Source organism: Myotis myotis, unplaced genomic scaffold, assembly GCF_014108235.1.
Source record: "Myotis myotis isolate mMyoMyo1 unplaced genomic scaffold, mMyoMyo1.p scaffold_m19_p_4, whole genome shotgun sequence".
Classification (NCBI taxonomy): domain Eukaryota; kingdom Metazoa; phylum Chordata; class Mammalia; order Chiroptera; family Vespertilionidae; genus Myotis; species Myotis myotis.
In genome coordinates this window covers 47,167,022-47,239,110 of record NW_023416346.1, presented here as the reverse complement: position 1 = coordinate 47,239,110, position 72,089 = coordinate 47,167,022, and the positions used below count along the sequence as shown (strand labels likewise).

The window sequence follows — 72,089 nt, the reverse complement described above, 5'->3', positions numbered from 1 at the left end:
TGTCCTCTATGGAGGTGCTAATCTGGCGTTTGCCTGAGGCTATCCAGCAAATGCCTCAGTGCAGGCCTTGGGCGGGGCTGGTCGCACAGGATCAACAGGGTGGGCCAGAGAGAGCAGTTATGGCGGCTCTCAGTCCTGTCCCCAGGGGCTCTGCTTCTCTGAGTCCCAGCACCCGCTGCAAAGCTCAGAGAGAAAGCTGCACTCGCTCTGACCGAAGCCAGACAGTCCCGCTTCTCCCGTTTGAGTCTGGGTCCCTAAAGACTCGCCCGTATCTGGAGCTCAGAGTCTGCGACTCCCTCCCGATTGAAAACCCAACTGCGCCATCCGCTGCCAGCCTGCTCCGCGCACTCCGCACCTCAGAATTTGACTTCAGCACTGCGCCTCCTCTGAGTGTCCGTATGCGTTTCTCTTTCCTCCTAGTTGTAGGACTTCCACTCAGCCAGCGTTCCTGTGGTTCTGGGTGACGTCTGTTCTGTCTTTTAGTTTCACTTTTGAAGTAGTTGTTCAAAGCAGCAAACTCCGGCGTTAACCTATGCCGCCATCTTGGTTCTCCTCTGCTCTGATTTTTATTATTCATTTTCTTCTTATTGCTTTAGGCTTAAATTGTTCTTTTTCTAGTTTCCTAAAATGGAAGCTCAGATTATTGATTTTAGATCTTATCTTCTAATATATGCATTTAGTGCTATATATTTCCTGCTAAGTTCTGCTCTCTCTGCATCCCACAAATTTTGCTGTTGTATTTTAATTTGCATTTAGTTCAAAATATTAGACTTTTGGTATTTATTCTGTTTGGTGTTCTCTGAACTTTCTGGATCTGTGGTTTGGTTCTCCTTCCATTCTCCTGCTGGTAACCCATACATGTATATGCTTGATATTGTCCTTTTGATAGTTACTCTTCATTATCCTACAGTTCTTATTGTGTGGGTTGTTTTTTTTTTTTTTATCTTAATGCTTCAGTTTGTAAAGTTTCTATTGATTTACCTTCAAGCTCAGTGATTCTTTCCTAACCTTGTCAAATCTGCTAATGAGTCTATCAAAAGCATTCTTTATTTCGGATACAGTGAATTTTTAAAAAATATGTTTTGTTTTATGAAAGAGAGGGAGAGAGAGAGAGAGAGAGAGAGAGAGAGAGAGAGAGAGAGAAACATCAATGAGAGAGGAACATCAACATCAATTGGCTGCCTCCTGCACACTCTCTTCTGGGGATTGAGCCCAAAACCCAGGCATGTACTCTGACCTGAAATCAAACCTGCGACCTCCTGGTGCATGGGTCAGTGCTCAACTACTGAGTCACATAGGTGGGCTGTTACAGTGTTTTTGATTCCTAGTATTTTCTTTAGATTTTCTCTAAGAGTTCATACCTTTTTGCATTACTCATTGCTCATTGTATAGTTTTTCCATTAGATCTCTTAACATATTAGTCATAGTTATTTGAAATCTCCAGTCTGATAATCCAGCAACCCTGCCATATACAAGTCTGGTTCTAATGCTTGCTCTGTCCCATCAGACTTTTTTTTTCCTGCATTTTGACATACCATGTAATACTATGTTGAAATTTAGATATGTTGCATAAAAGTACTGAGGTAATTAGGTTACTACTAAGAGAATTTATGTTAATCTGTCCCAGAATAAGTCTTTTTTAAATTTTTGCTATATTTGAAGTTGCCCCAAATTTCAAATTCCTTTAGTGTGCTTCCTCATTTTTGTCTCATCTCTTAACTTTGGGATTCCTTAAATACTCCTCCATGAATATGCCCGTGTTTGCAGGTTTTTGAGCTGTAATCTACTGTTACTGTACTGTTCATGTGGAGGATTTGGAGGAGAAGGAGAAGTCCTATAAAATTTCCATTTAAATACTCTTTTACTGGACCTGTGCTTTGGCTTGTGATCTTCACAATTGTTTTTCCTTATGGAAGGTCAAGGAAGTAGAAATCTGGCCTTTGTGCTTAGCATGTTTAATTCAATTATAGCAGTAATAAAAATAAAGGGGTTCAATTATCATAATTAGACAGTTGTTATCTAAATATTGAGTTCAACCTGAGAGATGAATGCCTCACAGGTCTCTGATTCCATTAATATAGATTAATTACTCCCACATTGTCCGATTCCTCCAAAAATTGTTCGGAGTTAACTAATGTAACTAATTCCTAAAACAAGAATTTACTTTGCAGGATCAGTATCTGTTTTTTTCTATATGATGCCACTTTAAATAAAACTGTGTAGTTATGGGTTTAAACTCATACACACTAGATTTTACTTAGGATAAGTTCTTAGATTTATGACAATACCAACCTATTCAACAGAGAACTCCCTCTTTTTTATACTTTAACTGAAGTACTTTTCAACTGAAAAAAAAGAGAGGAAACTTCCTAGAATGTTGTAAATTCTTCTTTAAAGATAATCAGGGTTTAAATAATGGCAATTTCCATGGTAAAAAAAAAAAAAAAGGAGGGGGAGTTAATGACTGAAATGGATGAAGTACTAACATTTCCATATTTGAAGTGTTAATGAATTATTTTTTGTGTTTAATTGTGAGGAATGTGACAAAATAAGATATAAACAGAGAGCTTGATGATATTTTCTGAAATCACAGGAGATAAATTCAACCAATTCCTTATATGTCACTGTGATATTGACATTTACTATGATGTCCCTGAGGTTCTGTAACTAGATCATGACGTGCCTTCTTAGTCATTAAAGAATATAAATTGTGTTCAGTGTTGCCTTACAATGAAATGCCATTTTGTTGAAAGGGGGTAATCTATATAATGTATATATGGTAATTGTTAGCTAAATAGGAGAGCAAATGAACTGAATCACCCAATTAACCATTTAGACAAGTGAAGACATATTTGGGTCAAATAAAGGTACTCAACTTACTCTCACAAGCACTTAGAGGGAGTTTGCCCAAAAGAGCCCTTAGTACTTTTAGAGGTGCCCTCTGAGATAATACTCAAGCTATCTCAGCAAGGTGCTGTTTCTCTATTGCTTGACTTGGATGACTGAAGACTGTAAGAAATAATTTGCCCTGAATTTTCAGACTATCTTATCATCTATATTAGAGTAAGATAAAAAGTTAGTATTTTAATTTCCCTCATTATAGTATCCTGCTGTCTTAAGCATCTTTCTTACCCTGTACAGTGAAGTAAAATGTTTTACTCTAAGACTAAATAAAGTCAACTAATATCCCTTTATATTTAACTATTATGGTCACTTCCCAAACTCCAAATAAATACATCGATAAACTGATCATTAGATAAATAGATAGCAAATTAAACATAGCATATGAGATTGACTACACATGGAAAACAATTTTTAAAAAATTGACCAAAAACCCATTTTAGGGAGTTATTCCCTTCTGTTTTCCCCAGAACTTCTAGATTGCTGAAGCATAATTCTTTTTATGAAGTTATAGAACATTATTTTACCAGTCTTCTTAGCAATCTAAAGCTTACACCTCTCACATTCACAATGTTATTCTAGAATCAATGCAAGTACTATGACATTCTTTGTATATGTGGGTGTGGCTTGATGAGGGTGATTTTTGGGAAAGTGGTCTGAGGTTATAGACTTGAGGGCCCAGGGATAGTGAAACCTGGGACAAAGGAGAAGCAATACTTGGTAGTGCTCAGCCCCAAAGGACTTCCAAGGAGTCTTATAGGTTGCATTTTTAAAGTTTCTGCTGGAGAATAAAGAACAGTAGAACTTATTCATTGACTCTTATCCTCTTTTGGTTGTCGGTTGTCCCCTGGGATGTTAACTCCTTCACACTTCTTTTTTTTTTTTTATTTTATTGATTTTTCACAGAGAGAAAGGGAGAGAGACAGAGAGTTAGAAACATCGATGAGAGAGGAACATCGATCAGCTGCCTCCTGCACATCTCCCACCGGGGACGTGCCCGCAACCAAGGTACATGCCCTTGACCGGAATCGAACCCGGGACCCCTCAGTCCGCAGGCCGACGCTCTATCCACTGAGCCAAACCGGTTTCGGCCCTTCACACTTCTTGACAGTGCATATACATGGGCTAAAGGTGCTCCCATAGGTGACTCATGCTGCAGAATCAGAGAAATCTTAGGACTATAAATGAGAGAATTTTGGGGCCCTCTAAAGGCAGTTGGTGTAAAGTAGAATGAAGCCTACACAAAACTGTTCACCATAGGCATGGCTGGATTCCGAGTTCATGTTGAGGTTATGTGAGGAGATACACAAGAAGTGCCTGATACTATTATGCCTTACAATTAAGTGAGAGTAGTCTTGAAATTGGTGGCCAGTCACAATTTCTATAAAAGTTTTAACATGGGAAGTTTGGTGGAAGAAGCTAGTCTCTCTTTGTTATTACTGATTCTGGGATGCAATTAATATTCAGCCTCTTCTCCATTATACATTCTAGTTTTCTTTCACCCATTACCAACACTTAAGCAAGTATAATTTTCTTGTCCATAGCTGGTGGCAATTAAGACATGCATCCCTTGAGGCACCTGGGACACTAGTTTTTTTGTGTGTTTTTTTTCAACTTCATTGGGTCATGTTTGCTGTAATTAGCTATTTATTATGAAGTGTTTTCCTTTTCAGTAATCACTGATGGGTGAATAAGAGGGTGCATTTCTCAAACTCTTCAATAATAAATATTGTTAGTAAAAATTTGCCAATATCGTAGATGAAAAATGGGATATTTGCCGAAACCGGTTTGGCTCAGTGGATAGAGCATCGGCCTGCGGACTGAAAGGTCCCAGGTTCGATTCCGGTCAAGGGCATGTACCTGGGTTGTGGGCAGTCCCCAGTGGGGGATGTGCAGGAGGCAGCTGATCGATGTTTCTCTCTCATCGATGTTTCTGACTCTCTATCTCTCTCCCTTCCTCTCTGTAAAAAATCAATAAAATATATTTTTTAAAAAAATGGGATATTGTTTTAATTTTTCTATTTTATTTCTAGAGAATTATTTTTTTTACATAATTGTTGTTCTTTTGCATTTTTCATTTTTGAACATACTCTTCTCCTCTTCCCTTTATTCTGTTGTGCATTTTTTTCTAATTTGCATTGATGTTCAGAAGTAATCTATATATATAAAAGCCAAGCGACTGGAATGCAGGAATGACTGGAACAACTGAAATGCCTGGTCACTATGACACACACTGTGGCTGGTCAACCGGCCTGATGGGGGGGGGGGCGACCCCTCTCCCCGGCTCCCCCCCCCCATCAGCACCCCTCACCCTGATCGGGGTGGGACTGGCTGGCCAACCTCCTGCATCCCCTCCCTCCTGCCAGCCAGGCCCGATCAGCCCCCATCAGGGTGGGCTAGCTGGACCCCACCCATGCACAAATTCGTGCACTGGGCCTCTAGTAAATAATAAATACTATAAGCCCCCAAATGTGCATGATCCTTGGTAAAAATGTCAATTTTCTAGTGCCTTTTATATAGTATGGGGTTAGTTATGGCTTATTTCTCCGTACCAGTTATAAAATAGACTTAACAGTCTATTAATGAAGAACTTTGGAGTGCATTTAAAAGTGTATAGTATATTGATATTTCTGGAGTCAAATGTCATTCATTCTTTGAAAAATATTTTTGGTTCTGCTTAGATAATAGAATCATAGAATTTGAAAAATATTTCTGGTTCTGCTTAGATAATAGAATATAAGAATTTGAATGAGATATGCTTATGCATATTGCTCTAATTTTCCCCACTGGTTATCACCAAGGTAGGCTATCAATTGAGTTTACAGGTTTATCAGCCACTTGCAGCACTGTTTACATTATGTGGGCTTCCTTAAAACCCATGTCATGGAACCAATTTAATTTTCTGCTCAAGAGCACTGTTTAATTTACATTCAGTGCATTTTGTTGTTTGGGATTTAAACTTTTTCAACAGAATACTTCCTAAAGCAGGCTATAAATTCTAAGTTTCAGAATATCACTGAAGAAATTTATACAAGTGCCTGTTTGTTGATTAAGCCCAGTCTATAAATTAGCTTTTGAGTAGATGTTAAACAAGAGCAATTTTGATTCAAAACAAAGAAAATATTTTATTAATTTTAGCTGCTTAAAAATAAAGAACACTACTTCAAAAGGCAGTGAGTTCTCAATTGCTTTCAGTGTGAAATGTCCAGTCTCAATTGTTTTAGAGGGAAACCCCACTGCGAAAGAGAAGCTGGCATAAACTGGTATCTGCATACAAACAGACTAGACTTGGCCACATTAACAAACAACCCTAAAATAGGCTTAGGACAACAGAAGTTTCTCACATGCTAGAAGTCCAAGGATATTTGGCAGGGGTGTTCGGGGTAGGAGGTTGGGAGGGAGGGTAAAGTTGGCTCTGCTCTTCATTGTTACTTAGGGACTAGGTTGATGGAGGCTTCTTCTAGACCTGAGCTTCCATTATCACTAGAGTATTGGAAAGAGAAGGTGGTGAATCACATAAGAGCTCTTAAAGCTTCTCCTGGAGGTGACACTCCATTTTATTGGCCAAATGAAAACCCATTGCCTAACTCCCCAACAGTGGCCGGGAGGGCCATCCTTCCATCCTATATAATAAAAGGCTAATATGCAAATAAACCGAACAGTGAACAACTGAACAACCAAACAACTGGTCGCTATGATGTGTGCTGACCACGAGGGGGCATGCACAGAACATGGCAGGCATTGGCCATGGCTGGATGGTGGAGCAGGTGAGCAGGGGCATCAGACCAAGGTGGGGCACTAGTCACTGTCATCAGAGCAAGCCTCTGGTGGTTTCTGCAAATTCTTTGCTCCCACGCGCTGCAGTCCCGCCTGGTGCTCAGACCTGCTACCAGTGCTGGCAGTGTATGCAAGCAGCAGCTCTGGCACCGTCGGTGGGTGTAAGTGGCGGCTTCCGGCCCTGATCACCCCTGAGAGCTTCTCCACCTCCCCCTGCTCCTGAGGGGCAATTGGGGCAGCAGCCACCACTCACACCTGCTGCCGGCGCCGGCCCCAATCTCTCCGTGCTGTCAGCAGGTGTGAGCGGGACGGCAGGAGCGGGGATGCCATCAGACAGGGGACTGGGAGGCCATGGCCAGAAGGGATCAAGCAGTGGCGCGGAGGATGGGCAGAGACCTGCCCCTGTGCCCACTGCAGCCTCATGGCCCACAGTTCCTTTCAAGGTGCATGAATTCGTGCACTGGGCCCCTAGTGTTGTATAGAGAAAAGTAGTTCTGTGAACAGCACCAGTTGCAGTCATAGTGTCCAACTATCTTTCATTTCTGGAACTACTTTACTTCCAAATATCAGAATGTCAATTGGTTGATATAGGAATAGAGCCACTTGTAGTGCAGCAGAGATTCAACTTGTTTGCATTTGAATCTGAAAGGGTTTCATGGAAGCAGAAGTGTAAGGACAGCCATTAATGAATGTTGTTGATTGCTATGTAGCATATCTGGGTGAATATTGCCTCTTTGAAGAATGGACAGAGAGAAAAGAACCATATATAAAATGTAAAAAAAAAATACTGCAGAACAAGTTAAAGAGAAGACTCAGGTATAAACTACTAGCAAATTCAGTTATAATATTTCAAAGAATACCTTTTCTTTCATTATGTGGTATTAGAAATCATAAATGCTATATAATAGGGGGAGAAATAAAAACAAACAAACAAACCAAAAACACTAGAATATAATGACATGAAAAGTAACAGATGGGTTAGAGTAGCAGATAGAAATGGAGCCCTGGCGATCTCAGAAAGAATCATTGAATATATTTCTGTAATCTGTCTACTCATTTCTATATTTATTATCACTATTCAAGTCCAAGCCACCATAGTCTCTAGTTTGGACTATTTCACTATTCTATTAAGTAGTTTCCCTTTTACTAACCCAACTAATCTTATTTCCAAACTGGAAACATACTGATATATGTATATATATATATTTTTTTAATATATTTTATTGATTTTTTACAGAGAGGAAGGGAGAGAGATAGAGAGTTAGAAACATCGATGAGAGAGAAACATCAATCAGCTGCCTCCTGCACATCCCCCACTGGGGAAGTGCCCACAACCCAGTTACATGCCCTTGACCGGAATCGAACCCGGGACCTTTCAGTCCGCAGGCCGACGCTCTATCCACTGAGCCAAACCGGTTTTGGCTGATATATGTATATTTTTTAAAATATATTTCTATTGATTTCATAGAGGAAGGAGAGAGAGAGAGAGAGAGAGAGAGAGAGAGAGAGAGAGAGAGAAACATCAGTGATGAGAGAGAATCATTGATCGTCTGCCTCCTGCACGCCCCCCACTGGGGATCAAACCCGCAACCTGGGCATGTGCCCTTGGCTGGAATCGAGCCTGAGACCCTTCAGTCCACAGGCCTATGCTCTATCCACTGAACCAAACCGGCTAGGGCAAACATACTGATATTTTTTAAATACAGACATTATTTTGTCACTCCTTCCTTAACACATTTCAAAGTTTCCTGTTGCACTAGAAGATGTACACACACTCTTCACCATGGTCTAAAATGACTAAATGATTTAGTCTTTATCTACCTCTCCACAACAATCCCATGACAGTGGGAGGTATTATCACTTCAACAAGCCAAATAATGGGGTTTCAGAAGAGATTAAAAAATCTAAAGGTGTAAGACTAGGTGATACATATTATGTGGGAGAACACACATCTGCTTGGAAGTAGCTTGCACCTTCACAGATTGTCTGTGTATAGAAAGGTGTGTGCTCCCCTCGTTTCCCACGGGCTAAATGTGGATCCCACAGAAGGAACCGGACTTGGGTCATTTCAAGAGATACACCTTTAGGGGCAAAGTAACCCAGAATGTGAAGGTAATATATGTTTCCCCTTCCTCTGGCTGCTTTTACAATTAAAACAGTCTTTGGGTTTCAGCAGCTTTTCTATGATGAGCCTGGGGTAGCATATTCTGAAACTATAGCTTAGAATTTACCTCTCAATTTTGGAAATTTCTTAGGCATGGTCTCTGCAATGGTTTCTGCTGCTTTTTCTGATCCATCTCCTTCTGTGACGTCAATTCTATGTCAGAATTCATCCCCCTGTCCCATATGTTTTTTATGCTGTTTTCTGTTATTTGTCTTTCAGCGCTTCAGTATAGTTTCTCCTTGATCGTCACACATATTTAAATTTGTTTCTTCTCCTTTCATCTCTAATATGCTATTAAACTCATCCATTCTTATTTTTATTATATTTTCTCATTTTAGAATTTCTATTTGATTTTTTTGTTTGTTTGTTTCAGTTCCCAAGTCTCAGCTAAATTCTTCATCTTGTCATTGAATTTCTTAAATTGTTAATCAGTGGTTGGTTTTAAAGGTGCATGTCTGGCCCTGGCCTGTGTGGCTCAGTTGATTGAACATTGCCCTGTGCACTGAAAGGTTATCAGTTCAATTCCCAGTCCGTGCACATGCCAGGGTTGTGGGCTTGAACCCCTGTGGGGGACATGCAGGAGGCAGCTAATTGATGTTCTTCTTTCACACATCAATATTTCTCTCTCTCCTTCTCCCTTCCTCTATCTCTCAAGATTCATAAAAATATATATTTTTTAAAAGTGCAATATCCATAACTACAGTATCCATATTTTACATGAGCTTGTTTATATGGTCTATTTTTCTTTTTCGTCATATTTTTTTTTGCTTTTTATATGCTTTAGTGCATTTAATTGAGTGCTGATTACTGTGTATGACCGAATAGTTGAGATTATTTGAATTTTTGGATATTGTTGTGCTCTAGGAACAATTTAATTTTGTTTCTGGCATGCAGTTGAGCTAAGAGCATATTATTTTATTACAATCACGGGTTTATCTGATTTATAGCTGGCTTTAATTTTTGTGAGTGCTGGTTTACTTCAAGTTTATCTTTACTCTTAATACAGAACACCTCAGGGGCCCATGTTAAAGCTTCAGGTGGTTACGAGGGTTCTTCTTTGTCAGTTTACCAGCTCCATTTTTTTTCCCTCCACATCTTGGCTACTGCAAATAGCTCTCTTACCTTTTCAGTCTCTCAGTCACTGCATGTGAATAGACAAATGCTTTAAAGGGAAAAATGGTGTCATATCAGTATCACCCTCTTGATTTTCCTTCTCTTAGAGATCTTGTCCTCATTCCTGCATGTCATCTTGGTGTAGATCTTCTTGCATTGAAGCAGATGCTCACATATCCAAATTTTCTAGTTTCTCCATAGCATTATCCTATATAATAATAACATAATATGCAAATAGACCAAACAGCAGAACAACCAGTAGGTGGGGGGTGGACCCAGCGAGCAGGCAGCACCAGGCCAGCCAAGGTGAGTGCCAGCAGGCCGAGGGAGGGGATGACCACTGGGGGTGGGGGAGGTAGCAGTGCCCAGCGGCGAAAATGCAATGGAGGAGTGGGGGACAAGGCCGTGTTGGCAGGTGCTGTCCCCTGATAGGCAGCCCGGTCACCTCCCCCAGAGGGAGGCCTGCAAGGGCAGCAGTGGTGGGGTGATGAAGGCAGCACCTTCCTCTGATCAGTCTGGTCACCTCCCGCAGAGGAAGGCCAGTGGCAGCAGCAGCAGGCAGCAGAGTGATGGGGACAGCACCATCCCCTGATTGGCCTGCCTGGTTGCCTCCCGCAGAGGGAGGCCAGACTGCCTAAGCCATCAGTAGGACATCCCCCTGAGGGCTCCTGGACTGTAAGAGGGCATAGGCCAGGTTGAGGGCCCCCCACCCCCCAAGTGCACGGATTTTCATGCACCAGGCCTCTAGTCAACCCATAAAAAGGTAATTTACCATTGCTAGAAGTGGCAGAAGTGCTGTAAATCTTCTAACATTTCAGGTGATTTTATCATTAAACTTATCGTTGCCACAGACTGAATATTTGTATCCCCTTAAAATTCTTACGTTGAAGTCCTAACTTCCAGCATGATGGTATTATGAGATGGAGCCTTTTGGAGGTGAGTAGGTCATGAGGAAGGAGCCTTCATGAGTGGGATTAGTTCCCATATAAAAGAGACCTAAGGGAGTTCTCTCACACTTTCTGCCCTGTAAGGACACAAGAAGAAGATAGCTATTCATTAACCAGCAGACCCAAATCTGCTGCTGACATCATCTTCTATTTCCTAGCTTCTAGGACTGTGAGAAATACATTTCTGTGGTTTGTAAGCCACCCAGACTAAAATATTCTGTTTTATAGCAACGCAAAAGAACTAAGACAATTTTGGTACTAATTATAAATATTTTCATAACACACTTAAGAAAAAAACAAGTTATTTTAATATTTATAGGTGTGTAATCACTTTGGCATGTAAATTTCCTCCCATAATTAATTCCTATAATTATCTATTGTAGATTAATTCAACCCCAGATATACTCAGAAATCTGTGCTGTAGACACAAACATTACTTTGATTTTAGCTATTATACTATGGATAACAGATTTCATTAATAAATTGTGACCACTAAATGTAATACTTTTTTTCTGTTTTCTTCTGCTACTCTGGGAATTAGTTGAAACTGCTTTAGTAGTTTGTGCTTCCTTAAATTAAGATCTCTTGCTTGGCTAGCACTACTTTAATGCCTACTAGTTCTTTAATGGTTGATCTATTAATACATTTAGTCATTCAACAAGTATTTATGGAGCATCAGTTTCATATTTGGCACATTGCTAGGATGCTGTGTACACAGTAGAGAGCAAGACAGGAAGTCAAAGAACTAAGACGCAGTAAAGTTCAAGGCTTTATTTATTTATTTATTTATTTATTTATTTATTTTAATTACATCTTTATTGTTCATATTATTACATTTGTTCCTCTGTTTCCCCCCATAACTCCCTTCCACCCGGTTCCCACCCCACCCTCTGCCCTCACCCCCCCTCACTGTCCTCATCCATAGGTGTATGATTTTTGACCAGTCTCTTCCCGCACCCCCACACTCTTTCCCCCCAAGATTAGTCAGTCCACTCCCTTTCTATGCCCATGATTCTATTATATTCACCAGTTTATTCTGTTCATCAGATTATTTATTCACTTGATTTTTAGAATCACTTGTTGATAGATGTGTATTTGTTGTTCATAATTTGTATCTTTATCTTTTTCTTCCTCTTCCACTTCTTTTTTTTTTGTCTTAATATTTTTTATTGGTTGTAATTTTTACCAGTCAAATTTTTTCATTATGAATTAATTTTATATGTGCAACAATCTCTAAACTGATAATTTCAAACCAGGTATAAAAGTACATGATGTACTATGTTCATGAAATATGAAGAGGTACAACACAAAAGATTTTTCTTTAATATTATTATAATAGAATCAAAATGTCAAATTTTAATATCTACCATGTCCCATGAAGGAAGAAAAGTTTGCCAATTAAGGTATGATGTGGCTATCACAAATTTAGAATCAACAAAAATGATATGAATATTTGGTTCTGTATAGTGTAAAGAAAATATTTTGGGAGGGGTTATTTTTATTGTTGGCTCTATTATAGATGTTCCCATTCCCTTCATGTTCCTTCTCCATCCAGCCCCTACACCCCACCCTTCCCTCTGACCATCACCATAGGTTGTCTGTGTCCATGGGTTATGCATATATGTTCTTTTTTTTAATTAAATCTTTATTGTTCAGATTATTACATTTGTTCCTCTTTTTTCCCCCCATAACTCCCCTCCTCCCAGTTCCCGCCCCACCCTCGGCCCTCACTCCCCACCCACTGTCCTCATCCATAGGTGCACGATTTTTGTCCAGTCTCTTCCCGCATCTCCCACACCCCTTTCCCCCCCAAGAATAGTCAGTCCATTCCCTTTCTATGTCCCTGATTCTATTATAATCACCAGTTCATTCTGTTCATCAGATTATTTATTCACTTGATTCTTAGATTCACTTGTTGATAGATGCATATTTGTTGTTCATAATTTGTATCTTTATCTTTTTCTTCTTCTTCCTCTTCTTAAAGGATACCTTTCAGCATTTCATATAATACTGGTTTGGTGGTGATGAACTCCTTTAGCTTTTCCTTATCTGTGAAGCTCTTTATCTGACCTTCAGTTCTGAATGATAGCTTTGCTGGATAAAGTAATCTTGGTTGTAGGTTCTTGGTATTCATCACTTTGAATATTTCTTGCCACTCCCTTCTGGCCTGCAAAGTTTCTGTTGAGAAATCAGCTGACAGTCGTATGGGTATTCCCTTGTAGGTAACTGAGGTTCTTTCTCTTGCTGCTTTTAAGATTCTCTCTTTGTCTTTTGCCCTTGGCATTTTAATTATGATGTGTCTTGGTGTGGTCCTCTTTGGATTCCTTTTGTTTGAGGTTCTCTGCACTTCTTGGACCTGTAAGTCTATTTCTTTCACCAGGTGGGGGAAGTTTTCTGTCATTATTCCTTCAAATAGGTTTTCAATATCTTGGTCTCTCTCATCTTCTGGCACCCCTATAATTCTGATGTTGGTACGCTTGAAGCTGTCCCAGAGGCTCCTTACACTATCTTCATATTTTCGGATTCTTTTTTCATTTTGCTTTTCCGGTTGGGTGTTTTTTGCTTCTTCGCATTTCAAATCTTTGACTTGATTCTTGCGCTCCTCTGGTCTGCTGTTGGGAGTCTGTATAGTATTCTTTATTTCAGTTGGTGTATGCTTAATTTCTAGTTGGTTCTTTATCACAATATCGAGGGTCTCATTAGATTTCTCGAGGATCTCATTAAGTTTATCGGCAGCTTCTAGACAGTTCTTGAGAGACCTTAAAAGTGTGGTTCTGAACTCTATATCTTCCATTGACAATTTTTTTCTGTTTCTTTGTCTCCGCATTTTTTATGCTTTCTTGGTGCACCCCCTAGTGGTCTTTGTGGGCAGTCCTGTAGTTAAGCCTTGATTGTTGTAGCTAATACTAGGGGGGATTTGACCTCCACGCCAAGTGGCTGTGAGAGTCAGCTGTGTCTGCAGTGAGAGAACTTCTGTCCTCTAGGGAGGTGCTAATCTGGCGTTTGCCTGAGGCTATCCGGCAAATGCCTCTGTGCAGGGCTTGGGCGGGGCGGGTCACATGGGATCAAACAGGGTGGGCCGGAGAGAGCAGTTATGGCTGCTCTCAGTCCTGTCCCCAGGGGCTCTGCCTCTCTGAGTCCCAGCAACCGCTGCAAACCTCAGAGAGAAAGCTGCACTCGCTCCGACCGAAGCCAGACAGTCCCGCTTCTCCCGTTTGAGTCTGGGTCCCTAAAGACTCGCCTGTATCTGGAGCTCAGAGTCTGCGACTCCCTCCCGATTGAAAACGCCAACCGCGCCCTCTGCCGCCAGCCCGCTCTGTATGCACTCCGCACCTCAGAATTTCACTTCAGCACTGCGCCTCCTCTGAGTGTCGGTATGCATTTCTCTTTCCTCCTAGTTGTAGGACTTCCACTCAGCCAGCGTTCCTGTGGTTCTGGGTGATGTCCGTTCCGTCTTTTAGTTTCACTTTTGAAGTGGTTGTTCGAGGCAGCAAACTCCAGCGTTAACCTATGCCACCATCTTGGTTCTCTCCAAAATGTATTTCTTCTGAACTGCTTTCTTCAAGTTCAAGGCATAATTTAGAAATGTGCATAGTACAAAAGGAGCAAAAGAAGGTACTAATGCTCCCTGGGGAAGTCAGGGAAGGATTCAGAGTATAGTTATTAGCCTTTCAAATGAACCTTGAGAAATCACTAGAAATTTTTAAGTCTGATACTTCCTATTGAATCATATAAAATGTTTACTATATTATGACATAAGAGATCTTGAAAAGATTATTAGATCCTTAGCAAGTGACAACGACCCAGAGCTGGAGAGAGAATGATAATACTGAGGAATGCTGATCAATTAAGTGTGATTGGAGCTTGTGTCTGGGATAGTGATGGTGGCAGTGAGCAGAAAGGTGGTGAGAAATAAGGATGGAAAGAACATGAGTATGATGGCTTTTACAGGCCCTTAACATGTTTGGCCTTCAGTTGGTGGGAAATGGATAGTCATTAAAATGTTGAAAACATAGGAATAAATGATGATATCTATCTACATTACAGAAAGATAATGTTGGTTGCATCATAGAGAATAGTTTAGAGAGGGGCAAGACTTGGAGATATGAAATCCAGGGAGGAGACTGTTGCAGTGATTTAGTTGAGAGCAAATTTTCAGCAAAGGAGGCAGATTGGAGAAGGGAGATAATGAGCTCACCGCTATCTTTGTTCCATATTGCTCTTACTATCCTTACTTTTTTTCTTCCATTCATAAAAAGAATGCCTGAAGCTACCCTCTTTCCAATAAAAACAGTATTTAACTGGCAACTGAATATTTATTCCACTCTCAAAGTAATTCCTATCATGACATTTTTTAAATACCCAATTTCACTGAAAGAAGGTTCTTGCTTAAATTTGGCACAATTTCAAATACAGGGTGTGGCAGTGATGGCGATCCTTTTGACCTCAGTGTGTCAGCATTTTGAAAAACCCTAACTTAACTCTGGTTCCGTGTCACATATAGAAATTTTTTGATATTTGCAACCATAGTAAAACAAAGACTTATATTTTTGATATTTATTTTATATATTTAAATGCCATTTAACAAAGAAAAATCAACCAAAAAAATGAGTTCGCATGTCACCTCTGACACACGTGTCATAGGTTCGCCATCACTGGGGTGTGGCAAAAGTAGGTTTACAATTGTTTGTATGGAAAAATATTACAGTCTACATTAATCTATACTAATAAAAGAGAAACATGCAAATTGGTGTCACTCCACTACACCCAACAGCCAAGCAGGATGAGTATGCAAATTAACCCAACAAAGATGGCTGTTAATTTGCATATGCATGCATGGAGTGAAGACTGAAGACTGAAGATGACTGAAGACTGAAGAGGCTTGGTTTCTCTGCTGTGGCCGGAGCAAAGGCCTGGGTCCCGGGTGCCAAAGAAAAACCGGTGCTGGCAGTCAGGGGAAGGAAGGCCTATTGCACAAATCTCTTCATGCAATGGGACTCTAGTTAATTAATAATGCAAGTATAAATTCTGTTTCTCAACTCACAACTATAAGCCTACTTTTCCACCATCCTGTATTTTAAATATTTAACTTTAAATATATCAATGCACATTTGAATAGCACAGATTTTAGAAACAGTTTTACAGAGTGGATGCCTCACACATATATTCAAACAATGATGAGGCTTAATTTTATTAATACACTAGAGGCCCGGTGCACAAAAATTTGTGCTCTCGGGTGGGGGGGGTCCCTCAGCCCGGCCTGTGCCCTCTCACAGTCTGGGACCCCTCGGGCTATAACCACCTGCTGGCTTAGGCCCGCTCCCCAGGGGATTGGGCCTAAGCTGGCAGTCAGACATCCCTCTGGCAGCCTGGCAGCCCTCAGGGGATGTCCACTTGCCATTGGGGAGCAGGCCTAAGCTGCAGTCAGACATCCTTAGCGCTGCTGAGGAGGCAGGAGAGGCTCCCACGACCACAACTGTACTGGCAGCCGTCAGCCTGACTTGTGGCTGAGCAGAGCTCCCCCTGTGGGAGAGCACTGACCACCAGGGGGAAGCTCCTGCATTGAGCGTCTGGCCCCTGGTGGTCAGTGTGTGTCATAGTTACCAGTTATTCCCAGTCTTTCTGCTGTTAGGGTCAATTTGAATATTAGCCTTTTATTATATAGGATAGAGGCCTGGTGCACAGGTGGGGGCCGGCTGGTTTGCCCTGAAGGGTGTCCCGGATCAGGGTGGGGGTCCCGCTTGGGTGCCTGGCCAGCCTGGGTGAGGGGCTGATGGGTGTTTGCAGGCTGGTCACACCCCTTCAGGGTGGGGGTCCCCACTGGGGTGACTGGCCAGTCTGGGTGAGAGGCTGAGGGCCGCGATGGAAGCTCCCCACCTCTCCTTTTTTTCTTTTCTTTTTTTTATTCTGGGATTTATTTACCTTCTATAATTGAAACTTTGTAGCCTGGAGTGGAGCTCAGAGCTGGCCAGGACAGGCCTCCTGCTTGCTCCAGCTCCATGGCCACGGCTGGCTGAAAGCAGGTATCTGGCGTTTATTTATCTTATATAATTGAAACTTTGTTGCTTTGAGTGGAGCTCAGAGCTGCCGCAGCAGGCAGGAAGCTTGGCTTCCTCCATCATTGGGGCAACCAAGTCTCCTGCTTCCTCCAGCTCCATGGCTGCCGGCTGCCATCTTGGTTGAGTTAATTTGCATATAGTCGCTCTGATTGGCTGGTGGACGTGGCTTAAGGCATAGTAAAGGTATGGTCAATTTGCATGTTCATCTTTTATTAGTGTAGATATTAAGTCTTGCAATATGAATAAAATTAGCTGTTCTCTCAGCCACACATACATTTTACATAAAAGACATTGCAAAGTCATCTTACAATATGAACCAGAGAAATAAATTAATTTAATGAAAAAATCTAATTGTACTCAGAAGGAAAACAATGAATGACCCCATAGAAAAAAAAAGATTTCATTTTTTAAAAATGTCATTTATCGACTCATTTAATTATATTAATAACTTACATTTGTAAGGGACATTTTAAATTTTTAATTTAAAATGGTTTCATATTAATTTTCTAATTTTAATTAAAAGAAAAGCAGCTGTAAAATTTATTAATAGGACTATATGGATCTTAATATGGAGTTAATGGCCATTATTTTCAGGATTCTTTAATTTGTGTAATTATTAGGGAGATGCTGAGTACCTAGTATGTGGTTATGATTATTCTAAATGTACTGGCAAATAGTAATGGATTTGTATAAATTCTTTTCCTTGATTATATTGTGATTATGTTATTTTTCCCACTGGGAAAAGACAAATTGTTGAATAAAAATAATTTAGTGTGAGCAAGGACAGTAGTCTGAATATCTAGAGACACACTTGTTATTAAGTTTGAGATTTTGAGTCTAGGAAAATTCTGGATTTGCATTATAGCTTTTTATTTCTAAGCAATGTCTCTAAAACATCCCCAATTTTAAGGGAACTGCATTAGTTTTTTTGAAATATTTTTTTCTATTGATTTCATAGAGGAGGGAGAAGGAGAGAGAAACATCAATGATGAGAGAGAATCATTGATCGGCTGCTTCCTGCACACCCCCAACTGTGGATTGAGCCCACAACCCAGGCATGTGCCCTGACCTGGAATCAAACCCTGACCTCCTGGTTCATAAGTCGACGCTTAACCACTGAGTCACTCTGGCTGGGCAGAACTGCATTAATTTTAATGTCTAATATTGTCACAAAAGTTTTACTGTATTACATATATAACAATGTATTTATGCAATAATAAAATACTTAGTGGAAATATTAACTTTCATATTACAGACATCTTGTTTTGTTTAGGAACTGATTAACCAGGCATGATTTTCTTATGGACTTTTATTACCTTAATTTTAGCCATATTCCTATTGCTTAATTATCTCTATTACTAGATGGGTAGAAAAAAAGAGAAAAGTTCTAAGAAGTCAGTTGTAGTGCATGCCTTCCCACTTTTATTCTTAATTTTTACATCAAACAACACATATTCCACTGAGGGGTGAAAGGATTTTTGAGTATCTGGGTCCTTATCTTGTTACCACCTGTGGAGACCTGCATTAGTCTTTAAATCTTTTCCTTTTCCTGAAAAACATTGACCATGTTAATCAGTCACAAAGTTAATTAGAATTTAGCTCCCCTGAAATGTCTCCTCATCTTCAGCAATTCTCTATACTGTTGAAAGATGCAGTTTAGAGAATGGCTACAGTGATTCTTATCAAAGTAATTGAAAAATGGAGGTTTTTATTTTATATTTAATCATTTTTTGGAGTTCCAACTTTAGAGTATGTTATGAATTGAATCTTGTAACACAAAAGATATGCTGAAATCCTAACTTCCAGTAATGATGAATATGACTTATTTGGCAATGGGGTCTTAGCAGATAGAATCAAGTAAAGATTAGGTTATTGTGGTGGGCCCTAATTCACCAGGACTGGTGTATTTATAAGAGAAAGGAAACAGCCTCTTGGACAGAATGTGGACATGATGGCATGAGCAGGTGCAGCCCTGTTGGACCAGGAGGTAACCTGGGCCATGGAGGTCCTGCATGGCAGAGCCACAGGGTGGGAGGAGCCTGGGCACCTGCAGACTTCATGGGACAGACTCACAGAGCAACCTTTCCACCCTGGACAGCCTACACCCTAAGGATAGTATGAGAAAGAAGTACAGCAAGACGAAAGCACAAACTCCTGCCTTAAGCTGCTGTTACTCATTTACCACCACTCCAAATTGAACCTAACTGTAGCTGAGAATTAAACCAATAGGTAGGCTGATTCCTTCTCTACTCTATGTTGGAGAAAAATGCGGAGAGAGAAATAATCTCTGCAAACGGCCAGTTGAGGCAGGAAAACCAGATGCTGGGTTTCATACAGATTGAAGTTTGTGGCCGACCTGCGCTGAACAAGTACATTGGTGCCGTTTTCCAATGGGCTCAGATGACAGCATTTTTTAGCAATGAAGTAACTATCATTAAGGTATGTACATTGCCTTTTCAGCCACAATGCTATTGGCATTTAACAGTATAGTGTAAGCGTGACGTTCATATGCATTGGGAAACCAGAACATTCCTGAGACTCCCTTTATTGCAATATTCACTTTATTGTGGTCACCTGGGACCCAGCCCAGCACCTCTGGGCTCTGCCTGTGCATCCCTCTCACACCACGTTTCAGAGGCTGCGCCGCCTCTCAGACACTCAGAGCCCAGCTCTGACGCCCAATTGTGCACTAAAGACCAGACCTGACCCATGCCCTGAGTGGTCCTCCCACACGTGGGTGCCGCCGCCAGGGGCCCCACTGTTTTCTCTTCCGAGTTGGCTGAGGAGCATCCAACCAATCCCAGCAGCTCTGCTGGAAACAGTGCAGGCCCCAGCTGGGGATGCACCCCAGAGAGCCACGCTCTACCGCATGGCCACAGGGGACCAGGCATGGCAGCCTCTGCAGAGAGGAGCTCAGAGAAACCCCACAAAGTATGAGGAATGGCAGACGGGAGCCAGAGAGGGAGCAGGCAGTGACTCCGAAAGCGCCCCCCATCTCCTGTTGGAAGCGCCTCCCCTCAGCCTGAAGCGGCCCCCCAGCTGGAAGCGGGGGCAAGCCGCCCTGCACTTTCGCACCCTCTGGACCATGGGGTATATCAGCAGTACAACCAGCCTCAGATTCAGCCAACAATCCAGAGCATCTGAGGTTGTGCTGGGCCAGAGCAGAGACCCATCATCCCTTCCCTGCTCAGGTGGGCTGAGGGCTTGCAGAGGACGCAGGACACGCCTGCAGCCATGAATGTGTCAGGGCCAGGACTGGAGGCACCAGGCTCAGTGCCCCTCCTTGCCTGCGCCCCCTGCGCTAAAGCTTTCAAGGACACGCATGGCCACAGCTTACTCCTCAGCCTCTGCATCCCACACGACTGTGTTGAGAAAGGCCAGTGCGGCCTGCATTCCTTACACAGAGGCCTGGACACCCTGTACCAGCGGGTGGATCTCTGTCCCGGAGTCTATTCCTCATCTCTCCGGTAGCCGCTCTGATGCTCGGGGTACTAAGTGCCCTCCTCCGCCACCCCCTCCTCCACGTCCCAGGACTTGGTGTCTGCCATTGCGTTACAGTAAGGTAATTGGTTTGCTCAGATGTCTTCCCCATTAAAATGTAAACTCTGTGGATAAAATAGCTGTGGTACATTTATACCATGGAATACTGTGCAGCAGTAAAAAAGGATTTCTTACCCTTTGAGATAGCATGGAAGGACCTGGAGAGTATTATGCTAAGTGAAATAAGTCAGAAAGACAAGTATCACATGATCTCACTCATATGTGGAATCTAATGAACAACATAAACTGATGAACAAAATAGACCCAGAGACATGGAAGCATGGAACAGACTGAGGAATCAGAGGGAAGTCAGGGAAGGGTGGGTGGGTGGGTGGGAGTTAATCAACCAAAGACTTTGTATGCATAAATGCATAACCCATGGACGCAGACAATAGGGTGGTGACAGCCCAGGGCAGGGGGCAATGGAGGGAAAAAGGGGATACAAGTAATACTTTCAACAATAAAGATTTTTTAAAAAGAGAGCAAAAAGAAACAGACATACAGGGAGCATGCCATATAAAGACAGAGGAGGCAGCAGTGGGAGTGATATAGCTAAAAGACAAGGCAGCTAAAGATTGCTGGCCATCAGCAGAAGGCCAGGAATGATCCTCCCAGAGTCACAAAGGGATCATGACCATGTTGACACCTGAATTTGAGATGTACATCCTCCAAAATGGTAAGAGGATAAGTTTCTGTTGTTTTAAGACATCTAATATGTGTACTTTGTTATAGTAGCCATGCAAAATTAACATAGAGTAAAAAGTACTTTTTTTTCTTTAAGAGAATTAATAATATGCAGGTATATAATTTCAAGATACAGGGTTGGATGGGGCCGATAGAGATCAGTAACCCTGTGTTTTTAGACACAGTCTGGTTAAAGTAAAGGAGTGATTGCTGTTTTCTGTTAGTTGCAATGAGTTGGGTGCTCTTTTCTCCTGACTCACTTATTTTTAAGGTAAACTTTTCCTTTTAAGATGTAGATTCACTTGCAATTGAAATATTTGGGTACTACTATAGTTCCCTGGACTTCAGAAAGGAAGAGATCAAAGTGTTAAGCAAAAAGATATGTCTGATCCTATTATGTGAAACTCTAAGACATAAAATAATGATTACAGAGCCGTGAATGTTCTCATAAATGGAGTTATGAATATATAAAGGAAGAGAAAAACACTCAAAACCATCAGCAGAACTTCAATTGAAACTTTCTATTGAACCTACATTTGTAAAATGTACTTATTTTTATCGAAGAAGACCATGAGAAGAGTATTTAGAGAGGTAATAGCCAAAATGAACTAAAGTTTGGGGAGAGTGATATTATATTGATGGGTGACAAGAAAGAGCCCAAGATCTTATTGTTAAAGCTTTGTTCTGCTCTTTCTACATTTTTAATCATTGAAGAGCATTTAAGAATATTTTTTAAACATTTGGGAAAAAACATGGCAGAGAAAGATCTACCTTCCCTGAACAAATTTGTCCGAGGAATCACAGAACTTCACCGTGGGCATATCAGAAATCATGTGGAATTATAAAGATGCTGCCAAGTTTTAGAATGTAATTGAAATTAAGCTTTGTCGGAGCTACTGCTTGCAAATATTATCTCTCATCTGGTTGTCCGTCTCTTTGTTTTGTGGTCAGTTTCTGCTGGGAGCTGGTCCATCTTGCTGTTTCAAGGGACCTGGCATATATGGCATACTGTTCTTAATATGTTTGCTCACCTTCTTGGCACTATGTGTTTTAACCAAGGTCACCTCTCTGAGAAAGGTTGTTTCCCCAGGTAGGGATTTTCCCGTGAAGTCAGGGAGGGAATAAAACCCCTTAACTAAGTGCCAGGTGGGTAATTAATCACTTTAACTACGAACAATCATGCTTAAGCTACATAATCTTTACTCCCTGGAATGGAGATAAGAAACGCCCTAACCTTTGGAATAGAGATTGATAGGATTGGAATCAACTGGTATAAATACAGATGTAACAAGACAACAGGACACAGAACCTAGACACAGAACCTACACAGAACCTAGAGACAGAAGAACTTCGCTGGAGAAAACATGGCAAAAGATCCTGGACAGAAACTGGCCACTGAACCTAGAGACAGAACCTAGCGAGAGAACCTGGCTGAAGAACCTAGAGACAGAACCTGGCTACAGAACCTGGATAGAACATGGCAAGAGAACCTGACTAGAACCTGGTGACTGAACCTGGCTGGATAACCTGGACAGAACCTGGCTGGAGAACCTAGCGAGGGAACATGGCTACAGAACCTGGCTGGAAAACCTGGAGAACCTGGCTGGAGAACCTAGCAAGAGAACATGGACACAGAACCTGGCTGGAGATCCTAACCAGAACTTCGCTGGAGATCCTGACCAGAACTTGGCTAGAGATCCTGGCTAGGCTGCTGATCAACTGAACGTTGTCTCCGTGTCATTCCTTCTTCGCCGACTCCGTCCACACCTTTGGGGACCCCTGGACCTGCTGGGGTTGGACCCCAGCAAGTTTCCTTTGCTGTGCAGAAGTTTTGAAGTTTGATACAGTCCCATTCATTTATTTTTGCCTTTATTTCCCTTGCCTTTGGGCTCAAGTTCATAAAATGTTCTCTACAACCAAGGTCCATAAGTTTGGTACCTATATTTCTTCTATATAACTTATTGTTTCACATCTTATATTAGGTTTTTGATCCATTTTGAATTAATTTTCGTACATAGGGGCAAACTGGTTTAATTTAAAAAATATATAAAGAACTCATAAAACTCAACACCAAACAAACAAACAACCCAATTAAATAGTGGACAGAGGACCGGAAAATACACCTCTCCAAGAATATATACAATCAGCCAATAGATATATGAAAAGATGTTCAATCTAACTAGCAATTGGAAAAAATGCAAATCAAATGTACGAGATACCACCTCAAACCTGTGAGAGTGGCCATTATCAACAAGACAAGCAATACTAATAAGAACTGTTGGAGAGGTTGTGCAGAAAAGGGAGCCCTCATTCACTGCTCGTGGGAATGTAGGTAGACTGCTATAACCATTATGGAAAGCAATCTGGCGATTCCTCGAAAAATTAAGAATTGAGCTACCATATAACCCAGCAATTTCTCTCCTGCGTATATACCAAAAAAAACCCTTGAAAGCATGTATTCACAAAGATACTAGTGTATGCACCCCTGTGTTCATTGCAGCATTATTCATGGAGGCCAAGACATGGAAACACCGAAAGTGTCCCACAATAGCAAACTGGATAAAGAAGATGTGGTACATATACACAATGGAACACTACTCAGCCATAAAAAAGGATGAAATACTGTCATTTGCAACAACATGGATAGATCTTGAGAATATTATGCTAGCTGAAATAGGTCAGTCAGAGAAATCTAAGAACCATATGATTTCACTCATATGTGTGATATGAAACTGAAATGTGTGAACACAAACAGCAGTGTGGTGGTTGCCAGAGGGAAGGGGGTAGGTTGTGAAGGGGGTCCTAGTATATGTTGACTGGAGAAGATTTGACTTTGGGAGGTGGGCACACAGTGTAATATACAGATCTTGTAACATAGAAACCCACACCTGAAACCTATATGATCATACTAACCAATGTCATCCCAATAAATTTAATTTAAAAAAATCTAAATGTTTAATTTAAAAAGCTTCTAAATAATAGATTCTGAAACCTTGAAATTTGGGGTGACATCAGAAAGATGGCAAAAAAAAGGAAGCTCCGTGCACTTATTCCCCCAAGTAATAAAATTTTAAAAAATAGTAGCTAAAATACCTTTATATGAGCTCTGAAAAAACAGTCAAATGATTATCAAATATATAATACTAGAGGCCCGGTGCACAAAAATTTGTGCACTCGGGGGGGAGGGGAGGTCCCTAAGCCCAGCCTGTGCCCTTTCGCAGTCTGGGACCCCTCGGGAGATAACAACCTGCTGGATTAGGCCTGCTCCCGGGTGGCAGAGGACAGGCCCAATCCCTAGGTGCAGCCCCTGGTCGGGCTCAGAGCAGGGCCGATTGGGGAGTTGGGGCACCACCCCCTGTCATGCACAGAGCAGGGTGGATTGGGAGGTTGTGATGCCACCCTCAGTCACGATCAGGGTAGGGCCGATTGGGTGGTTGGGGCACCGCCCCCTGTCACAATCAAGGCAGGGTCGATGGGGAGGTTGTGGTGCCACCCCCTGTCATGCACAGAGCAGGGCCCATCAGGGGGTTGGGGCTCTGTACCCTGTCACACACAGAGCAGGGCCCATCAGGGGGTTGGGGAGCTCCCCCCTGTCAGGCACAGAGTAGGGCCGATAGGGGAGTTGGGGCACCGCCCCCTGTCACACACAGAGCAGGGCGGATCATGGGGTTGAGGCGCTGCCACTGTCATGCACAGAGCAGGGCGGATTGGGAGGTTGCGATACCACCCTCAGTCAGGCTCAGGGTATGGCCGATGGGGGGTTGGGGCACTGCCCCCTGTCACACTCAAGGCAGGGTCAATGGGGAGGTTGCGGCGCCCCCCCCCCCCCCGTCACGCACAGAGCAGGGCCCATCAGTGGGTTGGGTAGCCCCCCCCCCCCGTCACTCACAGAGTAGGGCCGATAGGGGAGTTGGGGCACTGCCCCCTGTCACACACAGAGCAGGGCGGATCAGGGGGTTGGGGCGCTGCCCTCTATCACCCACAGAGCAGGGCTGATCAGGGGGTTGGGGCGCCTTCCCCTGTCAGGAACAGAGCAGGGTGGATAGGGAGGTTGTGGCCCCGCCCCCTGTCACACACAGAGCCTCAGGGCGATCAGGGGGTTTGGGCGCTGCCCCCTGTCACACTGATCCTGGTGCCGGGAGGCCTCATGGCTCTGCTGATCCCGGTGCTGGGAGGCATATTACCCTTTTACTATATAGCATAGAAGCCTGGTGCATGGGTGGGGCAGGCTGGTTTGCCCTGAAGGGTGTCCTGGATCAGGGTGGGGGTCCCCACTGGGGTGTCTGGCCAGCCTGGATGAGGGGATGATGGCTGTTTGCAGCTGGTCACACGCCCTTCAGATTGGGGGTCCCCACTGGGGTGCCTGGCCAGTCTGGGTGAGGGGCTGAGGGCTGTTTTCAGGCTGGGACTGAAGCTCCCAAGTACTCCTTTTTTTCTTTTTTCTTTTTTTATTCTGGGCCACCTTTAGATTTGAGGCTCCAGCTCTTAGGCATCCGTTCCTGAAAGCAGGTATCTGGTTTGTTTCGGTTCTATAATCAAAACTCTGTATCAACTCCAGCTCTGAGATCCCGGGCTCGCTGAAAGCAGGTTTCTGGGGTTTTGTTTAGCTTCTATATGTTACTATGTTTCTTAAACTGCAAGCTCAGAGGCCGGCAATGCAGGCGGGGAACGTTGCAGTCCTCCGTCACTGAAGCAAGCAAGCCTCATGTTCAGTTTAAGCTGCCTGGCTGCCGGCTGCCATCTTGGCTGGCAGTTAATTTGCATATCGCCCTGATTAGCCAATGGGAAGGGTAGCGGTCGTACGCCAATTACCATGTTTCTATTTTATTAGATAGGATATTTCATATGATGTCAGATACACAATTTGCAAATGTTTTCTCCCATTCTATAGGTTGTCTTTTCACTTTCATGATAATAGAGATTGATGCACAAAACTTTGTAATGAAGTCCAGTTTATTTACTTTTTTGTTGCATGTGCTTTAAGTGTCTTATCTAAGAAATTATTGCCCAACCCAAGGCTGCAAATATTTACATGTATGTTTTTTCCAAGAACTTTATTGAATTAGCTCTGATATTTAGGTCTTTGAACTACTTTGAGTTAATTTTTGTATATGATGTAAGATAGGCGTCCAAATTCCTTTATTTGCATATGGATATCCAGTTGTCCCAAACTGTAACACCATTGTTTAAAAGAATGTATTTATACCCTTGTCAAAATGAATTGACCAAAAATGTCAATCTCTAGGTTGACATTTATCTTCCACTGTGTATATGTATATTCTTCTGCTAGTAAAATAACCTTGATTCCTGTAATTTTGTAGTAAGTATTGAAATCAGAAGTGTGAAGTTTCTCATTTTATTTAGCCTTTTCAAGATTGCCTTTGCTACTCTGAGTGTCTTGCATTTTCATGACTTTTAGAGTCCGCATGTCAACTTTTCTAAATACAGCTATGAATTTTAACATTTAAAAAATTTTTAAATTACAGTTTATATTCAATATGATTTTGTATTGGTTTCAGTGGTGGGATTGCATTTCAATCTATAGATCACTGTGAGGATTATTGCCATTTTAACAATATTAAGTGTTCCAGTACACAAAGACAGGACATCTTACCATTTATTTAGTGTGTTGTTTTTTTTAATTTCTTTCAATGGTACTTTTTAGTTTTCATTGTATAAGTCAAACATCTTCTCATAATAATTTGTCATATTAATACCAATTTAACTTCAATAATTTATAAAAGTATATATTCATTCCCATTGCCCTTCTTGTACTATTACTTTCATAGAAATTACACATTTTATGTCTACCAACATATATTTGTAAGTACTGCTTTTTACTATCTTTTATATAAGAGCAAAAATGTTACAAGCAAAAACATATTTATATTGTCTCTTATTTTTACCTATAGTTAATTTTACCAGTGCTGCTCATTTCTTCATTGTATTCAAGTTACTGTCTAGCATCTTTTTTATCTCACCCAGATTTGAATTACTGTCTGAGGTCAATTGATTTCTGCCCAAAGAACTTCCTTTAACAATTTTTGTAGAGCAGGTTTGTTAGCAATGATTTTATTTTTCCTGGAATGTTATAAATTTTCCTTTATTTTTTGAAGTACAGTGTTTCCCCTTTATCTGTAGGGCATCCATTCCAATACCACCAGTAGATGCCTGAAACTTTGAATAGCACTGAGCCCTGTAGTACTATGATTTGCTATACATACATACCTATGATAAAATTTAATATATAAATTAGGCACAGTAAGTGGTTAATAACACTAATAATAAAATCAAATAATTTAAACAATATATAATAGTACAGGTTATGTGACTGTGTTCTCTCTCTCTCTGTCTGTCTCTTTGTGTGTGTGTGTGTGTGTGTGTGTGTGTGTGTGTGTGTGTCTTTCTCTCTCTACCTATCTGATAATCAATATGATGACTAAGATTGCTACTAAGCAACTACTGTATGGGTAGTGTATATTGTGTGGATATGCTGGACAAAGGGATGGTTTATGTCCCAGGCAGGATAGAATGGGATGGTGCAAGTTTTCACAATGCTACTCAGAATGGCAAGTAATTTAAAACTCATTTTTGAGATTTTCTATTTAACATTTTTTTTACCATGAATAACTAAAACCATGGAAAGCAAAACCATGGATAAGGGGGACTACTATATAGTTTTGCTAGATATAGAATTCATGGTTGACAATATTTTTGGCAATGTAAATATATTGTCCCAGCACCCCAGTCTTCCATTGCTTATGATGAGAAAACAGCTATTAATTTTACTGAGGATTCCTTGTACATGATGAATCACTTGTCACTTGCTGCTTTATGAATATCTCCTTATTTTTGGCATTTGACCACTTTGTTATGATGTGTCTGTTTGTGGATATCTTTGCGTTTATCCTTCTTGAAGTTTATTAGATGAGTTTCCTAACGATTTTTAAAAAATCAAATTTAGGAAGATTCTGTCTATTATTTATTCAAAAAGTCTTCTAATCATTTTCTTATTCTATTCTTTTTTTTTGGGGGGGGGGTAAGGGGGAGGTAGCCCATTATGGATAGGTTGTTGTCCTGAATGGTATCCCACATGTTTCTGAGCCTCTGTTAATTTTCTTCATTTTTTTTTCTTTCTGTTTCTTAGATTGGACATTTTACATTGAACTTTGTTCAAGTTTGCTTATTTTTTATGCCTACTCAAATCTGCTGTTGAATTCCACTAGTGAATTTTTCACAACTCAGTAATTTCTATTTGTTTATTTTTTTTTATAATTTTCTTCTATAGGTATTCTCAATTTTTGTGAGACATTATTCTCACATTTTCTATTAGTTTTTTAGACCTAGTTTCCTTTTGTTCTTTGATTTAGAATCTTTGTCTAATAAGTACAATGCCTGGATATTTTCAGAGAGAGTTTCTATTAATGGTTTTGTTTCCTGTAGATGGGCTATAATTTCTTGTTTATTTTTTCAACGCATAATTTTTTTGTTGTAAACTGATTTGTTGAGAGCTGGGTGAGAAAGGGGAAGGGACTAAGGAAAGAGAAAAACGACTCATGGACACAGATAACAGTATGGCGATTGCCAGAGGGAAGGAAGGTACAGAGCAGTAGAAGAGGGTAAAGAGGTATAAATGATGATGGAAAGAAACTTGACTTGAGTGGTAAACACACAATACAATATTCAGATGCGGTATTGTAGAAATGTATATCTGAAACCTATACAATTTTATTAACCATGTTACTCCAATAAATTAAAAAAAATAATAACATAACATAGAATTCTTGGTAGTTCTCCCCATCCAGGGTTTGTTGCTGTTGCTGTTTGTTGGTTTTTCATTTGCTGTTTACAATTCTAAACTAATTCCATGATGTCTTATTGTGTGAGGCCACTAAAGTTTCTGCTCAATTAATTAACTTAGTGCTTATGTGAAACAAATAATTCTTCCAGTCTTTTCCAAAGAGCCCTTTGTGCTTGTTCCTGTCCACATTCAACCATCTTCCAGGTAATTGAAAATTCCAATTTATTGTATTCTTCCAAAACTCATATTTTATTTTCTGCTTGTGTAAAGTCTCAAGAAAAGCCAGAGATGAGAGCTTAAGGCCTTGTCATAGTATAGACATGCACACAGACTTAGACATGCAGACATGATCATCTACATTCCCAGGAATGCCTATGAGCTTTTCAAAGCTTCCTTGGACACATTAATTTTTACATTTTTCTCCAGCTACAAAGTTAATCAATTTCCTTAAGTTTTTGCCCCCCAGGGAAGTCTTATCTTGCTGGGCAAGTCCCATGTCTGCTTAACTAAAGGCAGCTTTGCAAGTGGGTCTTTCAGGGAACTAGCTGATAGGCTGAGTAACGACAAATCTCTGGGAATGGGGCTTTGAAGGGGCTCCAACCCCATTCTGCCACACTTCTGGTGGCTGTGAGGCTGTTCGTTATCATCAGCTTCAAAGGACTATTGAGCTAGATGGGAGGGAAAGACAGTAATAAGGCAAGTGAACATCTATGAAACTCAACTCTTCTTACTGATTCACAGCTTCTTATTCTTTTTTTCTTCAATAAACATTCTTTAGTTTGCTGCAAGATTTAGTGAATTTTCATAGAAACTTGATTCTGTCTATTTTTACCTGTTACTTCACTTCTGTTATGAAGGAGAACATTTTCAGAGGTTCTTCCTTCACTGTGTTTGCTGACCTCCTCTGTTTTGTAAGTAATTTTTATTGGAAAGCAGCCATGCTTATTCACCTACGTATTATTTGTGTATTATTTCACATTACAATGGCAGAGCTGAGTCATCATGACAGAGACTGTATGGCCTATGAAGTATGAAATATTCACTATCTGGCCCTTTACAAAAAGTTTTCCAACTTCTGTTTGCTTTGTTTTGGTATGTAGAGAGGATTCTTTTTTAAAAATTGATTAGAAACATTGATCATTGTTCCCTGACCAGGGATGGAAGCAGCAGCCTAGGTATGTGCCCTGACTGAGAATCGAACCCAGGACTTTCTGAAGCAAGGGACTATGCTGAGCCACACTGGCCAGGGTTCCAACTTTTATTAAAAAAAAAAAACCAATCCCCTGACCGATTTGGCTCAGTGGATAGAGCGTCGGCCTGCCAACTGAAGGGTCCCAGGTTTGATTCCAGTCAAGGGCATGTACCTTGGTTGTGGGCACATCCCCAGTAGGAGGTGTGCAGGAGGCAGCCGATCGATGTTTCTCTCTCATCGATGTTTCTAACTCTCTATCCCTCTCCCTTCTTCTCTGTAAAAAATCAATAAAATATATTTAAAAAAAATTTTTATATTGTGCCGGAGGTTATACTAATTCAGTTTTCCCTAACCTAGATTGTCATCAGAATCAGAATTTAGAATCTGCCTTAAAATTCAGATGCAAGGTCCCCCAAAGCAGAAAGTCTGATACAGTAAATGTGGGATACAATGAGCAAGTCTGTCGTTTTAAAATAACTCAGGAATTGTAATGCAGATAATCCTCTTATTGGGAACAACTGAACTAACTCATTTTTCATTTCCTTTCTAAAGGAATGATTCAATATGTTAGACTTCAGATACCAAGGCCTACTGACAGTAAATGGGGCAAATAGTCATATGTTCATCATTGTGCATTTTATGACTCCTCTTGTGAACACAAGTTCCATTTTGTTTAAATTGATTCATCTCTAGTATATTAGAGTTATTAGCCCATGGACGAAGAATTAATGGACCTGAAAGCCTGCATTAGCACAAGTATATGTATTTCCCTTTATTAATATTTTCTCTCAAGGGCCATACTTAGTCAATTTTATTACTTGGTAAGATTTCAAAAAGGCTAAGGGCCCTATTTAAGCTTATAAACTATTTCTTAATATAATAGAATTATAAGGAAGTTCCTAATTGATGAAATTTGCAGTGGAGGCTCTCTTTTTATGGATCCATTCCATAATGGATGGCACACATATAATTACTTTCTTTTATTAATGGGCAAAAGTAACAGATAGACTTACCCATACATAAGAATAGTCTACTCAAGGTTATCTATTCTTCCATCTGAAACACTTTTCCAATGCCACTTGCTTTTAAAAGTTTTTTACTTAAAAAGTTGACTGATATTAGGGCATTATTTCACAAATTTTATTTCTTGAAACAGATAATAAAAATGTTTGAACATATTGTAGAAACTTCCAGACTTACTCTTGCAGTTAAATTTGAAAAATCTCTTAGAATAAATACTTCTTGTGCATGGTTTGGAGGCTTAATGAATTTTGATTCCCTCAATCCACAGTTATACCCCCAAAAATGAAATTGCATTAATCATACACAAAGATTAATTTTCTTTATCAACAAAAGATAACAGAAAATACCTGACATTTTATCTTTTTCCGAAGAATGCTAAGCCAGCTGTAACATTAAAGGTACCTTTTGGTTGGCAAATAATAAAAATTACTACCGATTATTATGTGGTAGTCTCTAAGTAATTTAATAAAATACCATAGACAAGGTGGCTTAAATAGCAGAAATTTATTTTCTCACAGTTCTAGAGGCCGGAAGTCTAAGACCAAGGTGCCAGCAGGGTTGGTTTCTCTGAAGCCTCTCCATGGCTTACAGATGGCTCCCCTCTTGCTGCCTCTTCTCATGGTCATCCATCTGTACACAAATATCTCTGGTGCCCCTTTCTATTCTCATAAGGACCCTAGTAATATTGGATTAAGGCCCCACACTAATGGCCTCATTTTAATTTAATCATATCTTTATAGATTTTTGTTTCCAAATATAGTTACATTCAGAGGTACTGGGAATTGGGAGTGCAATATATGAATATTGTTGGAATACAATTTAGGCCATAACATGGATGATGACAGAGTAAACTGTAATTTTATTTAACCAGAGCCTGTAGGTCTTTTTAAACATGTAAATGAAAAAATTATAGAAGAAACGGAAAGAGATGAGATCAGATCACATAGAAGTGTGGGGAGGTGCAGAATTAATGTTCTCAGAAGATTAGAGTGAAAATCTTTTTCATGTAGCAACAGCAGTAAAACCTATGTAGAGGAAATAAAGTCCAACAGCTAAGCATTCCACAAGCCATATGAAGTGTTTTTATGTTGTAATGTGCTCCAAATTATCTACTCACTTTCATTTGGATTGTCTTCAATCCATCAGTTATAAGAAAATTTTTTTTCTTTAGTGTTAGAAAATAAGAGATTTTAGCTATCTTTCCATTCCTGATTCTGAATTTTTAAGTAATGGAATGTGGAGTCAGCATAGTACTTTTGTGTTTTGTAGGAACCTTTGTGGACTATTATGTGGTCATATTTTAGAAATAGTCTATATGTGCTTGAAAATAGTGGCTGATTTTTAAACTGTCATGTGCAGTTTTATACATGATCACTAGATTAATTGGATTGCTTAAATATTTTATACTGTTATGAATAGTTTATCTGCTCAATTATCCAGGGTCTCAGAGAGATTCTAAAAATCTTCCAGTATGATTGTGGATTTAATGTTTGCATAGATTTATAATAATTTTTCTTCATATACTTTGAGGCTATATTGTTTGATGCACAAAGGGCCAGAATTTTACAACTGCCTAGAGAAATAATTCAGTGATTGTTATGTAAAGATGCTGCTTATCTCACAAAATGACATTAAAGTGAAAGTCTCTTTTGATACTATTTTCACAATATCAATTATCTTTTGGATTGTATCTACTTAAATATATTTCCTTTTCTATTTAGTTATTTATTTTTTGTTTTTGTTTTTAAATTTTATCATAGAAATATTTAAGCTTGCAGAAAGAAGATAGATGGTCTAATGATTGGCCATGTCATAATCTCCATGATTACATTATCAATATTTTGCTTATATTGTTTTTTCTATCTGACTTTATAATTCTTATCTAGTCTCCTAATAAATTCAAGAAAAAAGGAATATTTAATCCAGATCATACTCCTCCCAGCTTATATTTTTTTCCTAATACATATATTAGTTCCTCCTGGCAAATAACCACCAATGCTAGTTTAGTCAATGCTAGCTTAGACCAACATACGCATTTATTAATTTCTTTATTCATTAGTACTTCTTACATGTAACTCATACTTTCTGGGTTCAACTTCTTTTTTCCTAAAGTAAAACATTGGTAGTTTTATAATAACTTGAACTGAGACATTGGTTATTAATTATAGTAAAAAGTGAGTAGATAGAAAGAAAAGGTTTTCACATTATTCCTGTTTTGAGATAATAGGAGTGTGAACTGAGATGTTGATAATGGAATTGGAAATTAGTTGTGACTCTGAGGGACATTTCAGAAGTAACTAATTAGATGTATGTTGTGAAATAGGGGGAGGGAGTAGACTAGGATAGATTAGATTTCTGTGCAGACTTAATAGATTTTGGGGGAAGGCACAAATTCTGTTTGGAAACACAACAGACCAGAAAGAGTAAGACATTAAAGCTGTAATCAGAGTGATCTCCCAAAAAAGAAAAACCAAGTATCAGATGGCAACACTGGTGAATTCTACCATACATTTATAGAAGAATTAATGCAACCGTTCCAAGAAACTGAAAGGAGACTACACTTCCAAATAATTCTTGAGGTGAGCATTACCCTGATACCAAAGCCAAACAGGATTCTACAAGAAAGTATATTATAGGCAACTACTGGTATCTCTGATCATCATAGATACAAAAGTCTTCAACACAACCAAATTCAATAGCACATTAAAAGGATCATGCAAAATGTTAAGATTTATTCCTGAGATGCAAAGATGACTCAGCATATGCATATCAATAAATTTTATATACCATTTCATTAGAATGAAGGATAACAATCACATGATTCTCTCAACAGATACAGAAAATTATTTTACTAAATTGAACATCCTTTCATGATAAAAGCTCTCAACAAATTAGGTATAGAAGGAATGTATCTCAGTATAATAAAGGCCAATCCCACAATTAACATTATACTCAATGGTGAAAAGCTAAAAGCTTTTTCTATAAGATCAAGAACAAAGCAGGGGTGCCCACTCCTTGCTACTTCTAGTCAGCATAGGATTGGAAGTTCTATCCAGAGCAGTTAGGCAAGAAAAAGAAGAATCATCCATATATGAAAAGAAGTAAAATTGTCTCTTTTTTTATAGAAAATATGATTAATATGTAGAAAATACTAAATACTCCAATAAAGAACTGTTAGACCTACTAAGTAAATTCGGTATAGTTATAGAATACATAACCAAGCTACAAAAGTCAGTTGCATTTCTATAAATTATCAATTAATTCCCCAAAAAAGAAATTAAGAAAACAGTCTTATTTATAATATAATTGAAAATAATAAATGTAATAAAAAATATGAAATTATAAAATATTGATGAATACATTAAAGAAGATACAAATCAATTGAAGGATCCTGTGTTCATGGATTAGAAGAAATATTATTAAAATATTCATACTACTCAAAGCAAACTATGGCTTCAGTGCAATCCATATCATAATTATATTAGCATTTTTCACAGAAATAGAATAAGAAATCCTAAAATTCACAGGAAAACAAAAAAGACCCAAAATAGTACAAAGCACTCTTCAGAAAGATGAGCAAAGCTTGAGGTATCACACGTCTTGATTTCAAACTATTACAAAACTAAAGTGATCAAAATAGTATGGTACTGGCATAGAAGCAGACTATTTCATAATAGAGAATTCAGAAATAAATTCTTCTTATATATGATAAACTAATCTTTGACAAGTGCACGAAGAATACACAATGGGAGATAGTCTCTTCAGTATATGGTGCTGTTAAAATTGGAAATATACATGCAAAGAATGAAGTTGCACCCTCATCTTAACACACATAAAAAAAATCAACAGAAAATGGATTAAGAACTTAAACATATGATCTGAAACTATAAAAATTTATAAGAAAACATATGGAAAACACTCTTTTTCTTTCATCTTGGCAACAATTTTTTTGTACATGACACCAAAAGCAGGGGAAACAAAAGCAAAGTGAATAAGTAGGACTACGTAAATTAAAAGGCTTTTGTGCAGCAACGGAAACAACAAAATGAAAAGGCAACTTACAGGATGCAGGAAAATAGTTACAAACCATATATCTGATAAGCCAATGTTATTTATATATTTATTTATTTAAATATATACAGAACTCACAACTCAATAGTAGGAAAAAAATTAAACAATGCTTGGGTTACCAAAGAGATAAAAGAAGAAATAAATAACATCCAGGAAGCAAATGACAATGAAAACACAACAATCCAAAATCTATGGGACATGGTGAAAGCAGTCCTGAGAGGGAAGTTTGTAGCGTTACAGGCCTACCTAAAACAAAACAAAACAAACAACAAAAAAAAAACTGGTAATAAATTATCTAACTCTACAACTTAAAGAATTAGAAAGAGAGGAACAACAAAAGCCTAGCGTGAACACAAGGAAGGAAATAATAAAGATCAGAGTGGAAATAAATGACACAGAGACCAAAGGAAAAAAAAAATACAAAAGATCAATAAAACCAAGAGCTGATTCTTTGAAAGGATAAACAAGACTGATGAACCTCTAGCCAGACTCCCCAAGAAGCAAAGAGTGAGGACCCAAATAAACAAAATCTGAAATGGAAGAGGAGAAATAACAACAGACCCTACAGAAATACGAAGTATTATTAAAAAAAAAATACTATGAATAACTCTATTTCAACAAACTGGTCAACCTAGAAGAAATGGACATATTACTAGAAAAAATACTACATTCCAAAACTCATCAGAAAGAGTAAAAAAATCTGAATAGGCTGACAACTATGGAGGAAATTGAAGCAGTCAAGAAAAACTTCCAGCAAACTAAAGCCCTGGGCCAGATGGCTTAACAGGAGTTTTACCAAACAATCAAAGAAGAAATAAAACCTGTCCTCCTCAAACTATTCCAAAATATTTAAGAAGGAACCACTTCCAAGCTCTTTCTATGAAGCCAGCATTACCCTAATCCCAAAACCAGATAAAGACACTACAAAGAAAGAGAATTACAGGCCAATATCCCTCATGAACATAGATGCCAAAATCCTCAACAAAATTCTAGCAAATTGGATCCAGCATTGCATTAGGAAAAATAATACACCATGACTAAGTGGGATTTATTCTGGGGATGCAAGGATAGTACAATATCTGCAAATCAATAAACGTGATACATCACATAAACAAATTGAGAGACAAAAATCACAAAATCATATCAATTGATGCCAAAAAAGCATTTGACAAAACCCAATACCCGTTCTTGATTAAAAACTGTCAGCAAAGTGGGAATAGAGGGATCATACCTCTACATAATAAAAGCCTTATATGACAAACCTACAGCCAACATCATACTCAATGGGCAAAAACTAAAACCATTTCTCCTAAGAACTGGAACAAGACAGGGTTGCCCACTTTCACCACTCCTGTTTGACATAGCACTGGAAATGCTAGCCATAGTGATCAGACAAGAAGAAGAAATAAAAGGCATCCAAATTAGAAAAGAAGTAAAACTGTCATTATTTGCAGATGACATGATATTGTACATAGAAAACCCTAAAGACTCCATCAAAAAACTATTAGACGTAATAAATGAATTTGGCAATGTAGCAGGATACAAAATTAACACCCAGAAATCTATGACTTTTTGTTCACCAATTATGAACTGACAGAAAGAGAAACTAAAAAAAAAAAAATCCCATTTACGGTTGGAACAAAAAATTTAAGATACCTAGGAATAAAATTAACAAACAAGATAAAAGACGTGTACTTGGAAAACTATAGAACATTTAAAAAGAGAGATAGAGGAAGAAATAAACAAATGGAAAATATACCGTGTTCGTAGTTTGGTAGAATCAACATCATTAAAATGTTCATACTACCCATATCAATCTATAGATTCAATGCAATTCCCATTAAAAATACAAATTGCATATTTCACAGACGTATAACAAACTCTCCAAAAATTCATATGGAATAAAAAAAGACACTGAATAGCCACAGCAATCCTGAGAAAGAAGAATAAAGTTGGAAGGATCACAATACCAGATATCAAGCTATATTACAAAGCCACTGTTCTCAAAATGGCCTGGTACTGGCACAAGAACAGACATATAGACCATTGGAGCAGAACAGAGAACCCAGAAATTGACCCAAACCATTATGCCCAGTTAATATTTGACAAAGGGGGCAAGAACATACAGTGGAGTCAAGACAGTCTCTTCAATAAATGGTGTTGGGAAAATTGGACAGATACATGCAAAAAAATAAAACTAGATCACCAACTTACAACATACACAAAAATAAACTCAAAATGGATAAAAGACTTAAATGTAAGATGGGAAACCATAAAAATACTAGAGGAATCCACAGGCAGCAAAATATCAGACATGTTGTAGCAATATCTTTACTGATACAGCTCCTAGGGCACTTGAAACTAAAGAGAAAATGAACAAATGGGACTACATCAAAATAAAAAGCTTCTGCACAGCAAAAGAAACCATCAACAAAACAAGAAAGCTGCTGCATGGGAGAACGTATTTGCTAATGTTATATATTTTTTTTTTATTGCTTAAAGTATTACAAAGGGTATTACATATGTGTCCATTTCCCCCCCCCCCCCCGCCCTAGACAGTCCCCTAGCCTCCCCTATCCCCCAGTGTCTTATGTCCATTGGTTATGCTTATATGCATGCATACAAGTCCTTTGGTTGATCTCTTACCCCCCTACCTCCTGCCCCCCAACCCTCCCCGGCCTTCCCGCTGCAGTTTGACAATCTGTTTGAGGCAGCTCTGCCTCTGTATCTATTATTGTTCAAAAGTTTATAATGGTCTCTATTATCCATGAATGAGTGAGATCATGTGGTATTTTTCCTTCATTGACTGGCTTATTTCACTTAGCATAATGCTCTCCAGTTCCATCCATGCTGTTGCAAATGGTAAGAGTTCCTTCCTTTTTAGAGCAGCATAGTATTCCATCGTGTAGATGTACCACTGTTTTCTAATCCATTCATCTACTGATGGGCACTTAGGCTGTTTCCAGATCTTAGCTATGGTGAATTGTGCTACTATGAACACAGAGGTGCATATATCCTTTCTGATTGGTGTTTCTGGTTTCTTGGGATATATTCCTAGAAGTGGGATCACAGGGTCAAATGGGAGTTCCATTTGTAGTTTTTTGAGGAAACTCCATACTGTCTTCCATAGTGGCTGCACCAGTCTGCATTCCCACCAGCAGTGCACAAGTGTTCCTTTTTCTCCACATCCTCTCCAGCACTTGTCGTTTGTTGATTTGTTGATGATAGCCAGTCTGACAGGTGTGAGATGGTACCTCATTGTTGTTTTGTAGTGTTATATTTGATGAGGGTTTAATCTCTAAAATTTAAAGGGAACTCAGACATCTTAACAAAAGGAAGATAAACAATCTAATCAAAAGATGGGCAAAGGACCTAAATAGACACTTTTCAAAAGTGGACATACAGAAGGCCAAGAGACATATGAAAACATGCTCAAAGTCACTAATCATCCGAGAGATGCAGATCAAAACAACCATGAAGTACCATCTCACACCTGTCAGAATGGCTACAACCAACAAATCAATAAAGAACAAGTGCTGGCAAGGATGTGGAGAAAAAGGAACACTTGTGCACTGCTGGTGGGAATGCAGACTGGTACAGCCACTGTGGAAAAATTATGGCGTTTCCTCAGAAAATTAAAAATGTAACTTCCATTTGACCCAGGACTATATACCAAGAAATCAGAAACACTGATCAGAATGGATATAGTAGCACAAGTTGTTCATAGAAGCACAATTTACAATAGCTAAGATTTGGAAACAGCCTAAGTGCCCATCAGCGGAAGTGTAGATTAACAAACAGTGGTACATCTACACAATGGCATACTCTTACCATTTACAACATTCAAATCTCAGAGGGAAGGCAGGAATGGGTTGGGGGGGGAAGTAGCAGATCAACCAAAGGACTTTTATGCATGCATATATAAATAACCAATGTACACAGACACCCTTGGGGATGGGGGCATGTGCCGGGGTTTGGGAGTGGCTAGGGAGAGGTGGATTGGAGAATAAGGAGACATGTAATACTTTAAACAATAATGAATTTTTAAAAAAATCTTTATTATTGAAAATATTACAGATGTCCCCCTTTTATTTTGACTCCTTCATGGAGTTGTTTTTCTAGCTTTACTTTTTTTTTAAAATATATTTTATTGATTTTTTACAGAGAGGAAGGGAGAGAGATAGAGAGTTAGAAACATCGATGAGAGAGAAACATTGATCAGCTGCCTCCTGCATACTCCCTACTGGGGATGTGCCCGCAACCAAGGTACATGCCCTTGACCGGAATCAAACCTGGGACCCTTGAGCGTTCACAGGCCAACGCTCTATCCACTGAGCCAAACCGGTTAGGGCAAGTTTTACTTTTTATATTTTTAGTTTATCACAGCCTACCTTCAAATATTTTTTGGAGCTTCAGACTTATTGTAAGCACTATATAAATGTATGCTTCAATTCTTCCTGCTCCTCTTTTGTGTTATTACTATGTATTTTATTTCAACATATGTTAAAAAAAAAAACACCCAATACATTGTCACTATATTTCTTTTATACAGCCAATTATATTTTAGAGTGACTACAATAAAAATGTACATTATATTTATCTTCATTTTAATTATATGTACAGTTATTTTATTGTTCTTTATATATGTGTATATATCCAAGCTGTTGTCTCATATATTCCTTTTGCCTAGAGGATTTGCTTTAATTTTTTTTTCTTGTAATGAATTCATACTTTAACTGTGTTTTTTTTTGTTGTTGTTGTATACAAAACTCTCTAAGCTTTTATTTCTAGTATGAAAACATATTTAGTTTTTCTTTATTTTGGAAAGATAATTTTGATAGTCATTTTTCTTTCATTATTATAAAGATTCCATCAAATTATCTTCTTAGTTGCATAGTATCTGATGATATATGTAATCTAATTCTTTTCTTTGTTCTTTAGTGTAGAAGGAATCCTTTTTTTTTCTGGCTGCCATCAAAATTTTCCCTTAAATCATTAGGCTTAAGCATTTTGAATAAGATAATAAGATGATTCTAAGCTTGTTCTTTTGTACCTTGATTATGCTTCTCTGAATTTCTTAGATTTAGGGTATGATAACCTTATTTTGGTATACTTTTCTACCATTATATCTTCCAATATTCTTTCCTCCCTATTCTTTCTCTCTTCTCCTAATATAATTCTGACCACTCAAATGTTAGACTTTGATATTGTTCCAAAGCTCTAAGATGCTTTATTCTTTTATTCCTCCTTTCTTTGTCTTTGTATATCAATTTGGGTAATTTTTACTGACTTATATTCTAACTTGTTGACTTATTTTCCTCAGCTAATTTTAGTATACTTAAGAACCATCAAAATCATTGTTCATTTCTATTATCATGTTTTTTAGGTCCAGGATTTAAATTTTATATAATCTCGCCCTAGCTGGATGGCTCACTGGATAGAGCGTCGGCCTGGGAACTGAAGGGTCCCGGGTTCGATTCCGGTCAAGGGCATCTACCTTGGTTGCAGGCACATCCCTAGTGGGGGGTGTGCAGGAGGCAGCTGATCAATGTTTCCCTATCATCGATGTTTCTAACTCTCTATCCCTCTTTCTTCCTCTCTGTAAAAAAATCAATAAAATACATTTTTAAAAAAATTTATATAATCTCTTTCTGCTGAAATTCTGCATGTATTCATATTGTCTGCCTTTTCCACTAGAGCCTTTAATATAATTAATCACACATTTTTGAAATGTCTATTTTATAATCCCATCATCAAGTTCATCCATAAAGCTGGTTTGCTTATTGCTTTGAAATTTGTTATTAGTCTCCCTTTTATATGGTGTCTTACCATTTTTAACTGAATACTGAATATCATGTGTACAATGCAGACTGATGTAGATAGAAGTTCTTCCTGGAAATGAAAATACTTCTTCTGCTGGTCCTGCATTATGTAGTGTTGACACAATCTTGTCAGGAGTAGAGCTGAGTTTTGTGTTTGTTGTTGCTATGGAGACAGAAGACAAATTGTTGCTAGGTATTGGGAGTGAGAGGACGTTTTAACTACATAGGGTATACTATGGTCTGAATGTTTGAGTCCCCCAAAATTCAAGTATTGAAATCCTGACTCTCAAAGTGATGGTATCAAGAGGTAGGGCCTTTTGCCCTGTCCGGTTTGGCTCAGTGGATAGAGCGTTGGCCTGGGGACTCAAGGGTCCCAGGTTCGATTCCGGTCAAGGGCATGTACCTTGGTTGCGGGCACATCCCCAATGGGGGGCGTGCAGGAGGCAGCTGATCGATGTTTCTCTCTCATCGATGTTTCTGACTCTCTATCCCTCTCCCTTCCTCTCTGTAAAAAATCAATAAAAAATATTTTTAAAAAAAGAGGTAGGGCCTTTGGAGGTTGATTAAGTCATGAGGATGGAACTCTCATGAATGGAATTTGTATTCTCATAAAAAAGTCCCCCCAAAGCTTTCTTGCCTCTTCTACCATGTGATGTTACAGTAAAAAGACAGCATACTAGACAGCAAGATTTTACCAAGCATTGAATTGCCAGCACTTTTGGTCTTGGACTCCCCAGCCTCCAGAGCTGTGAGAAATATATTTTTGTGGTTTATAAACCACCTAATCTATTGTATTGCCTTATAGCAGCCTGAACCGATTAAGATAGAACATGAGGCCCTGACTGGTTTGGCTCAGTGGATAGAGTGTCGGCCTGCGGACTGAAGGGTCCCAGGTTCGATTCCAGTCAAGGGCATGTACCTCAGTTGTGGGCACATCCCCAGTAGGGGGTGTGCAGGAGGCAGTTGATCGATGTTTCTCTCTTGTCAATGTTTCTAGCTCTCTGTCCCTCTCCCTTCTTCTCTATAAAAAAATCAATAAAATATATTTTAAAAAAAACAAAAAAGATAGAACATGAGGGAACTTTTTGAGCTGATAGAAATGTTCCATATCTTGATTTTGATGAAGTTTATACAACAGTAAACAGTTGTCAAAATGCTTAGAATTATATGCTAAAAGAAGTGACTTACACTTCCAGAAACATATATTTTAAGGTATGTTTATGGAAAACACTTGAAAAACATTGTTAGGTTGATAGATGTTATAAGCAGTATAAAAGAGTGATTAGGGAGTTTTCAGCCAAAGAAGCATAGTAAAGATACATAATAATAATTTAATTAAGAATAAAAAAGTCAACAGAAGTTATAAATAATAAAAATTTGACTATATTAGTCAGGGTTCTCCAGAAAAATAGGACCAATATGGACCAATATGATATAGATTGAGATATATATATATATATATATATATATATATAGAGAGAGAGAGAGAGAGAGAGAGAGAGAGAGAGAGATTTATAATAGAAATTGGCTCACACAACTATGAAAGCCAAAGAGTCCTACAATCTGCCGTGTGTCAAGCAGTTAATCAATATGAATATTTTAATATTTCATTTATTTTTGTATTATTTGTCAATGTGATGGTTACTATTATGTGTCAACCTTACTGGGTTAAGTGATGCCCAGGTAGCTGATAATACATTATGTCTGGATGTGTCTGTGACGGTGTTTCTGAAAAAGATTAGCATGTGATTCGGTAGACTGAGTAAATGTCTGTTGTCACCAATGTGGGTAGGTATCATCCAATCTGTTGAAGGACCGAATAGAACAGCAGTTCTCAACCTGTGGGTCGCGACCCCTTTGGGGGTCGAACAACCCTTTCACAAGGGTCGCCTAAGACCATCGGAAAACACATATATAACTACATATTGTTTTTGTGATTAGTCACTATGCTTTAATTATGTTCAATTTGTAACAATGAAATTGGGGGTCACCACAACATGAGGAAGTGTATTAAAGGGGCGAGGTATAAGGAAGGTTGAGAACCACTGGAATAGAACAAAAAGGTGGTTTAAGGGTGAATTCCCTATCTCTAGTCCTCATCTCTATTCAGGACATCCATCTTCTCTTGCCGTTAGACATCAGATTTACCAATTATCAGGCCTTTAGACTCTGGAATTTACACCAACACACCCCTTCTCCAGATTGTCAGGCCTTCAGCTTTGGACTTGGAATTAGAACATCAGCTACTCTGGTTCTCAGACCTTCAAACTTTGACGGAATTATGCTACCAGCTTTCCTGGTTCTCCAGCTTGCACATGGCAAATTATAGGAATTTTTGGCTTCCATAGCTCTGATAGCCAATTTCTATAACAAATCTCCTGTTATTTATATCAATCTATATTATATTGGTCCTATTTTTCTGCCATAAAGCTAGACTATATTTTACAAACTCCCTTGAATTTAGATGGACATGTGCCTGAGTTCTAGTCAACAGAGTATAAGTAAAATGATATGTGATACCTTGAAGCCTAGTCCAAAAAATTACTCGTTTGTGCTCCCCTAAGCTGCTTTCTCCTTTAGCTACCTGAAGGCAGAAGAAAGTAACGCTCTATGGGATTACAAATCAACAAGAAAAAAGGTGTCATTGAGTAGAAATGAAATCTAAACAGCTGCATGGGACTGCTAGGTGAGCAAGAAGTAAAATTCTGTCTATTAATACATTGCGGACGGATCACAAGAATTCTTCATATTACACAGTGTTTTACAAAGTATCATACTTTAAAAAGATATTAGCTTATAAGAACATGTAATAAATAACTTCAAAATGCAATGGTATTTATTTTTTAAAGTGTGCCTTTAACATTTATGTAAAACATTTTTTGTACTTGTTATAAACTTATCTGGCCACTGGGTAAAGCTAGCAATAAAACTACTGTTCCACAATGTGTTAAGATATCACATATTTAAATCTATTTTTATGCCAGTTAGCTTATTCTTTTTAAAAAAATATATTTTATTGATTTTTTACAGAGAGGAAGGGAGAGGGATAAAGAGTTAGAAACATTGATGAGAGAGAACCATCAATCAGCTGCCTCCTACACACCTCCTACTGGGGATGTGCCTGCAACCAAGGTACATGCCCTTGACCAGAATCGAACCTGGGACCCTTGAGCCAAACCGGTTAGGGCTGGTTAGCTTATTCTTAACTACCATCAAGACAGATACAATAAACAAATATATAATGTGGAATATCAACATGTGCTATGAATCAAACAAAACAAAGGGGAGGTTGTCACTTCTAATGAAAAAGTGACATTTGATCAGAAACCTCAGTGAAATCAGGAAGTTGATCATACAACTATCCAGAAGAAGAGTATTCTAAGACTGAACAGCAAATATAAATACTCTCAGATGTGTCTTGGTATGTAGTTTATAGAAAAGCAAGAACCACATGGCCAAAGCAAAGGAAAGAGTGTCAGGAAAGGAAGATGGGGAGACATATAAGCATGAGATTATGTGGAATTTCATAAACCATTGTAAGATATTTATGTTTTATTGTAAATATTATTATAAAACATAAATCAAGATATTCTTACATTCATACTTTACTGGGATAAAATTTACAGAGTATAATACACCAATATTAAATATATATATATTCTATAACCCAGATAAAAAAAAACCAATTTCCATTACCCTAGAAATTTCCCCCATAATTATTTCCAGTCAATTGTCTTGTGCTGCTAACCTCTACCATCATGCATACAAATACTATTCTGATTTTTATTAGTAAAGATTGATTTTTAAATGTCAACATGATCCAGTGACAAGTTTCAAGATATAAATGATGTTCATGTCCCTATACTTGCTTAATGGAATGATAAGCTGAAGATGGGATGAGAGGTAAAATTTTAGACATTAACAGGAAAGCACTATACAGGAGAGATTTGAAATTCTTCAACAGCCTTATCAGGAAATTAGAGGAGCCTTAAAGAATATGAACACCATCTTTTTCTAATTTTTTTTTCAAATAGAAGCTTATTTTCTCTCCCTTCAAACACTATTGTCTTTGACTTCTTGTTTCCTGGTAAATTAGTTTCAAATTCATAACAGATTAGAAGGTAGATGTTTTTTATTGATATTTGGAGTTTTTCCAAAGAATGGCACTTTATTTTACTCTATTAAAAAAAAACCACAACAATATCAGAAGTAGCAATCTTCTATATATATAAAAGCCTAATATGCAAAGTGTCACCTCACGAGTTCGACCGACCAGGAATTCAATTACCCACTATGACATGCACTGACCACGAGGAGGTAGTGTGGAACGAAGGAAGGCTCTGGCTGGCAGCCGGCAACTGGAGAAGGGAGGCCCTGGCCAGCAGCCAGGGAAGGGAGGCCCTGGCTGGCAGTTGGCAGCCAGGGATGGGAGGCCCCAAGTGACAGCTGGTAGCCACTCAGGACCCTACCCATGCATGAATTTTGTGTACTGAGCCTCTAGTATTAGAAATACTTTATTAAACCAGGTAGGATTTTGTAAATGTCAAGGCCATCTTCAGGTTGTGAAAATGATTATTCCACAGAAATAAGAGGAGCAACAATCATGACTTATTTTCTACCTTAAGATTTACCTTACTACAGTAATATAAATATGAGAGAAAGGATTAAATATTGGGCATATTAGCAGAATGTAGTGGAATTTAGAGACATGCCTTTAGAGGTTATTGTTCTAATATTATATTCCATAGTATCTCTGAATCACCAAAGTTATTTATTCAGGACTGGCTTTTTGGAGATTTTTTCTTACATAACATCTCTTTTAAACTTGTTTTAAGCTCACTTTGAAAAAAAGAATAAGTGGTTTTTAATAAGGGATGGTAAATATTAGTGCAATTATTTAGAAATACCTTGAAATACACAGAATAAACATGAGCATATTAAATAAATACAAATTTTACTTAGCATCTCTGTGCCTGGATTCTTAGCTGTTCTGGTTCAGTGACCACAATAACACATTATCCTTCATCAAAAAGGGAGTAATCTCAAACAAAATTTCCATTTTATGTCAGAATGAAAAGGAAAGAATCATGCACATAGCTAATGTGTGGAACACAGTGTAACCAGTGTCATCTTCCTTTTCAACTAGGAAGCAACAGCTCATGAATAGTGATTGCAAGCATCTCTTCTAGAACAGGCCTAAGAGATGAACATATTAGCTAAAGGAAGGTGAATCAAAGTCAATTTAGAATTAACTCATGAATTCTTTTCTTAATTTTGCAGTATTCTTTTTAAATGTGTATTTGCCAATAAACAGCATTCACTAAACAGCATTCACCAAACATTAAGACATTTGAAGTGAACACTGTATAATTTCAGGAATTACATTATATAATGCTTTATTTGTATTTTAGTGTGAAGTACAAGAAATATTGTATTACTAGTACTTATAACTTATGAAAAAATTTTAAAAGAGCAACATGTACCCAACAGACAGTATATAAAATACAAAATGTCCCCCTCCTTGATCATATCTTCCTCCCTCCTCTATCTCAGAGGGAACTGCTGTCCTAAATATTGTTTATCATGCCTTTGCTGTTTATTTTAATTTAATCACATGAATAAATATCCCCAAACATACTCTCTAATTTTATGTGTATATAGATTATATAAATAGGATCAAACCGTAAGTATATTTTTGCTACTTGCCATTTCATTTAACTTTGATTCATTCACATTGAAATATATGGCTGTAGGGTTTTTTTAATTAAATCTTTATTGTTCAGATTATTACAGTTGTTCCTCTTCCCCCCCCCATAGCTCCCCTCCACCCAGTTCCCACCCCACCCTCTGCCCTTACCGCCCCCAGACTGTCCTCATCCATAGGTGTATGATTTTTGTCTAGTCTCTTCCTGCATCCCCCACACTCCCTTCCCCCAGAGAATTGTCAGTCCACTCCCTTTCTATGCCCCTGATTCTATTATATTCACCAGTTTATTCTGTTCATCAGATTATTTATTCACTTGATTTTTAGATTCACTTGTTGATAGATATGTATTTGTTGTTCATGATTTTTATCTTTACATTTTTCTTCTTCTTCTTCTTCTTAAAGGATACCTTTCAGCATTTCATATAATCCTGGTTTGGTGGTGATGAACTCCTTTAGCTTTTCCTTATCTGTGAAGCTCTTTATCTGACCTTCAGTTCTGAATGATAGCTTTGCTGGGTAAAGTAATCTTGGTTGTAAGTTCTTGCTATTCATCACTTTGAATATTTCTTGCCACTCCCTTCTGGCCTGCAAAGTTTCTGTTGAGAAATCAGCTGATAGTTGTATGGGTACTCCCTTGTAGGTAACTGACTGTTTTTTTTCTTGCTGCTTTTACGATTCTCTCTTTGTCTTTTGCCCTTGGCATTTTAATTATGATGTGTCTTGGTGTGGTCCTCTTTGGATTCCTTTTGTTTGGGATTCTCTGCGCTTCCTGGACTTGTAAGTCTATTTCTTTCACCAGGTAGGGGAAGTTTTCTGTCATTATTTCTTCAAATAGGTTTTCAATATCTTGCTCTCTCTCTTCTTCTGGCACCCCCATAATTCAGATGTTGGTATGCTTAAAGTTGTCCCAGAGCCTCCTTATGCTATGTTCATATTTTTGGATTCTTTTTTCTTTTTGTTTTTCTGGTTGGGTGTTTTTTGCTTCTTCGTATTTCAAATCTTTGACTTGATTCTTGGGATCATCTAGTCTGCTGTTGGATCTCTTTATAATATTCTTTATTTCATTCAGTGTATGCTTAATTTCTAGTTGGTTCTTTTTCATATCCTCGAGGGTCTCATTAGATTTCTTGAGGGTCTCACTAAATTTATTGGCTGTTTCTAGAAAATTCTTGAAAAACTTTATAACCGTGGTTTTGAACTCTATATCCAGTAGTTTGCTTTCCTCCATTTCTGTCATTTGCGACCTGTTTCTTTGTCTCCACATTTTGGCTGCTTCCCTGTGTTGATAGAGTGGCTTTCTGTGCCAGGTGTCCAATAGGGCCCAGTGGCTCAGCCTCCCCAATTACCTGAGGTTGACACTCTTGGTGCACCCCTTTGTGGGCTGTGTTCACAGTCTTGTTGTATTTAAGCCTTGGTTGTTGTAGGTATCACTGGGAGGAATTGACCTCCAGGCTAATTGGCTGTGAGAATCAGCAGTGTCTATGGTGGGAGAACTTCTGTGCTGGAGACACCCTTCTGGGGCAAGACTTGCTTCGGTGGGGCTTTGGCGCTCACTGAGTCTGCCCCCTGAGTGTGTCCCTTATGGATCTGAGGAGTTGTAATCTGGATGGTCCCACTCTGACCGCTGGGTACACTGGGTCTTGGATCTCCAAGGAGGTGCAAATTTAGCCTCTGCCTGAGGCTACCCAGCAGGAGCTATGGAGAGATCTGCAGATTCCTCTTCTTTGTTTGGGGTTTGGAGGTTCCCAGATGAGGCCCAGCTGTGAAGCAATGCAAGCTGCTGTGGGGCCTTGGGCCTTCTTTTGGATGTTCTGGGTCTCTCTCACCCATCTGCAGTTTGTTAGGTAATTTTAGATTGCAAAGGGCCAGACCATTCACATGCAAAAGCCTCTGCACACAGCTTGGGTGGGACGGGGTCTCAGGGAATCAACAAGGCGGAGCAAACAGCTATGGCTGATCCTCAGCCCTGCCCTATGAGGTCCTGCGTCTCAGTGGCCCGCAGTAATCGCTGCAAGCACCTCTGAGAGAAAGCCGCTCTCAAGTTCCGCCCGCTGCCAGGCAGTCCAGTTTCTCCCCGTATGAGTCTGGGTCCCCAGAGACTCACCCGGAACTGGAGTTCAGAGCAGTCAGGAGGTTGAGACTCCCTCCTGATTGAAAAAGACAACCGCGTCCTCAGTTGCCAGCCCTTTCCATGCGCCTCGGTACCTCTGCAGTTTACTTCCGCACCTCCTCTGATTCTCAGTGTGCTTTTCTCTTTCTTCTAGTCGTAGAATTTCCATTCAGCCATCCTTCCTGTGGTTCTGGACGATGTCCGTTTTGTCTTTTAGTTGTAGTTTTGAAGTGGTTGTGTGAGGCAGCAATTTCAGGTGTTTACCTATGCCGCCATCTTGGTTTCTCTGGCTGTAGGTTTTTAAATTTTCCTTCCTTCCTTCCTTCCTTCCTTCCTTCCTTCCTTCCTTCCTTCCTTCCTTCCTTCCTTCGAATTATAAATCCTATATAATAAAACCCTAATATGCAAATTGACCAAACAAAGGAACAACCAGCGGAATGACTGGTTACTATGATGTACACTGACCACCAGGGGGCAGATGCTCAACGCTGAACCTGCCCCCTAGTGGTCAGTACACTCCCACAGAGGGAGCTCCACCCAGCCAGAAACCAGGCTCACTGCTGGCGAGTGCAGTGACGGTGGTGGGAGCCTATCCCGCCTCCACGGTAGCACTAAGGAACAGTGAGCTGAGGAGTAAGGAGCAGCGAGCAGGCAGATGGTAAGGAGGGAGGGATCCCAGACTGAAAGAGGGTGCAGGCTGTGCTGAGGGGACCCCCCCTCGTTCACAAATTTCATAGACTGAGCCTCTAGTTTATTATAAAGGTCATGGAATACTATTCAGCCATAAAGAAAAAAGGAAATCTTAACTTTTGTGACAGCATGGAATGGAAGAATGATGTAATTAAAATGTTCATGTTAACCAAAGAAATATATACATTTAAGGCAATCTCCATCAAAATCCCAATGTCATTTTATGCACCCCTATGTTCATAGCAGCATTATTTATAATAGCTAAGATCTGGAAACAGCCCAAGTGCCCATCAGTATTTGAGTGGATAAAAAAAGTCATTCATTTATATAATGTAATATTATGTGGCCATAAACAAGGAGGAATTCTTACGTTTTGTGACAGCATGGATGGATCTGGAAATGATTATGCTAAGTGAAATGAGCCAGTCAGAAAAAGACAAATACTATATGGTCTCACTTATATGTGGAATCTAATGAACAAAATAATTTGATGAACGAAAGAAACATAGGCATGGATACAAGGAATAGACTGACTGCTGTCAGAAGTGTAGTGAGGAGGGGGAAACTGGGTGAATGAAGGGGAAGGGATTAGCTAAAGAATAATAACAACAAAAAAGAAAACACACACAATCATAAAGTAGTTGAGAGCTGACCATGGGGCGGCAGCCTGCATCACAATGCTACATGATTTTTAAAAAATAAAATAATATAAAATAGGCAGAAATCAATAACAGAATAACTATAACACACACATAATTATATACCTATTCATATGTTAGACTGACTACAGGTAATACTATTTATCAAAACTTGAGATATGTATGCAGCTTAAGTAATTAATAGAGATAAAAAGAAGAGAGGCTAAAATTAATTATCTAAGTATACAACTTAAGAACTTAGAAAAGGATGAACATTATACATCCAAATTAAATAAAATCAGCTAAATAACAGATAAGAACAGGAATTAATGCTTTGAATTTTTTTTTTTTAATATATTTTATTGATTTTTCACAGAGAGGAAGAGAGAGGGATAGAGAGTTAGAAACATCAATGAGAGAGAAACATCGATCAGCTGCCTCTTGCACACCTCCTACTGGGGATGTGCCCGCAACCAAGGTACATGCCCTTGGCCGGAATCGAACCTGGAACCTTTCAATCCGCAGGCTGACACTCTATCCACTGAGCCAAACCGGTCAGGGCTAATGATATGAAATTTTAATAAAGACCCACAAAGCCAAATTTTTAAATATACTAATAACATAAAGAAACCTCTTCCAAGTTGATGGGGGGGGGGGGGGGAGCGGAGAACACAGGCCCATAGACAGATCCACATATAACTGAATAACTATATAGGGCACTGAAAAATAGGTATAGAATGCACAATTCCTAGTAGAGTACACACTTAAAGAGAAAGGCAAAACTTTTTCAAAAGATAAAATTTATAAAATGTTAACATTATGAGCTTGGGTACCAAAATATGCCTTACAGAAGCCACAAAAGTTAACAATGAAACAGGTTGCAAAATTTAAACTGCATTAAAATTAAGAGGTACCGCTTATCCTTTTACCCATCCATGGACACTTGGGTTGCTTTCCTGTTTTAGCTGTTGCGAATAATACTGCTATGAACATGGGTTTGTAAATATCTGTTGAAGTCACTGCGTTGTTCTTTTGTATATATAGGTAGAAGTAGATTTGCTGGATAATATGATAATTCTATGTTTAAGTTTTGAGGAACTGCCAAACTGTTTTCCACAGTGGCTGCACCATGTTACAATGCACAAGTGTTCCAACTTCTCCAAATCCTCACTAACACTTGTTATTTCCTGTGTTTTAAAAAATAATAACCATCCTAATGGCTGTGAAATGGAATATTTCATTATGATTTTGATCTTCGTTTCCCTAATGATTATACATGATTTTAAATAAATCCTATAATCTCCTAAGTACCTTATGAGATTTTTTTATTGTTGACACTATTACGTATGTTCCCATTCCCCCTCTCCTCCCACCCAGCCCACCTTCACCCAGCTCCCGAGTCCCCTTCCCTCTGGCCCTCACTGCACTGTTGTCTGTGTCTTTGGGTTATGCATATATGTTCTTTAGCTAATCCCTTCATCTTCTTTCAGCCACCAGTTCTTGACATGTGGAATCACTTCAGTTAATGAAAATGTAGCCACAAAAATTAGCCCTTGAAATAAAGGCTACTATAAACATAATTGCCCAATGTAAAATATTTGGACATGACAAAACAGATGCCTTATTTCCCTGCCTATTGTCTCAGCTTCAAATATTATGACCTCCCTACAAAAGATTCAAATTGAGCCGAAACCAGTTTGGCTCAGTGGATAGAGCGTCAGCCGGCGGACTGAAAGGTCCCAGGTTCGATTCTGGTCAAGGGCATGTACCTGGGTTGCGGGCACATCCCCAGTAGGAGATGTGCAGGAGGCGGCTGATCGATGTTTCTCTCCCATCAATGTTTCTAACTCTCTATCTCTCTCCCTTCCTCTCTGTAAAAAATCAATAAAATATATATTTTAAAAAAAAGATTCAAATTGAGTGTTGTGGAGGACTTGTTGTTTTTCCTCTCCTCTCTTCTCTGCTTTCCTCTCCTCTCACCTTAGCTCTCTTATTCTAATTCATAGACTTCACTATTCATTTCTTCATTCTTTAATGTAGAAATATTTATTGAGATTGCTTCTGGGTACTAGGGATACAAAGATTTACAAAATATGTTAATATAACTCAAACTAGTCATAGAGCAAGACATACAAGTAAACATAAGCAGCAGGACATTAAGTGCTAAAATAAAAATGTATATACGGTATTAGCAGACACTAAAGAAGAAGTGGCTGCGTCTAATTTGGTATAATTAGGAAAGGCTTCCCAGAGAAAGCATGCTTAAGCTGAATCTACATGGATGAATAGTTTTCCAGGCTGACATAATGGGAAATGTTTGTTTTGTTTTTCAAAGCTGGTGCTTTTTATTTTTTGTTAATCCTCACCTGAGGATATTTTTCCCTTGAGTTTTAGAGTAGAAGGGAGAGGGAGAGACAGAGAGCAACATTAATGTGAAAGACACACATCTATTGGTTGCCTCCTGCATGTACTCTGACCAGGGACACGGTATGCGCCCTTGACTGGAATTGAATCTGGGACCCTTCAGTTCACAGGCCAACGCTCTATCCACTGAGCCAAACCAGCTAGGGCAATGGGAAATGTATTACAGATAGCAGAACTATTACTATTAGTGGACCTTATTGAGGGCATGGACTTAGTCTCATCTATATTTTTATACATAGCACCTACCTCAGTGTCTGACATATTATAGGCAATCAATAAATGCTTGTTGAAAAAATATTGTTTATGGGGAGCTATAAATAACCTTGGTTTGATTAAAGCATGAGCTTAATATGAAGGAATGGTAAGGATGAGACTAGAAAATTATGTTGATGACAGGTCATAAAAGAGCATTAATATCAAGCTTAGGAGTTTGACCTTTATATAATGATCAGACGAAAGACATGAACAGGTTATAATATAATGTTGGCTGATTTGAGCAGATCAATAGTGGGACTGAAAAGACAGATGGGGAGGCTCTACAAGTCATCCTAGGAAGAGACAATATGGCTTGATGAAGAGAAGAATTTGAGAGCAATGTGAAGAACAATGGATGGAGGCAAAATTGTTGGCAGTAAAACCAGTTAGGTGTCTCTTACAGTAGTCACAGCCCCGCCTTCTCGGGGCCCCCTACCTCCCCCGCCAGACCCTCCTGCAGGCTCGGCTCTTTTCTCTCATCCTCCTCCCTGAATGGCCCTCCAGTAGCTGAGACAAAGCGACAAGTAACTGTACAAACACCCATAGGCGATGCTCTCAGTGATCTTCTTGAGGCTATTCAAATAGGAATTCAGCTGGAAAAAAAGTACAAGAGCCATGTGAGCAAGAGGGCAGAGCATGAGCGGGGTGGGGGTGGGGATGACATGGCGCGATCCTGTCCAGACACGTTGCTATGGAGTACAGCGATTATGACGACAGTGATTCTGACGAGGACGGACTGGGCAGAGTGGCTGAGTGTGGGCTGTGGGTGTGAAGGAGACCTGCATCTTTCACTTCCCGGGAGCCCGGGCCTAAGTGAGCTCCTCTGCCTGCTCCTGATGGGACCTCACTCTACTTGGTCTGAACTTTAAAAGCCTAAGTGTAGGTGTTGAGAGCTCTGCTTTTCTCTGTGGCCTGTGGTGGGGGTGGCGAAGGCGAGTGCGGTGTCCAGATTCGGGATAACTGCTTGTCTATGATAGACGAACACCCCAGGCTTGGATTATGAATAGGACTGTGCAAAAAAAATAAATAAATAAGACACTTTATTGACTAAGGAATTCGCACCAAGACCCAGCATGCAAAAAAGGTGGCAGGTACTAGTGAGGCTCAGACATGGCACAGGAATCTTTAGCTAAAGAGTTGTTTGGGCTGATGGTTTGAATGTCATGACTGTAGCAAATAGAGTTGTGTTAATGAGTTCATCTGAGGAAATCAGCTGCCCCCCCACCCTTCCAAAGAATGTCTGTGTGTCCCTGAGTGGACATCTGCTTGGTTTGTACCCGGTCATTGTAGGAAGCCTGTACTTTGGGCTTTAGTCACAAGGATTTTGAAACTCTGAAAAGCCTCATGTCTGTACTAGCTGTTTCCACATATGCCTCTTGAGTTTATCAGAGCTAGTCACCATTTAGCTACCCTATAATTTTATTCAATAGAAGTAATAGTTGTTAATGAACTTTTCTTTCCTGTTTTTTCAATGTAGAGGCCTACTCTCGAAATTATTCTTGAATCTTTTATCATTTTTAGTCTTATTTTGTCTTTATAACAAGGTTTTGCATTTATTACAGTATTTTGTAGGGTTTTTTTGTGTGTATGCCAGGACTTTGGATTAGGAGTTATATTTGTTTCTCATGTCCCTTCTGTTTTCAGGATGGAGAGGGCACATAAAGCTACTATCTACTCAAGGATTTCTTCTGTTTATAGCTCATTACCATGAAACCAGTGACAGTTTATTCATAAATATTCATAAGTCTAATAGTTATTAGTTGCCTTCCTGTAGTTTAATCAAGTTATTTTCAACTTGATTTTGTGACTAGTGAAAAAGCCTTTGCCCTGATGTGTAATGTAGTCTTTCAAAGACTGGAAAAGGAATAAAAATCAATTTAGATTATTTTGCAGTATTTTTCTCAGCAAATTTGATTCTAACATTTAAATTTAGACTTTTTCTAATATGGTATTACATGAAAAGGGAAAAGGCAATATTTTGAATTTTCAGTTTTCATTTTCAAAGAGTATTTACCAAAACAAATGGAGAACATTTAAAAGCGTATTTCATACCTATGAATTTTATATTTTAAAGTACTTATATATTATTATAAGGTTATTTTAAATTGTCCCTTGTCCTACAAGCTTTCTTTCGTATGACAGATTAGGCAAAGGGGATAAGAAGATCACTCGTTAGCAACACAAACATGGTATGGTTTATTTCCTATTGTTAGCCCAAAACCAAACCATAAGAATTGGTGCCCTTACATTTTTATTTAGTAAAAGAATACTGTTAGAGAATTAACATTTTTCATTTCAGTAAATTTTTAGGATATCAAAATCTTTTCTAAGCATCAAGTGGCTAGGTTGTGTACGTTTTGTAATAATTTGCATCTGAAATACATGATACATTTTCATCTATTAAACACTAGTTGGACTTTATCAGCCAGAGTAACAATTACTTTTTCTTTTCTATTCAGAGTATCTGCCATCCTGCAGTACAGGCAGTCTTCAGATTACATTGGACTCGACATACTTCGCTTCATGGTTATGTCGCCATTTCCCATTTATTTATTAAAAAAAAAAAGTTCTGTCATTTTGACGTATGTACATATGTGCTTTATGTTTTTTATTATTTACTACAAGTAAAGGTCAGGAATTGTTATCTTTCTTTTAAATTTTTTTACTGTTTCACTTTATTACTGCTGTGTATGTGCTCCATGTGAGTGACGTAGATGCATATGTAGGTGGGTTCCGACTTACAGCGAAAATCACGTTACATCACGCCATAGGAATGGATCTCCAATGTAACCCAAGGACCTACTGTATTACCAACACTATTGTAAATTAAATTTAAAGTGGTATTAAAGAACTCCTGTTAAACAATTTTTATCTGTTTGTATATCTTACTATAGATTATGTACAAGTAATATCTAAATAAAATTAGCTTTAACCCTAAACAATAAATAAAATAAAAGATATAGAAAAACATTTATCAATCATTCAAGTACTCAAATAATATTGCTTTAATGTACCTTTTCAGATGAATCTATTAAGACTATTAGATTAGCTTTATCCAATCAAGATATGACTGAGAATACTTAGGTAAAAGGACAAATGGTAAGTGTTTTATATTTTCAATTATAGAACTAAGATTAATAAGTAGACAAACATGGAAGATAAGCACATAAACATTATATGTTCTGACAAAGTAGACATAACATCTAAAAGTGGGAAAAAATAGGAGAAATAAAAATGGATAAGTCTCACTGAGTGTTACATAAGGAATAAGCAGGAGTCAAAGGATCTTATTACCCTTTAAAGACTTGAGGCCCTTGCCCTAACCCAGTGATGGCAAACCTATGACACACGTGTAAGAGGTGACATGCGAACTTATTTTTTTGGTTGATTTTTCTTTGTTAAATGGCATTTAAATATATAAAATAAATATCAAAAATATAAGTCTTTGTTTTACTATGGTTGCAAATATCAAAAAATTTCTATATGTGACATGGCACCAGAGTTAAGGTAGGGTTTTTCAAAATGCTGACACGCCGAGCTCAAAAGGTTTGCCATCACTGCCCTAACTGGTTTGGCTCAGTGGGTAGAGCATCGGCCTGCGGACTGAAGGGTCCCAGGTTCGATTCCAGTCAAGGGCATGTACCTTGGTTGGGGGCTCATCCCCAATAGGGGGTGTGCACGAGGCAGCTGATTGATGTTTCTCTCTCATCGATGTTTCTGGCTCTCTATCCTTCTCCCTTCCTCTCTGTAAAAAATCAATAAAATATATTTATTTAAAAAAAAAGACTTGAGGTCCAATGCACAAAATTTGTGCAAGAGTAGGCCTTCCTTCCCCCAGCTGCTCCTTCTGGCACCCAGGACCTCCTAGGCTTCCCGCCGGCTGCCAGCAGGCACCTAGGACCCGAGTTTCCCTCCAGCTCTGGCTTCATCCGGAAGGACATCCGGAATGACATCCAGTCTAATTAGCATATTGCTCTTTTATTATTATAAATGATTTAAAAAATCAGAAAACACATTTTAAAAGGTGAAGTGGTATGCATTATAGAATATTAGATTGAAAGTAACCATGAAAATATATATATTCCTAAATGGTAAGAGAATAAAAGAAGAGCAAGGAAAACAGACCACATATAGAAAAGATCTAGAAAATATAAAACACATATTAATACAACATAAAGAGTATGAAAGAACTGATATTAAAATAGACCCCATAGAGAAGACATTTAGAAAATAAAAAATAATATACTAATATAGCATAAATAGTATGAATTAGTGATAGTCAAATAATTCCCTTATATGAATAAATAGGCTTAACTCCCATATTTAAAAGAAGAATTTGAGATTGGCTCATAAAGCAAAACCCATACTTGGCTTATTAAAAGACACACCTTAATCAAAGTAACTTACAAAAGCAAAATATAAAACAATGAACAAATATATACAAGGGAAATGCAAAGAATAATTAGGTGTTACAATCCTGATATTACAAAAAGTGAATTCATCCTCAAATACATTAAATTAGAAATGGAAGTCTTATAAAGGCCACAATTCACAATGAAAATGTAACAAAAACATACATGTATTAAATGATATAGGAAACACATTCATAAAGCAGAAATCCCTGGAAAGACAAGATGATGAAATAGAGTACAGCAGTCCTCAAATAATGTTATTTTGTTCAACATCATTTACTTATAATGTCAATGAGAAAAGAAATCAATTCCCAGCTGGTGCCACTGACTGTATGGAGTTTGCATGTTCACCCCGTCTCTGCATGGGTTTTCTCTAGGTACTTGGATTTCCTACCAAATCCCAAAGCTGTGCCTGTGAAGTGAGTTGGCGTGTCTAAATTATCCCAATTTGACTGAGTGTGGACGTGAGTGTTCTCTGTGTTGGTAGGCACCCTGCTCAGGGTGAGGTCCCACCAGGCACCATGAATAAGTGGTTTGGCAAATAATGATCTTCCTTGTTTTTATTAATCTTTCTTAATCATATGTATAACTCATATTTATGACAATATTTAATATTAGACATGTTTGGGCCTTTATTTAGAAGTTTGGTAATGCTTTGGTGAGCAGAAATATATGGTAGAAATTTATCTTTTGTTTATATCCATTAGCCCATGGTAAGATTGCTTTTCTTATGTAATTTTGCCTAAAGTCACAGTTTTTTCCAAGAACCTATTGATTACATTAAGTGAGGCCCTACTGTGCTATTAGTAATAGAATTATTTAACATGTAACTCAAAGAGCTGTCAAATGTAGATAAATATCTAATGTAAAAGACTTAAAAACATAATATAAATGTATGTTGAAATTTATACCATAATAGAGAGTAAATCTTCTCAAATGTCATAGTACATCTTCAAAATTAGCCATATATCAAAGAAAGTCTCAATACAATTCATAAAGAAGAAAAGATAAAACCAACATTCTCACTCTGCTGGCATGGCTCAGTGGTTGAGTGTCGACCTATAAACCAGGAGGACACGGGTCTATTCCCAGTCAGGGCACATGCCTAGGTTGCAGGCTCGATCCCCAGTGTGGGGCATGCAGGAGGCAGCTGATCAATGACTCACTCTCTCATCATTGATGTTTCTGTCTCTCTCTCCCTCTTCCCTCCTCTCTAAAATCAATAAAAATATAAAATAAAAACATTATATATATATATATATATATATATATATATATATATATATATATATATTTCATCTTCAAAATTGAGTTATCATCTGTTAAAGTGTGTATACATCTTTTTGGGAAACCGTGTATATAAAATTTATAACCATAGAGAAAACAATAAATCTTTTAACTTTTGAAACAGTACTCTATGCATTCATAGGAGCATATATTCTAAGCACCAAAAAACTCTAAAGAAATCTTGGACTTTTTAGTACCTTATTATTAATAGTGGTATTGGAGAATAATTTTGCAAATGAGAAAATATATTTAAGTTTTTGGGAACCACCGTTCTCACTATATGAGAAGAGAGATACAAAAATGGACTATGGAACTTTATCAGCCATATAAGTCTACATTATGCATTATTTAATCCTTTAATTTTGTTTATATTGACTTTTTACATACATTATATTAAAAATTTGGACTTTTATACATTCAATATTTTTCAAGGTTATAGTTGACTCAGTTATTGATAATTTTTACTTTCTTTTTAGCTACTCAAATGATCACCAGTAGCCCATTTAAGGGATATGAATATGGGTCTTTGCCTTTTCAGACCTATCTAAGACACATAAATCATTCTCACTTTTTGGAATAAAAAATATGTGCAGAACCATATTTATTTTTCCATTATTCAAGACATAAAACCAGCAACATTCTTCATTCCTTATAATGGAAAACTATTTGAGACCAAAACTTGGTCAGTTATTTACAAATGAGATAGTTCCCGACATGCACTGGTGGTGGGCAGGATGACAACTATAGTGGCAGAGATGGAAAGTATTCTAATTTTTATGGTTATGAGTTGCTATTTATTTTTCAATTTAAATCTAACATTATCCTGTGCATTCAAATTTTCTTCCAATATAAAAAATAAATTATTTCCATTTTAACTTGCTTATTTAGAATTTCATCTGAGCTATAATCATATTCTATTCTTGTTAAAAGTTTTTGCTATAGATTGAATGATTGTGTCCCCTACAATTTCATATGTTGAAATCTAATCTCCAAAGTGATGGGATTTAGAGGTGTTTGGGAGTTGATTAGGTCATGAGAGTGGAGCCATCATGATGGAGATTAGTGCCCTTATAAAAGAGGCCCCAGAGTACTCCGTCACACCTTCTGCCATGTGAAGACACAGCAGAAGTCGGTAGTCTATGAATTAGGAACAGGACTCTCACCAGACATCAAGATGCCAGTGTCTTGATCTTGGACTTCCCAGCCTCCAGGACAAAGAACAATACATTTCTGCTGTTTATAATCCACCCAATATATGGTATTTTGTTATAGACAATGAAATGAACTAAGACAGTACATTGGCTCATGATCACAATTTTGTGATCACATTAATGACTCATTTCAGGTATGTTATTATCTTCCTTTATTATATTGACTTTCTAATAGATTTTCATTTTCAAACTTACTCTGTACAGGATTATAACAAAAAACATGCATTGTCAATTGTTTTAGTCAGGATTACAACAGAGAATATCCATAGTCAAGCAGGGAATAAGGAGAATTTAACAAAGGAATTATTTACAGGGACTTGGGCAAGATTTAAAGGGAACCAACTAGAGATGATGCAATATCCTGCAATAGCAACAGAAGAAAGCTTTTGAAACTCATAGACAGAAAGGAAAAGGGGAGAGAGACCAGAGCTAGCAAAATCCAGAGAGAGCTATAACTTTCCAGGATAGTTCACTGGGGCGGAGGGGGGGCGGGGGGGGGGGTGGGAGGGGGTTGTATTTGAATAAAGGAAAAGAGCCAGGTCATGGCCTTACAGGGAGGGAGCAGGGAAATAAATACCCAAACATACTAGTACTTCTCCTTTTGCCTTCCTAACTCCTGTTGATTTCTCTCATTGGCTAACTTGAAGGGTAAGATAAGGATAGATACTCCAGTGATGCAGTGCATAAAACTCAGCCCCCTGAGCAAGAGCTGGGCAGAGGAGGAATTTGAGAAATAAACCGGAAATGTCTACCTCTCCCCCCACCAAAATGCTTATTTCGAAGCTCCAAATCATTTCTTTAACTGCAGGTTTTACTTATTCTGTGCTACTTTAAATCTACTATCTTCCAAACAAATCTGTTATTTTCGGAGCTCCACTCAAAACTTGTTTTTTATCTCCTACTAGGTAAATGAAGTCATTGTCCAACCATGTGCTCAAACCAGAATGTGACTATCATTCTTGACTTCTTTCTTTTTTGTTGCACAATCATCTTTCAAACATAATCTGGAGAATATACCTTTAAAATATTTTTAAAATCTCTCTCTTCTTTCAGTCCTGACTGTCATAATTGAGGCACACGTCTTCTCCATGGACTACTGTAAGACAGTCTGAGTTTTACAACACCTCGGCACTGCCTCCGCCGAAGAGCTCTCAACACCTACACTTAGGCTTTTAAAGTTCAGACCAAGTAGAGTGAGGTCCCATCAGGAGCAGGCAGAGGAGCTCACTTAGGCCCGGGCTCCCGGGAAGTGAAAGATGCAGGTCTCCTTCACACCCACAGCCCACACTCAGCCACTCTGCCCAGTCCGTCCTCGTCAGAATCACTGTCGTCATAATCGCTGTACTCCATAGCAACGTGTCTGGACAGGATCGCGCCATGTCATCCCCACCCCCACCCCGCTCATGCTCTGCCCTCTTGCTCACATGGCTCTTGTACTTTTTTTCCAGCTGAATTCCTATTTGAATAGCCTCAAGAAGATCACTGAGAGCATCGCCTATGGGTGTTTGTACAGTTACTTGTCGCTTTGTCTCAGCTACTGGAGGGCCATTCAGGGAGGAGGAGGAGAGAAAAGAGCCGAGCCTGCAGGAGGGTCTGGCGGGGGAGGTAGGGGGCCCCAAGAAGGCGGGGCTGTGACTACCAGCCCAGTGGAGGGCGGCTGAGGAGGCGGTAGGAGGACCCAGCTGCTACTGGGAAGGAAGGCTGCCTGGGAATCTGGAGAGAACTGACAGAAAGCAGTTTGTGCTTAAGGGATCGTGGCGGGTGGTGGGGCGGAGGCGGTGCCGAGGGGTTGTAATATTCTATGATCTGGGCTGGGAGCACCACAGCTGGAGCCCTGGGTACTGAGGCCTGGGACCCCTCTGTGGCCTGTGATGGGGTTGGCGAAGGTGAGTGCTGAGGTCTGTACAGGTCCATGTTCCTTGCTGAAGCCTGGGGGGGAGAGGGGGGAAGGGGGAGGGTTGGGTACTCTTGCCCAGGGGCGGTCACAGGCTGCGGGTGGAGAGAATAGTTGCGAGTGAGTGGCTGGATACGATTAATTTGTGACATCCAATGCCAGTATCTGGGGACAGGGATTCCTCAGAAGACGCTTCATGGTACACGCTCCGAGACAACCTGTAGTTGGGTCTGAGCTCTTGGTCATAACTAGTGCCATCATATTCCACTCCGGGCGCCTGATTCTGGCTTTTCCAACTTTTTTCACCTCGTGTGTTGCGCCGTGTATATGCTTTTGTTTCCTTCGGTGCCTTTTTCTCTTTTCCGTTGTCTTCTGTGTCCTGTAGCATTTTTTCTTTCCAGAGGGAAGAAATGTGGGGAGGGAGTGGGGCAGTCAAAGAAATAGAAAGGATTGGTATAAAATTCCACCCTGTCCTTTTAATCATCGCTCTACGGGGTCAGAATTTTCAGAGGAGGTGGTTTATCACTCGTACATGACGGCAAAAGGGTTAGGAATGGTGAATACTCTTTGAAACCTTCTGCTGGTCTCGAGCTGTGGAACTTTTGAAAGCTTTTTTTCATGTTGATATCCTCTCCCATTGTTGCATCCAGCGTCCAGCTGGGTAATTTTCATGGCCAGGCGATCAATTCTGTCTGAAAGAGAATTTGCTCTGATGTAAAAGCTGTTAGCCTCATTAAACAGCTCACCAAATATGTCTTAAGCACGTTTGTTTAGACAGCTTAGCTGGCTTGTGATAGCAGCGAGGATTGGTTACACCTTGAAGTTCACTGGTAATCCCTTCGGGCAGGACGCCCCGCCGCGTTCCGATGATTCGGGTTCCGATGATACGCTTATTGTGATTTCATATAAATGTTGATTTAGGGATTGCAAAAATTCTCTCAGGTTGCATCACCATTTTGGCTCAAATAGCAGTACTAACAGCAAGTTAACACAGTCGGAGGCGCCACGGCTGTGCCTGGGGCTGCACTCCGAGTCCCTCGTTCCTCCTTGCCGCGCTGTGTGATGCCCCCTTGCCGCACTAAACGCCCTCTAAATCAGCGGTTCTCAACCTGTGGGTCATGACCCCTTTGGAGGTCGAAGTACCCTTTCACAGGGGTCGCCTAAGACCATCGGAAAACACATATATAGTTACATATTGTTTTTGTGCTTTAATTATGTTCAATTTATAACAATGAAATTGGGGGTCACCACAACATGAGGAACTGTATTAAAGGGTCGAGGCATTGGGAAGGTTGAGAACCACTGGATTTTTAGTAAATCCTTGGTAATAGATTGGTAATAGATTAGGGAGCTGGGAGAAAGCAAAACAGGAAACCTCTGGGGTTGGATATAAAGTAAAATGATAGACACATGCTTCTTTTACATCCATTAGTTAACAGTCAATAATTAACATGATAACAATAACAATGAGGGAATCTGTGGTCTCCGCTCTGGTGCCCTGGCACATTGTTTGTGCCTTGTGGGGTCTGGAAAAAGGGAAATTACAAGTTATCCCCACATTCCAAAGGTATGTTATCCTTAGATGCAAAAAGGTAATACTAGTAGGCTCAGTTAAGATCAAAGTTGATCCTTCACAGAATATACCAGCCTAGCACATTACTACCCATCATACACTGCTTTGTAATTAAAAAGTTTACTTTCAGGCCATCCTTTGTGGTTGCTTTAGGTCTCTGATTTTGCAAGGCCATCACTAAGCCTTCCCTGAGCTTGTCAGGTTATCAAGTGGCCCCTTTCCCCCTACAGGACCCATCTCTACAGAGCAGAGGGAGCATTCAGCCATCTTCAAATTCTCACCAACATTATCTCATTATTTGTGTGCATAGGGGAAAGGGGTCACAAACAATGTTGTGAGTTCCATGACAGAATTAAAAATCACTCTGATCCTCAGATATGAATGCAACAACTGTTTATATTTTTGTGTTTTTCCCAGTATTTGTCCATAGGCAGACATATTTTGTATATGGTTTTAGTCTTCACCATATAGATGCACTTTTAAACTAATAACCTGTTTTTAAAATAAATAATAAAAGTTAAAATTTCTCATTAGGTATCTACTTATTCTAGAACATTTTAAAAATATAGAAAATTATTATATCATTGCTCCAAGACAATGTCTGTTTACATGTTAGTGTTATTTCTTCAAACTTTCATATATGCATTTCTTTTCTTCCTACATAATTTGATATATATATATATATATATATATATATATTTGCTTTCTGCTTTTTTCATATGATTTTATGCATCTAATTACTGTAAAGGTTTGATAAATATGCTTTACCAGGTTATAATTTGCTTTAGCATTCTCTCTTTTTTTTCATTTAAATTCCTTATTGTTTAAAGTATTACATAAGCCTCCTTTTTCCCCCATTGACCTCTATCTGCCCCCCCACCCCAGCCGTCTGTGTCCATTGCTTATGCTCATATGCATGCATACAAGTCTGTTGGTTGATCTCTTGCTCCCTCGCCCCCTGCCTTCCCTCATTGGTTGCACAGTCTGTTCAATGCTTCTATGACTCTGGTTCTATTTTTGTTCATCAGTTTATGTTCATTATATTCCACAAATGAGTGAGATCATGTCATATTTATCTTTCTCTGACTGGCTTATTTCGCTTGGCATAATGCTCTCCAATAAAAAAAATGGGCCAAGTTCCATCCATGCTGTTGCAAACAGTAAGAATTCCTTCTTTTTTTTTTACCACATTGTATTCCATTGTGTAGATGTACCACAGTTTTCTAATCCACTCATCTGTTGATGGGCATTTAGGCTGTTTCCAAATCTTAGCTATTGTAAATTGTGCTGCTATGAACATAGGAGTGCACATATCCTTTCTGATTGGTGTTTCTCTTTTCTAGGGATATATTCCTAGAAGTGGGATTACTGGGTCAAATGGGAGTTCCATTTTTAATTTTTGAGGAAACTTCATACTGTCTTCCATAGTGGCTGCACCAGTCTGCATTCCCACCAGCAGTGCAAGAGAGTTCCTTTTTCTCCACATCCTCGCCAGTACATGTCATTTGTTGATTTGTTGATGATAGTCATTCTGACAGGTGTGAGATGGTACCTCATTGTTGTTTGGATTTGCATCTCTCGGATGATTAGTGACTTGGAGCATGTTTTCATATGTCTCTCGGCCTTCTGTATGTCTTCTTTCAAAAAGTGTCTATTTAGGTCCTTGGCCCATTTTTTTTATTGGATTGCTTATGTTCCTTTTGTTAAGCTGTATGCTTTCCCTATAAATTTTGGAGATTAAACCCTTATCGGAGATAACATTGGCAAATATGTTTTCCCATACAGTGGGTTTTCTTATTGTTTTGTTTATGGTTTTTTTAGCTGTGGAGAAGCTTTTTATTTTGATGTAGTCCATTTGTTTATTTTCTCCTTAGTTCCCATTGCCCTAGGAGCTGAATTGGTAAAGATAATGCTACGACAAAAGTGACAAATGTCTATTTTGCTGCCTATGGCTTCTTCTACGATTTTTATGGTTTCCCATCTTGCATTTAAGTCCTTTATCCATTTTGAGTTTATTTTTGTGTATGGTGTAAGTTGGTGGTCTAGTTTCATTTTTTTGCATGTATCTGTCCAATTTTCCCAACACCATTTATTGAAGAGGCTGTCTTGACTCCATTGTATGCTCTTGCCTCCTTTGTCAAATATTAATTGAACATAATGGCTTGGGTGGATCTCTGCGTTCTTCGTTCTGTTCCATTGGTATAAGTGTATGTTCTTGTGCCAGTACCATGCAGTTTTGAGAACAGTGGCTTTGTAGTATAGCTTCATATCTGGTATTGTGATATCCCTCCAACTTTGTTCCCTCCAACTTTGTTCTTCTTTCTCAAGATTGCTGCAGCTATTTGGGATCTTTTTTTAATTCCAGATGTATTTTTGGAGAGTTTGTTCTAGGCCTTTGAAGTATGCTATTGGTATTTTAATGGGGATTGCATTGAATCTATAGATTGATTTGGGTAGGATGAACATTTGAATGATGTTGATTCTACCAATCCATAAACACAGTATATTTGTCTATTTGTTTATGTCTTCCTCTATCTCTTTTTTCAATGTCCTATAGTTTTCTGAGTATAGGCCTTTACCGCCTTAGTTAAGTTTATTTCTAGGTATCTTATTATTTTTGTTGCACTAGTACATGGGATTTTTTTTTTTAGTTTCTCTTTATGTGAGCTTATTATTGGTGTGTAAAAAAAGTCATATATTTCTGGGTGTTAATTTTGTATCCTGCTACATTACCGAATTCATTTATTAGTTCTAGTAGTTTTTTGATGGAGTCTTTAGGCTTTTGTATGTACAGTATCATGTCATCTGCGAATAATGACAGTTTTACATCTTCTTTTCCAATTTAGATACCTTTCATTTCTTCTTGTCTAATTGCTATAGCTAATACTTCCAGTACTATGTTGGAAAAGAGTGGTGAAAGTGGGCATGCCTGTCTTGTTCCTGTTCTTAGGGGAAATGGTTTTAGTTTTTGCCCATTGAGTATGATGTTGGCTGTAGGTTTGTCATGTAAGGCTCTTTTATTATGTTGAAGTATGATCCCACTATTCTCACTTTGCTTAGAGTTTTTATCAGGAAAGGGTGTTGGATTTTGTCAAATGCTTTTTTGCATCAATTGATATGATTATGTGATTTTTGTCTCTTAATTTGTTTATGTTATGTATCACGTTTATTGACTTGCAGATATTGTATCAGCCTTGCATCCCTGGAATAAATCCCACTTGGTCATGGTGTATGATCTTTCTAATGTAATGCTGGATCCGATTGCTTTAGCATTCTCTTGTTAGAAGATAATGCTCCCTATTTCTTGGTATTATAATGTTGCAAATGGGCATGATAATTGTAAATTCAGATTTTTTTTCTGTGTTCAGCATAATTGCCTTACTATAGATTTCTAAAGATAAAATTATGTTATTAAAGGAAATGAAAGAATTTAAAGCTCTTGATAATATTATCAAATGGCTTTCCAAAGTATTGTATTAATTTATAGACTTAAATAGTACTCTAAATGTTTATTATTTTGATGGAAAATGGCCAATAGGGGGAAAAAGGAGACACACAATACTTTCAAAAATAAAGATACATTTTTTTAATTGCATATATATTTTCTTAAATCTTTATTGTTGAAAGTATTACATATATCCCCTTTTCCCCCCACTCACCTTTCACCCCACATCCCACCCCAGGCCTTCACCACCCTATTGTCTGTATCTATAGGATATGCATATACACATATGAGTCATTGGTTGATCTCTTTCCTCCCCCCACCCTCTACTTTCCCTCTGAGATTTGGCAGTCTGTTCTTTGTTTCTATGTCTCTGTATCTGTTCTTTCTTTTTTACAACTGCATAGTATTCCATTGTATAGATATACCACAGTTTTTTAATCCACTCATCTGCTGATAGGCACTTAGGCTGTTTCTAAATCTTATTGTAGATTGTGCTGCTATCTATGAACATAGGGATGCATATATTCGTTCTGATGAGTGATTCTGACTTTTTGAGATATATTCCTAGAAGTGGGATTCCTGGGTCAAATGGGAGTTCCATTTTTAATTTTTTTGAGGAATTTCTACAGTGGCTGCACCATTCTGCCTTCCCACTAGTAGTATACGAGGGTTCCTTTTTCTCCACATCCTCATCAACATTTGTTCTTTGTTGACTTGTTATTTTAGCCATTCTGACAAGTGTGAGGTGGTACCTCATTGTCATTTTGATTTGCATCTCTTGGATGATTAGTGAGTTGGAGCATTTTTTCATATGCCTTTTGACCTTCTGTATGTCCACTTTGGACAAATGTCTATTTAAGTCCTTTGCCCATTTTTTAATTGGATTGTTTATCTTCCTTTGGTTAAGTTGTATGAGCGCCCTCCATTTGGCTGTATTTCATTATTCCTAATGGCTAAGTAGTATTCCATTGCACATATCTATCACATCTTCTTTATCCAATCATCTATCAAAGGATACTTTGGTTGTTTCCATGTCTTGGCCATCATGAATAATGTTGCAATGAACACAAGGGTGCATATATCTCTGTGAATAGATGTTTTCAAATTTTGGGATAGGTGCCCAAAAGAGGGGTCTCTGGGTCATATGGTAACTCTACATTTAATTTTTTTGAGAAACCTCTATACTATTTTCCATATTGGCTATACCAGTTTATATTCCCCAAAGAGCAAATTATCATTCCTTTTTCTCCAGGACCTCTCCAACACTTATTTACTTGTCTTGTTGATGATAGCCATTCTAACAGGTATAAGGAGGTATCTAGTTGTAGTTTTGATTTGCATTTCCCTAATAGCTGGTGAAGTTAAGCATCTTTTCATATACCTGTTGGCCATTTGTATGTCTTCTTGGGAGAAGTGTCATCAAATTATTTCCCTTAAAGCAGTGGTTCTCACCCTTCCTAATGCCGCCACCCTTTAATACAATTCCTCATGTTGTGGTGACCCCTAACCATAAAATTATTTTCGTTGCTACTTCATAACTGTAATTGTTCTACTGTTATGAATCATAATGTAAATATCTGATATGCAAGATGTATTTTCATTGTTACAAATTGAACATAATTAAAGCACAGTGATTAATCACAAAAACAATATGTAATTATATATGTGTTTTCCGATGGTCTTAGGCGACCCCTGTGAAAGGGTCGTTTGACCCCCAAAGGGGTCATGACCTACAGGTGGAGAACCACTGCCTTAAAATGTGGCTGGTTAATTCACTTAGCAAGTTATCTCTTCTGACAAACAGGCCTACTTTGACACAGTGGATAATTGTATATGTAAAATTACATGAATGCCATTTTAAAATACTAGATGTTATACTCATACACTCTGAGTTGAGTTCATTGGCATGTGATAGAGAGAGTCCTCGGGTCACGTCGGACTCGACGTATGTCATTTCATGGATACGTCGCCATCTCCCATTTATTTATTTAAAAAAAGTTCTGTCATTTTGACATATGTACATATGTGATTTATGTTTTTTTATTATTTATTTTCCACAAGTAAAGCTCAGGAATTGTTGTCTTTCTTTTAATTTTTTTTTACTGTTTCACTTCATTACTGCTGTGTATGTGCTCCATGTGAGTGAGGTAGGTGCTTATGTAGGTGGGTTCCGACTTAAGGCCAAAGTTGCATTATGTCGTGCCATAGGAACATATTCTTCTGAGAGCAGCATTACCCTGTAAAAGTAGGGACAGATCCCTAGGAATGTATATCCTGAAATGGAAAAGCACTTTGGGGCAGAATTTACATGAGTGTTATTTGAACACAGTTATGCCTGAGAAGGTGAACCATAATAGGGAAGCTTGTATTTTACTTTCCTTATAGAAAGTGAGTTCTTTTATCTAAGAGTAGGGAGAAGTGTACAGCACATATTAATAACGAATGCTATTTTTTTAAATATATTTTTTATTGATTTCAGATAGAAAGGGAGATGAAGAGAGACATAGAGACATCAATGAGAGAGAATCATTGATTGGCTGCCTCCTGCACACCCCCTACTGGGGATCGAGCCCACAAACCTGACATGTGCCCTTGACTGGATTCGAACCTGGGACCCTTCAGTTTGCTGGCTGATGCTCTATCCATTGAGCCAAACTGGCTAGGGCAAGAATGCTATTTTTAAAAGTATTTTAATTGATTTTAGTGACTGAGGAAGGGAGAGGCAGAGAGAAAGAAAGAACTATCTATGAGAGAGAAACATCAATCAGCTGCCTCCTTCATGCACGCTACTGGGGATCTATCCCATGACTTGGGCATGTGCTCTGACTGGGAATCAAACCTGTGACCTCTTGGTGAACAGAACAATGTTCAGCCACTGAACTACAGTGACCGGGCCTGCTGCAACATTTCAAGTTTTAAAAAATTCATGTCTCTATCCAGAGAGGTCTTAAAAAAATATTTCAATGTATTCCTACTGCAATAAATTACGCTATTTAAGCAATTCAAGGCCCCACACCTCTAGTCTCATGCTTTAGAACTGTAAAGCTTTCAGTCCTGTTTCTTTTAAAATCTTATAGTACTTTCATTCAAATATATGTTGATTTAGTTCAAATAATAAAAATTTTAAATCACATCACAACTATTTTGACTGACATACAGACCATGATAAAATGATTTTGGACATGTATTCAGAATTATATATGCATGGGGGGAAATAAGAAATATAAATGTCTCCGAATTAACAATGGTTGCTATTTGCAAGAGATTCGTTTGTAAGCAGTTATTTTATAAGATCTTTATATATCATACACTAAAATAAACAATATAAATATGTTGAACTTCCTATTAAGTTTAGTATTATCAAAATTTTGTATAAAAAGATGCTACACTTGATTTACATAGTTAGAAAAGGCAATGAGATTGTCAAATTAGAAGACTGAGTTCTGAATCATAAAAATTCAGTTAGTGACTTCCTAAAACTGTATATTCCAATGGATTACAAGTATTTGAACTGAAAGTAAATAATTCCCTTGATCTTGATAAGTTTTAGGTGCCTTAACCACACTGAAAGCTTTTTACACAGCAATCAAATTGATCGACAGGCTTGTAAACCAAAGTTATTTTTCTTGTAACCTTACATTATTTCTCTTTCAAGGTTATCTCAACCCCAGAGGCTCACTGACACTTGGGAAATAGTAGTTATAATTATTGAATCTTGAACAGTTTAGCTTTCTGACCACTGCCACTTGATAAGACCTCAAGATAAATTTGACCTTACACTGCAGTACAATATGCAGTTGGGATATAAAGATTATAGTCCCTTAATCTCTGTGTTCCCCTTCTCTCCTTAGGACACCTTACAGTGCAATTCCCACCAATAAGCAATTCTCCATTATGAGCAGCCAATTTAAAGAATTCTCTGGGAGAGAAAATGGATTAATCTGACACCATATTGACAATTTACCAGTTCCCTTTCCTTCAAAACGGAAAATCCAGGCCATGAGGAAGGCACTGGACACCTGGGATTAAGTCACTACTAAGGGGCCAAACATCACTCAAAATTATGGCAGAACAACTCTAAGAATTAACATTGCATTGCCTCCTTTACAGTTTGGCTAAGGGCTGACCCCTGAACAAAATAACCTCTTTAATAAACAGCTGTGTCCATAGGGTATACCTCTGTAAGATTGCTTTAGGTAGGATGGACAATTTAATGATGTTGGTTCTACCAATCCATGAACACGGTATATTTGTCCACTTGTTCATATCTTCCTCTATCTCTTTTTTTCAACATCCTGTAGTTTTCTGAGTATAGGCCTTTTACCTCCTTAATTAAGTTTATGCCTAGGTATCTTAATTTTTTTTGTTACAGTAGTAAATGGGATTGTTTTTTTAGTTTCTCTTTATGTGAGTTCATTATTGGTATATAAAAATGCCATTGATTTCTGGGTGTTAATTTTGTATCCTGCTACATTGCCAAATTCATTTATTAGTTCTAGTAGTTTTTTAATGGAGTCTTTACAGCAAGCATGCGGCCCACAACAAATATTTTTACAGCCCAGCCAATATAACAGTATATAAGAAACATTTTAATGAAAATTTTGTCACTTAATTTTTACAATATCCTGTTATACATAATCCTATATAATAAAAAGCTAATATGCAAATCGACCAAACGGCGGAATGACCAGTTGCTATGATGCACACTGACCACCAGGGGGCAGTGGTGGTCAGTGAGCTCCAACAGGGGGAGCACCACTCAGCCAGAAGCCGGACTCATGGCTGGTGAGTGCAGCGGCAGTGGCAGGAGCCTCTCCCACCTCCGCGGCAGTGCTAAGGACTCCCAAGGGGTCCCGGACTGCGGGGGACTTTCCTGATCCCCCCCCCCCGCCGTGCATGATTGTCATGCACCGGGCCTCTAGTTATTAATAATGAAATACAATATTCACTAATGACTAATTAGCATAATCGTGTTGCATTCATTTCCCTTACCCGCTTTACTTGCCGGCGCACCATTTCTACTAGCAGTGAATATTTTAGCAGCCGATTGCCACATTATTAGTCTTGGGCTGACTTGTTTGGTGTGCACAACAGGAAATATTTTGCTTTTGGAGAACAAGAAAAATAGGTTTATTTGCTTTAAGCTCATGAATTTGTGCAGTTATTCAGTGTCTGGTAAGTTAATGTTCAAGAAAAAATATTAATTTTTATTAAAATGTTCTATTATTTTATGTTTACAATTACTCATTTATTTCAGCCCTTTGTATTCAGCATGTCTCTATGGAAATAAACCTACATTTCTATGAAAATTGAAGCTTTGGTTTTTTTGTGGCCCACATAAACTTAAAC

The 72,089-nt window shown here is 38.7% G+C and overlaps 1 pseudogene; it reads right to left on the bottom strand.

Moving 5' to 3' along the window:
- Positions 1–61,097: 61,097 nt before the first annotated feature.
- LOC118653391 lies at positions 61,098–71,756 on the bottom strand (annotated as a pseudogene).
- Between the last annotated feature and the right edge of the window lie 333 nt (positions 71,757–72,089).